This window comes from Osmerus mordax, chromosome 15 (genome assembly GCF_038355195.1).
Source record: "Osmerus mordax isolate fOsmMor3 chromosome 15, fOsmMor3.pri, whole genome shotgun sequence".
Classification (NCBI taxonomy): domain Eukaryota; kingdom Metazoa; phylum Chordata; class Actinopteri; order Osmeriformes; family Osmeridae; genus Osmerus; species Osmerus mordax.
The window spans coordinates 11,014,848-11,084,198 of record NC_090064.1 but is presented as its reverse complement, the minus strand read 5'-3'; the positions used below and the strand labels follow the sequence as shown (position 1 = coordinate 11,084,198).

General features: G+C 47.7%; 6 protein-coding genes across 8 annotated transcripts in view; 3 read left to right on the top strand and 3 right to left on the bottom strand.

Annotated features, from left to right (window-relative positions):
• Positions 1–229: 229 nt before the first annotated feature.
• LOC136957930 (sperm-associated antigen 16 protein-like) lies at positions 230–2,380 on the bottom strand. Its single transcript, XM_067252149.1, has 3 exons — positions 1,373–2,380; positions 866–1,201; positions 230–745 (listed from the first exon to the last, which is right to left on the bottom strand). The coding sequence occupies exons 1-3, from the start codon at positions 2,378–2,380 to the stop codon at positions 230–232; spliced, it is 1,860 nt and encodes a 619-aa protein (XP_067108250.1).
• Positions 2,381–2,486: 106 nt separating this feature from the next.
• On the top strand, positions 2,487–4,161 carry ndufb4 (NADH:ubiquinone oxidoreductase subunit B4). The gene is made up of 3 exons (XM_067251536.1): positions 2,487–2,674; positions 3,179–3,322; positions 3,992–4,161. The coding sequence occupies exons 1-3, from the start codon at positions 2,498–2,500 to the stop codon at positions 4,055–4,057; spliced, it is 387 nt and encodes a 128-aa protein (XP_067107637.1). The 5' UTR covers positions 2,487–2,497; the 3' UTR covers positions 4,058–4,161.
• Positions 4,162–4,245: 84 nt separating this feature from the next.
• On the bottom strand, positions 4,246–9,746 carry hgd (homogentisate 1,2-dioxygenase). Its single transcript, XM_067251535.1, has 14 exons — positions 9,614–9,746; positions 8,796–8,867; positions 8,584–8,672; positions 8,338–8,443; positions 8,206–8,265; positions 7,987–8,078; positions 7,817–7,851; positions 7,617–7,696; positions 7,424–7,523; positions 7,159–7,283; positions 5,269–5,373; positions 5,051–5,177; positions 4,699–4,880; positions 4,246–4,564 (listed from the first exon to the last, which is right to left on the bottom strand). Exons 1-14 carry the CDS (start codon positions 9,626–9,628, stop codon positions 4,421–4,423), a joined length of 1,332 nt encoding a protein of 443 aa, XP_067107636.1. The 5' UTR covers positions 9,629–9,746; the 3' UTR covers positions 4,246–4,420.
• Positions 9,747–18,577: 8,831 nt separating this feature from the next.
• Positions 18,578–25,596, top strand: arxa (aristaless related homeobox a). Its single transcript, XM_067251918.1, has 5 exons — positions 18,578–18,804; positions 19,246–19,807; positions 21,441–21,486; positions 23,299–23,624; positions 24,115–25,596. Exons 1-5 carry the CDS (start codon positions 18,618–18,620, stop codon positions 24,374–24,376), a joined length of 1,383 nt encoding a protein of 460 aa, XP_067108019.1. The 5' UTR covers positions 18,578–18,617; the 3' UTR covers positions 24,377–25,596.
• Positions 25,597–28,640: 3,044 nt separating this feature from the next.
• On the bottom strand, positions 28,641–61,454 carry pola1 (polymerase (DNA directed), alpha 1). The gene is made up of 37 exons (XM_067252145.1): positions 61,339–61,454; positions 60,916–61,040; positions 60,494–60,590; positions 60,311–60,391; positions 60,059–60,174; positions 59,854–59,916; positions 59,586–59,687; positions 59,357–59,495; positions 59,077–59,227; positions 58,767–58,930; positions 58,509–58,621; positions 58,278–58,391; positions 58,079–58,153; positions 57,823–57,961; positions 57,580–57,734; positions 57,362–57,446; positions 57,144–57,205; positions 56,962–57,051; positions 56,462–56,578; positions 55,100–55,275; positions 54,837–54,966; positions 54,598–54,717; positions 54,358–54,448; positions 54,142–54,266; positions 53,905–54,051; positions 53,646–53,768; positions 47,649–47,681; positions 47,435–47,527; positions 46,606–46,811; positions 46,213–46,345; positions 45,903–46,034; positions 45,594–45,768; positions 45,292–45,473; positions 43,044–43,175; positions 39,318–39,434; positions 34,080–34,161; positions 28,641–29,812 (listed from the first exon to the last, which is right to left on the bottom strand). Exons 1-37 carry the CDS (start codon positions 61,385–61,387, stop codon positions 29,673–29,675), a joined length of 4,374 nt encoding a protein of 1,457 aa, XP_067108246.1. The 5' UTR covers positions 61,388–61,454; the 3' UTR covers positions 28,641–29,672.
• Positions 61,455–62,528: 1,074 nt separating this feature from the next.
• pcyt1ba (phosphate cytidylyltransferase 1B, choline a) overlaps positions 62,529–69,351 on the top strand; it is a 6,918-nt gene continuing 95 nt past the window's right edge. Inside the window, exons 1-8 of one of the 3 annotated variants that reach the window (XM_067251739.1) lie at positions 62,529–62,672; positions 65,971–66,070; positions 66,398–66,514; positions 66,615–66,766; positions 67,019–67,097; positions 67,285–67,427; positions 67,601–67,789; positions 68,183–69,351. The exon at positions 68,183–69,351 is cut by the window's right edge and continues 95 nt beyond it. In XM_067251739.1, coding sequence (XP_067107840.1) covers positions 62,598–62,672; positions 65,971–66,070; positions 66,398–66,514; positions 66,615–66,766; positions 67,019–67,097; positions 67,285–67,427; positions 67,601–67,789; positions 68,183–68,392 — 1,065 coding nt within the window. In that variant the 5' untranslated portion in view covers positions 62,529–62,597 and the 3' untranslated portion in view covers positions 68,393–69,351. Of the gene's footprint in view, positions 62,673–63,566; positions 63,687–65,970; positions 66,071–66,397; positions 66,515–66,614; positions 66,767–67,018; positions 67,098–67,284; positions 67,428–67,600; positions 67,790–68,176 lie in introns of those variants that run through there. The other 2 variants (XM_067251738.1, XM_067251740.1) reach the window with 2 other exon arrangements.

Genomic DNA, 69,351 nt, shown 5'->3' with positions numbered 1-69,351 from the left:
TGACTGAATTGGTGCTTTTCATAACCTATTTCTAATGATAAATGATATACAGTATTTAGAGCTTCAAAACTCTTTAGAACAAAGTTGTTCAAACATATGTGTGCCGGGACACAATGAGTACGAGTAACTTACAATTTTATTGATAATGACAAGCCGCATTAATGTACATGAAGTGATTATATCAATGCAGTGTATGGTGGATTATGTAAATTATGTATACATTTCTCTGCTATGACCAAACATATATCTGCCCGTCCGACACCCCTGACAGTAAGTACTCCCCCTTGTGGTCAAAGATGACACTCTGCACTGCATCCTCATGTTTGAGAACACGGGCCACCTGGGACACAGCCAGATCCATCAGCCTCACATCACCGTCGTCCCCGGCAACCACCAACGTCTGGTCTGACGGGCTGAAGGCCACCTGGTTGCTAGGAAGCGGCCCTGTCTCCACGGTGACTGTAGGAGCCGCCGGATTCCTCACGTCCCAGAGCATGACGGAGCCAAGGGCATCGCAGGAAGCCACGATGTCACCGGCTGCGGTGAAGGTGGCGTGGTTGCAGGAGCTCCGGTGGCCATAGAGGGACAGGGCACACAGCCCGGTCCGGGCGTCCCACAGAGAGAGGGTCCTGTCAGCAGAAGAGGTCAGGAGGGTGTTGGAGAAGGGCAGGAACTCAACACTGTTGACGGAGCCTGTGTGTCCACGAAGGGTGTAGCGGCATCTCTCACTCTGGAGGTCCCACACCTGCACAAATACAAAGCGTATCCCATACAAGGCACGTGCAAGTACACTAGGGAGTGAAACAGAGCTAAATATGATTGATTTAACATGCTTTTAAAAGATCACCTGAAACTACTGTCCTACCTTCACAGTGTAATCCAGGGAACAGGAGGCCACGAAATCCCCACAGGAGTGAAAGGTGCACCCCCAGGTGGCTCCCGTGTGCCCCTCCAGGATCAGCACACAGTGGCCCTGCGCCAGGTCCCACACACGGACACTGGTATCCCCAGAGGTGGTGGCCAGCCTGGATCCATCAGGATGGAAGCTGATCCCAGACAGCCAGTCGGAGTGGCCCTCCCCCGTGGCGATGAGCTCTCCTTCAGGAAGCCCCCAGAGCCTCCAGACCAGATCGTCACCTCCACATGCCAACACTTGCTTACAGGGGTGCAGAGCCAGGCAGCTGACAGCCAGGCTGTGGGCCTGGAGGGAGGGTTCGGACAACAGGTAAACAAGCATTGGACAAAAATGGCAAAACTCAGCCTATAGTACATATTTTTCAAAAATATATAGAGAAGCAATTTGGGGAAAATCTAAATATAGATATCTACATCTTTGATTCATTACTAAGCAGTGTACAGTTAGCTATCTAACCTTGAAGGTGTTTGTAAGGTGGAAGCTGTTGGCCTTGACAGAGTCTTGAGCTGATATGGACAGATCTTTCATGTGAGCCAGACAGGGGTTGACACGCATGTTCACCGGGAACTCAGAGTCCTTTATGTTTTTGGACATGTTGGGGTTCTTGGTTAGGTCTTTGGAGGGATCACTGCGGCCAACCTTGACCATCTGGGGCTTGGTTTCCCTACCCAGCTTGACATCAGGTTTAGAGTTCGCTTCCTGGCTCAGGTCTTCCCCACGACCCTCAGTGGTTGACACAAGTTGAGTGTTGTGGAGGCTGGCTTCTAGACTGTGTGCCTGCCCTAAGGCCCTGTCCCTCTCTAAACTGGCCAGCATCTTTTCCTTCAAAGCTACTTGGTATTTCTCATTCATCTGCCTCAGAACAGGTTCATAGGAGGAACAGTGGGTCTTTAGTTTTCTAATATCTTCTATCAGTCTGGTTTTCTCTTGCATCACACGTTTGTGCTGTAGACGATGAAAATCTCTGGCTTTCTGAAGCTTGACCAGTGTATCTGCCGCTGCCAAGGCAGCATGCTTGTACTCGTCCCGTTCCCTTTGAGCGTTCTTCAACTGGCTGTCCAGAAGTTGATTTTGCGTGTACACTTCTGGGACCAACTCGATTTGGTTTGTGTTCCATAGACCTTTGTGTGCTAGCTCGGTCCATTCAGTTTGAAAGCAATCTAATGTTTTTTTCATTCCCATTTTAACAAGAAAATTGCGGAGGAAGTCGTCCAACACTTCGGGAACGTGAGAAACACGGGGCTGTGATGCATCGAGGTTTAGAGCAACTGAGGTAGTGTCATCCGAACGTTCTTGGATAGCCCTTACCGTTGCCTCCAAATCTTCCTCTCCTTCAGTCAGACTACAGTGTTCTTCAAAAGTAACTTCATCATATTGAAAACCATCGTCGGAATCTGCTGGTATTGTAAGACTTTCAATAAAATATGAATCAGTTTCGGGTTGCTGACAAGGATCAGTGGTCATTTTTGTATCTCAAGTTTAGCGTCTAGACAGAATGTTGCCATAGATACAAGGAGAAACCGATCGACTGGCTCTCGCGAGATATCAAACTCGCGTTGCCTGCCCTTCTGAATTTAAAAAATGGCGAACTACAGAGAGGCGCCCTTGGCCACTCGGCCAAAATCATTGGATCCGGCTGAATATTTTAACCTTTCGCCGGACCAGCGACGTGCCGAGGAACAAAGGGCAACACTGAGAGCACAACTGAAGAGACAATACCAGACGCAACTTAACAACCCTCACAGAAAAGAGCTAATCGTAAGTTGGTCAGAGGAGACATGCTAACACAAGCTAGCATTACGTTAGCTTGCTATCTAATGTCAGTCAGTTCAGTCACTGATTTATTGAATTACGTTGATTGCAGAACATTTGACTAAAGTGTTTGTCTTAAATAGTTCAGTATTGTACGTCTAATGCAATAATGCAGTATGTATGTATGCTTCCAACAATGTATGTTTCCAACCTTTAAAGCTAATGTCAGACATTCATTGCTAGCAGCAAGCAGCTAACTGTTTACAACTATTGGCAGGCTGGCTAGCGGCACACGCTTGACTTTGTGTTGAATAATCGGCAGCTACGATTCACATTATATGCACCCTTGTAAATCAAGACCAATTTCGCATATCATTGCACAGCTGTTTTACCTATCTGCAGAATAACACCATTTTCCATGTAGGCCTAGTACAGCGCTTTCTATTTACTTTCTATTATCGCCTGTTGTTGACTTATCTCGGCCTTTTCCTCACCTTTTCCTATATTTAGGAAGACCCCGCCTTGAACCGCTGGGTGTATGCTCGCGCCAACCCCTACAACTACTTCAAACCCACGAAAAAGACGTCGCTTCTGGGGGCTCTGTTCGGAGTGGCACCGCTCTTCATCCTATATTATGTGTTCAAGACGGACAGGGTAAACATACATTGTACTCGACCTTGCTTGACCTTTCAGCTGTAGCGATACTCCGTGTCAGGTGCTCATGTAAATGTGCTGAGAAGTAATAGACCTGTTGCGTGGTTTAAGTGTATGCTGTTCTACATGCATGCACTGTGCGTTTCTAGTAGAACCAATATACTGTTTATGCGCGTTTGGTTGAAAGCTCATATTGAATCAATGGAAGTCTTATGTCCAGATGCTGGACCAAAGTAAATGAAAGGTATCCAGGTATGTTATGTACAATGAGATTCCAGTATCATTGGTTTTCAGACCTTCTAGTTCAAATGTAGAATTGTAATATCTCCCCTTGTACCATCTGAACTAATTTGCCCTTGTGCCCCATCACCCCTCCTTGTGACTGGGAGTTGAAAATTTCACATCCTCTCATTTTCTCTCCATTGTTATTGAAATGTGCCCCCTGAATCTGTACTCAGGGGAAATGTCAGCAAGACCTGCAGAGTGCTATTGTTGGGGCAGGATGTAATGTGTCGAACTGTCTTTAGCCTACTGGGAGAAAAAGACACCGGGGAAATCAGGACAAAGACATTCATTCATATTATAAACACGCTGAGAGTCGGGCTGCAGAGAAGGGGATGTTACAGTGTTGTCATGGCGACTGTGCTAACGCTAACCCTCTGTTTCCAGGACAACAAGGAGGCGGCGATTAAGGCTGGGACCCACAACCAATCCACGTTCAGCCTGTCATACTGAGTCAGGGCGATTCACATCCTTCCAATGTAGTGTTATAGAAATTATGTCAAACCTATGTAACTAATATTAAAAGATGGAATTAAATATATTGTTTAAATGAAAAAGCAGTCTTGAATCAAAAGTAGACCAATGTTGACTGACCAAGTAAAGCATGTCTGGCTTATACATGCCTTTTTCATAAGGTGGGATCCAAATTGATTTATTTAAAATTCTCTGTATTATAGAACATTTAAATTCATCAAAACATTTTGGAATTGTGGCCATCTATTAAACATATCAATACACATTTAATTATCCCTTTATTAGCTGCAAACCTTATTGATGGCAGCCAACCACTGTGTGTCAGTATACTCTTATATTCTTCTACTGTTTGCTGGGCCTCCAGTTTGGGTTGAAGTGACTGCGGAGGGTTTCCCAACACTGGTAGTAGCTCTTGTCCAGCCTCTGGCATGTCTCCAGACCCCACTTAGTCACCGCCATGCTGAAGGAGGACTCAAACATGAAGGCCTGGCAGGAGGAGGGAGAAATATACATGTGATCGCCTGGAGATTTGTGAGAAAACGTCACACATACAAAACAAATACGTTGAAAATGCTCCCACCATATACTGGCACTGAGCTCTAACAAAGTGTGTGTGTTACCATGGTCCCCTCAGCCACCCTCTCTGGTTTGAGAGCAGCCGTGCTGCTCTTCTCGAAACAGTCTCCATCTGGCCCGTGTGGGGTCATCATGCTGTGGAGACTGCCCCCTCCTGGTTGGAAGCCCTCCTCCTTGGCCTCATAGTGACCCTTGATCAGCCCCATGAACTCACTCATGCAGTTACCTGAAACGTGAGGCAGGGGGAGCTCTGACATCACTGTGAAAGTATCTCAAACGGTCACTAGATGGCCATGTTAGTCGGAATGATATAGAATGACTTGTCTGAGCCTGTTGAGCCAGTACTGCGACTAAATCTTAGTATATGGAACAGAAGAGGAGTGTGACTCGTCTTACGGTGGTAGTAGGGGGGGCGAAAGGTGCGATCAGCCACACCCCAGCGCGGAGGGAAGATGACAAAGTCGGCGATGGCTACTCCCGGGCGATTGGACTTGGCTGTAAGCACGGTGAAGATGGAAGGATCCTGATGTGTGCAGACAGAAGGGAAGGGTGAGTGTGTGTGTGAAGCGACAACCCACAGTGTGTGACACACGTGTGTGATCACGAAAACTCACCGCATGATCGAAGGCCACACAGTTAATGACCATGAAGTTGTCCAGGTTATATTTGTACGGTGTGTAGTTACCATGCCAGGCCACCACGTTAAAGGGAGAGAAATCCTAAAAGCACACAAATACAAATCACATAAGGAAGGCTGCTCTCAGATAAAATGGTTTAAATTTGGCATCTGTGAGAGAGAATGAGGGAGGGAATAAAAACGAACAATGGAAAAAAATTTTTTTTGTAATCTTAAAATTTCAGACACCGCACTTTGTGACACGAAGAAAAACTCAAGAGGATGATAAGGGTTGATTGTGAAACACAACGCGTCTCCTATCTTTTTCTCCGTTTTTTATTTACCCTGTTCTTTGAAATACTCCATTCCAGGTATTTTACTGTAATTGGCTTCACAATCAAACTTTCCCAAACTTTCAGCTTTCTGTGCTGTGGCTTAGGGAGAGATGGGAGGGAGGGACAGTTACAGTGTAGAGATATTTCTTTATCTTGATTGTTAAAACCACAGCAATTTTATATAGCTCTTCTGTTCTGATAATGTCACTGTGAAAGAGACATTCAATGGCAGCTCTAAAATCAATATAATTCATTACAGCTCTTGTTGCCTTCAGCATTGACCTCTGTCTTCCATCACAGACAAAAACACACACACACTGACACACACTAGTGACAAGTACACACTAGTATATATGAAAGCGCTCACCTCTCGCTCTCTCACAGACACACACACAGACATAATGTCACACTGCATTGTGGGAGCTTGGGGTCCCCAAGGCAGGTAATCTTTTGGACATTATATTTCTTATGATAACTCCAACAGACTTGATTAAAACTGTATGAGAGAGAAAAACAGTCACACACACACACACACACATTGTCTCTCTCTCACACCCACAACACAAAACACAAACATGTTGGCCCAGTCAAGCAAATAATAAGTTAATTTGAGCAATTTAGTTTCCCTGCAGGGGGAACAAACAGCAGGACAAGATGACGGCAGGCCCTTTCCCCAGATGAAGTCTGCTTACCCCAGCCCCCGCCCCTCCCACCTTCCATTTACCCCTGCCCCCCACCTTCCTGTCTCTCTAGATGGGGTATCTCACAGGACGGGGTGTCAGGTGCAAGCCCCAACACCCAGCTCTTACCCAGATGAAAGATGGAGGGATGATGAATGGATGGAGAAAAGACAGGAAAGGGGAATTACGGAGGAGGGGTGGGGGCTGTGTCAGACCGTAGCCTATGCTTTTCCGGTAATGAGTAATGTCACTGTGCACGAATGTGGACACTGTTTCCACGGTTACCCCCGTCACCCCACCCTTCCATTTTTGTCTCGGTGGGAAAAAAAACTCCTGACAGACATAACGAGTCGATCCAATTACCCGCCTGACAGGACGTTTCAGGGGGGGAAATCATTCCAGAGTGAAATATGCTGAAATTAACGCTTAACTCAAGAAACGTTTTTCTTCCTATGAACAGATAGGCAGGTATCTGGCTGTAACTCCGGGATGTGTTAACTAATTATGAGTGATTAAGGCTGGTAAGGGAGCTGAGATGGAAGCCTGCTGATCCAAGAACAGTTAGACATTTTATAATAAATCATCGGGGATGGCAGTCGAATAGAAGAATCCAGCTAGTAAGTAGCAGGCCTTGTATGGTCTGTCATGTTATTCTGAAACGTAGGTCCTAGTGACTAGCTAATGCTTCGGAACAATGCAAACACAGGGCATTAGTGGACCCATGCAGTGTATGAACTTCTAGCTAGTGACAGGCAACATTTGAAGTTTATGTGTAAAAAGTGCCTTACTGTATCATTCAAAGCCACATGAGTAGTAGTTTGCGTGTGCCACAGTAGCAGGCACACACACAGACACACACACAAGCCAACCCACCTGTTGGCTGGAGAACAGCTTGCCCTGGTACTTGTTGATGACTGTGTAACCTGTGGCCACTGTGCGGTCCTCATACCATGCAACAGGGACCAGGAAGTCCCTGGGATTGGCCAGCCCGTTGGCTCCTACAAACATCATTGGTAAGGGGTGATGGAAATGATGGAATATAAGCGAATAAGAGCAGATGGTGTCAGAAGAGGGGTGTAAAGTATGTTAGAAGACAGATCAAGTTAGAGGAAGGGAGGGAAGGGGGTGATGCACACACCTATAGGTCCCAGATCTGGGAGCTCATAGTGGGTCCCGTACACCTCGAGCACATAGCCTCGGGTCTCCCCAAACACATCCACACTGAAGCGCATCCCTTGCTGGAACACAGAGGGAGATGGGAGTGAGGATGAGAAGGACAGGTACATGATGACATGGAAAAGCAGAGGGTGGAGGAACGGTTAGAAGCTCACCTGAACAACACAGATCTCGTTGGGCTCAACCATCATCTTCCCAAACTCTGTGGTGACGAGGATCTCTCCTTGCTGGGGCACTGAGATACATTAGAAAACAGAGGTCAAGAATGAGGGACAGAGATAAGAGAAAGAGTAACCAAATAAATATTTCAGTTTTAACTACAGATCAAAAACATTCTAAAGGGAATTTGACTCACCAATGAGAAAGTCTCCATCAGAGTTGTTGAAACATCTAAAACATAGAGACGAAACTGAGAAGGTCAAATTGTAGACAGCCCTTTCTATTTACAATTATGGTGACTGTGGATATCTTATAATTGAAGAATGTAAGTTATGGTGTCAATGATAGTGTCCCAGATAGGCACACCTGTCCGTCATGGAGGTGTTGCAGGTGAACATGTGGATGGCGATCCCGTTACGAGACTTGGCGTCTCCAGCACCACACACTGTGTGTAGACCCTGCCACACACACACAAGGACTAATCAGCATTAAGGGCAAGCAAATGCCTTGCTAAAGGGTGCATTTCCATTACAGAAAAAAACAAACAGCAGTCAAATATATATATAATAAAAAATTCAACTTTACCATCACAAAGTCCACTTTCTTCTCTGAGAATTTTGGTATGGTGAATGGAAGCCACCTCATCTATGGAAGACATTTAGGAATATTACTATCTCTTTCTCTGTCTCTCTTCTGACTCTGTGTAACTCTTTCTACCTGGTTAGGATCAGGTTCCACTTCGTTCCAGTTCTCCGTCAGGTCTCCACAGTCCATTGCAGCATACGGCTTGTGTCGGACGGACGGCAAAATACGATACAGCCAGCTGGAGAACAGTAACAACAGATAAGAATGAGTGTTTGTGAGTGCACATTAGTCAACCTTACATTAGATGCTTTTTATTGAAACATTGGGCAGATGCTACAACAGAGAAGGATGGAGAAGTCACAGTGTAAGAACAGATACCTCCTTTTATTGGCTGGCCGTGGGCAGGTGAAGGCGGAGCCAGAGAGCTGCTCAGCATATAGACCATATGGACATACCTGAGGGTTGTTCTGCAGGGGCACAAGACAGGTAGTTGAAGACATCTATGTGGTATGTGTAAATATTGAATGTGGTGTTAAACTGTTGTGATATTAAAGCCTTTATGTGGCACTTAGAGCACTGGTTTGTGTCACCTGTCCTTCAGGTAGGGATCCTGGACAGCGAGAGTCCTCAGAGGAAAACTCGTTCCCAAACCCACTCATGTACTGGAGGTCACACAATATAAATGAGAAAACAGCTGGTCAAATTTGGAATATCTTGCATTCATATGCCTCCCAACATTTGTATGTTTTGGGTTATTCCCATCCCCAGTATTTTTTTACAGCTTGGATTTCTTTGCAGATTTGTCCGGACTAGATCACCTACGAGGTGGTTCTGATGCCATGGAACAACCCCCTTTATTCCTCGGTTCATGAAAAAGTAAAGGCATTTTGCTGAGTCATTGTGGGTTTGCAGAAGCGCACGAGTATGTTTTCCATTTGTGCGCTAACCACCTAAAAAACCGTAAAGTTATATAAGGGACGAATATATACAGTCTGCTTTCATGGAACATAATGAATGTCATTACACATAACATGTTATTTATCAACTTACTGACCGTCATAACTTTGGTTTAAGCTAAACTGCCAGGAGCTATCAGATCACATCTGGGCAGCTGCTAAATCAAGCGCTCTGATTGGTTTGGAGGGAACGCCCCTTGAAGTATGCCGCTCTAGCACACATTGCAGATGTGACTTTAGTATCCTCAAAGATCAATACATTTGACTTGTGTGCCGGAGTATATATCAATTGTGAACAATGGAGTTAAAATGCGAAGAAGCATATTCGTTCAGTAGCCTATGCTTTAAGAGCATGAGCTGTTTTTGCATGTTTTTGCACCTAAATTCAAATAAATACATGTCATTTCATGAAAGCTACATGTGTATATGTAATAGAGAATATGACCGCTTACCTTCAATCCTGCCATAGCGTTATTTATTGGAAACGCTTCAACTGAAAGAATGTCAATTCCAAACGCGCAGGTTAAAACTTTACTAACTGTTGTTGGACTTTCTGACTTCCTCAACCTACATATAGCCTACTGCACAACTCCTTCGTCCCGTGATGGAGTGAGTGGGGAAGATGAGAAAAAGGGGGCTGGATATATAGCCTACACTGTTTCTCAATATGGTTTTAATTAAGACCAGACCCGCTCCGTCACGTAAGCAGCAGGGTTGTCCTGCTCCGAATGGGTAAGGGGTACTGGGGAAGGGAGAGGGGGCAGGGGCGGGGGATGGGGGGGGGGGGGGTAGCGGGGGGTGGTGAACTTTCAGGGACAAAAAGGTGTGAGAAGATCATACAGACAATGAAGGCAAAGTCCCTGAAGTCCCAAAGACTCTGGGTCAATCTCTTCTCAGTTCAGATTCGAATGGAGCAGGTGTGATGTGGAGCTATGAATGGTATGGGCTTTGTAACGAGGTGGACAATTAAGGGTATCATTTGATCAGTTTAAAAGAAAATCGTACATCATCATGGATGCTGAAGGCCTGTGTCGATAGAAGTCCCATATGAACAACAGGCCTTCAAAACACCTATTTAGACGAAATTTATTCAGTCCATTTTTTTTTAAAGATGGCCAAACTGGGTACCTAATGTCTCCAGCAATATCAAAAAGAATCAATTTCCCTTTCTCATTCTTCTCTAGATTTCCCTCTTGTCTATTTCTTTTCTTTTTGGGAGGTGTCGGGGTAGGGTAAATGATGGCAATTCTCATAGCGAGGCGCAAATAAACTCGGCACGGCAGAAGTAACTGTTCTCCGGCGAAGCGTGTAGCCAAGCCCCGGGCTCCCCGCTGCTAAGCAGTTAAGGTGCTGTGCCAAAGACGGGAAAACCCGATGGCGGAAAATATCACGACCCAGTCTACGGAAATTGATCTGCTCCTTGGATGGAGGAAGAAAATGAGTGATTTTAATTTCGCCTCCGATTTTGATGATAGAATTCTAGAGTATTTGTGTCCTCTCCTGGAAGGCCCCGTGTGTTATAAGAGCGGCCAAAATGCTTTAAGGTTAAGATGAGAAAAGGGAGCCTATATGGCATACTGATGGTTATATCTATGCATGACTGAGAGAGGTAGAAATCGTTTGTCATTAGATGCCTGCTGGACTCAACGACTTGATAGTAAATAGCTTCCCTTCCCACCTAGTTCACAATTCATTATTATACATAACACACAGAAGGAAACGCAGGCATGGACCATATCCACATCTATCTATTCAAACTGCAAATCGTCCCTGTTTTTCCCCGGGAAACCTTTGACCTGGTAAATATGGCAGTGATGACGTCAGAGATGGCAAGGGACATGGAAATGGGAAAGGAAATAAAGAGACAGATCACCAAAACTGGTCAAAGATATCGTTGACTTTGTGGTCAGTCAATTTGTGCATTTGTCATTAAAACATTGCTTACTGTATACATAACTGATTACGCTTATGGATTATAATATAACTGGTGATTTGGATGGATTATAATATGCTATGGAAGAAAGACAACACACAAACTCAGAGGCACACATACATACACACTCACACTCATTGCTCCACTTAACTCTGATTAGATTTGCAAGGACATCTCGTATACCCTCTCTCCGGTTTTTAAATGAAGTGCAAGCCTCTGTCTCTCTCTCCCACACACTGACACACACACACACACACACTCACATACATCCTCTGTCTCTTTCTCTGCGTGAGTTGAGTCTCTCCTGAGCTATATCCCACTAATGTTATGCAAATGGTTTAATATGAAGATAAAGACTGTTGTAGCGCGTCACCCTCGCCAGGTTCATGCCCTCCAGTTTCCACAACGATAGTTCTAACAAGGAGGGCATTATTTGGGAGTCATTAAATGATGCCCTTGCTGACATGCACCCCCTCACCAGGCCCCCCTCCCTGGCTCGCATTGGCCATTAAAGCTCCTCACACCTACACTAATACACACTACAGCCAGCTTTTAGCACTGGCTCCCAGTTTCTTACACATCACAGTGTCACAGAATAGAAAATTACACTCTCTCCTCCCACAGAGAAAATTGCTTTGGAATTGCTTGGTTATAAAGATGTGCTTTGGGGACGGGGGGGATGGGGGGGACGGGGGGGGGGACGGGGGGGTAAGCATACAAAAAAAACAGACACACACAAACAAAATTACTTAAAGCGCTCAACGGACAATCCTTATACCTGGAGTTAATCAGAGGATTTACCAATTATTAAAGTCAGAGGAGATTTAGAGTGTGTGTGTGTGTGTGTGTGCGTGTCTGTGTTTGCATGCTCATGCGTGCATGTGAAACCAACTCATCAGGGATAACAGAAAGATGAAACGATGGAGCAGAAACTGGAGGAGCGCGAGGAGAGGATGTCAAGAGGAGGATTTGACAGAAAGTATAAAGGAGAAGAGGAGAGAGGAATGTGTCAGAGGGGTGAAAGAGAAGAAAAAAAGATGCAGGAAAGGCATGCGGGAAGGAGAGGAGGAGGATACACATAGGAAGATGAAAAACAAACAAACAAGAATAATAAGTTGTGATGAACTGCTACACCATGATCTCCAGGTAGAGGACTCATCACGCACCTCGTCTGTTCTAACCCACTCCTCCATGACACTGGGCCCTGCATTCAACAAAAAGGAACCAGCTACTCCAGCTATGGGCTGATAGGAGTGGGTCCAGAAAATGGACTCGGTCTAGGTGTGTGTGTGTATGTGCATGTGTGTCCGTGTATGTTATATGAGAGTGAGTACAGCTATGACTTCCTCTCAGCAGGGGTGGGCCTGGAGATGGTACAGGAATAAATCCAATATAGATTGCAGGGCTGCGCTGCCCCCCACTGGGGACCCTCAGACCTGCATCCCAGGATCTAAGTACTTTTCTCTCGTCAAATTGCCCCAAAAGGGCCTTGGGAACAGCCAAGCCACCACCCCCACACTGGGACTGCCGAAGACCTAATGATGGTGCTGGGGATACACACACACAGATACATATACTCACACACTAGTAGCCACACAAGCACAGACACACACATTCACGTAAACACACTGTCCACACACTGCCTCTTCAGTCCGGACCAATTTAGACTCCCGTTCCCCTCAACGCTCTCACTTCACAGCTACTCATCCCACCTCACTCCTTAACTGCAGTCCCACCTGATAGAATACCAATACCCTGCACCATCTTAGTCTTCTCTCTCATGCACACAAAGTCCTAACACACTCTTATCACACCCTATACTCACCATCTATGGAGAAAACAAAACAGATACGATAACTTTGGAGCACTGGATGGATAAGGCCTATGGAGAGAAAGAGAGAGAGAGAGAGGGGGGGGGGGGAGAGAGAGGGGGGGGAGGGAGCAAAAGGGAGAGGAGGAATACCACCACCCACCCTTTTTTGGCTCAACAGACCCCAGGAGCTTCAGAGACATTACAGTGCCACCAAACACCTGCCGGACTCCATTTTGTCTCCGGCCAGGGAGCTGATTCTATTTGAGATGAAGTGTCTGATGTCACTGTGCAAGACACTGTGATCAGGGTCCCAAGCTGGTGCGAGTCAACTACCTTTAAGTAAGACATGGATACTCCACATGCATCTTTACCAACTCACTGGATTGAATATGTAGCGCTTGAATGTATTAAGTACTTAAAAACATAGGCCATGAGAGAGCTTCACATAAATATTTATTGATCCAAGTCCTTTCTTAGCATACTACCAAAGGAATTTTGGGATATCATTTTCATGGCACTCTTAACCACCAGATGGTCATGAACACAAATCAAAACAATGCAACATCCATTAGATCTACTCATTATCCAGTTTATTCACACAGCAGAGCCAGAGACAGTAAGTGAAAGGTTGCCAGTGAACCACCCGAGGAATCATACAAACAGGGCCACCCTTGCACCAAAACACTGCATATTTTCTAGTATTAAAGTTTGGGATCCTCAGTGGACCATTTTCTACAGGTTTTCATTGAGATGAGTTACCTGTTATATTCACCAGGGTATTGAGTAAAAAGCCTCACAGTAACTTCACTAACTCAATCACTTTGAGTGTCTTGATAACCACATAGCCTGTTTTGATCTCCCTGGAAGATTTTAACTGATTAGTATAAAAATGCATTTTTTATTACATTAGGACAAAGGGATTTACATAAAACGCAGACAAGGTCAGATAGCAACGAGGTCCTTAATTTAGCTTAATCAACTTTCATTTGCATCGCGCTGTTTGCGCGCGTTATTGCCACTAACTGAATAAATGGACTTCTTCAGATTCAAGGGGGGCATGCCCGTTTTGATAAGCTTGCAAGATAATTGATTTGAATACATTACTCTGATTATCTCATTACTAGGATGATTCTTACGGGATTTTCAACAGTGGCGCAGTTGAATTAAGTGAAAGCCCGCAATCAATAAAAGGGCAAATGTACCAGTAGACACACAGGCCTGAACAGTCTCTTGCGGTCAACCCGTGGTTACAGCTCACATTTTGTTGGTGACGATAGCAACGGCTCACAAGTGTTGCTTGCTCTTGATTCCTCTTGTGATCAAAGCAGTAATCAGTGGAGACAATGAGGCCGCGAAATTGCTGCTGCTGGCGTCCAAGACCTATCCACCTGCAGTGAATATAAGAGCGTGTTCCATGAATCGATAATAAATAAGTATCTGTCCACGCACTGCATCTGTGTAGCCTAATGGTGAAACGATGCGCAAAATTACGCGTGTATATTCAGTGTGGCCATAACCATCAACTGTTGATATATTCTGGCATAACCTTAAAAACAATTCGAGTCACATTCTGTGACGATCAATTTTTGCGACGATGAAGGAAAGGGAAGAGCTTTTGGGAAGTTTGCTTAGTTGTTAACGCTGATTTTGTAGGCAAAAAAAGTATGCATTTTTATGATTTCGTCCTCTTTATTTTCTTTCAACTTATAACCTGTGTACATTTACATTTAGTCATTTAGCAAACGCTCTTATCCAGAGCGATGCAGCTTCGTGCTAAATGACTAAACAAACCCAAACATTAGAAGGTTATGTCTGACTATGCAGGATGGCGTTAAATAGCATCGTAGAAAACATTATTTGCAACTGTAAAAGGTAGAGCTGCTGTCCATGCACCTACATGCAAGGCCTTGATGCAGCCCTTATCAGATAAGCTTATTTTTACTTAATCATTGAGTGGAATGAAGACTAATCTTGGGTTGAAATATTCAAGTCATCAATTATTTTCCTTACATAAGGGCAAATTATCGAGTCAGTTGAGCGAAATTAGAGCCCTTTGTTTTTTATCAGACCGTATTACCGTTGGAAATTACGGATGATGACTGCGTGCGCGATTGCCTTTGTTGTTCCGATCATCGCCTGTCGTTCTGAACTCGCGCTAACAAAGTCATTAAATTGACTCCCTCGCGCTCTCATTATGCGGGCTGTTAATAACCGCTAATTAACTTTGCTTACGCGGGCCTTAAAAGCCCCCTCCTCTCCTCTCTCTTTTTCCTGCTCGCCCTCTCAAGCAGAGCAGCATCCAATTATGTCACAGCGAAGGATGAAGACAAGTCACAGGCACCAAGGCCACGAGAGTGCCGGTGTTGCACTGATTTTCCGTTAACCGCTCAAACTGTCAGATTAAACCTCGCTCACAGGTGTCCAAATGTCACTCGTCTATCGTGAAGATTGAAATCAATCAATTATTCACTCAGCCAATTAGTCACACACATACGCGCGCGCACACAAGCACGCACACTAACACACACACACACACCTGCAGTTTTTCAGTGCGGTATAAGCTGAAGCGCCGGTTCTTGTTCTAGAATATTGCTACTGTCGGCCACCTAGCACAGCCTAGACATCGTTGAGGTGTTGCAGATGTGGTTCGCTGACTTGTCCATACAGACTGAGAGCTGACGTTAGTGGCCAAATATAAATTAATGTTCTCAGTTGTCAGAGGTCGACAGTAAACACCGGTGTTAGACTATAACGATTAATTACTTGCTATGTGAATATGCTCTGAGGAAAAGCAGTTTATGCTTGAGTTTTAAGGCCGGTTTGGACACACTGATGGTCCATGGTGTCATCATTTGTTATCAGTGGTATTCAGTGGAAGGTGGGGTATAATCAATCCAGGAGATGGCGCCAGCTGAATGATTGAAAGGGGAAATGGTCGGATGAGTCCACCAACACGTGACCCACAAACTAACCCCAAAAAATAACCAGACAATTTGAGTTTCAAACCTGATCATGATACTTATTCAATTACTCAGAATCATCTTGTTTTATCTTACTGTTCAGAGTAGGCCTAGATATCTTCACAAGAGGCCACTCGTGCTGCAGATGCTCCGCGGGCTCAGGAGACTGTCCAAGGCTATAGCTACACCTGCACAATAGCACGTGGCTACTGATCGACTCACTGGATTGGATTGTGTTGTCTCTGTAAAACCTAATCTTATGTAAGGGTGCAATTGAGTGCAACACATTGGCATGACCCATAGGTCATGGAAATAACCATGTAGGCTACACCTGCTTGGACACACAGAACAAAATGCCTGAACATACACTGAACGTAGACTATATGTGTTCACAGAAAATTATCAGGTTAGAATGTTTTGAAAATACAACAGGCATGTGGCAACGGGTGAAGATGACAGAAACGAGAAGAGAGCGAGCCAGGGGCACTGCCTCTTTCCACCAACTCTTCACCCGCATGTGGCGCGCTAAATAGACCAAAAATTGAAAATGTGAAAATTGCGCTTATTTTGTCCCTCGCTAATGTATGCGCGTAATTAGTGCATTTAAACAAAGCACGGATGTCCTGCTGGCTGAAATGGCGGCTGACATCTCGTTTTCCCGGGTTAATAACAGTGCGTGGATAAATGAATCAAAGTGTGGCCCCCAAATTACATAGCCACTTTAAATACCCGTCTGTATTACGCACGTCTGTTTGTGACCACGCAGGGGTATAAAAAAAAAACAATTTTATATTGTTATTATTCTCATTACAGTGTTGATCGGAGTGCAAAAGCGGGGTTCAGAAGTTTCTGACACCCTAAACATGTGAATTAATTGTAAATAAGGACCATCAGTTAGGCCAAAGTCCCTCTCTTACATAAAAAAAAAGTCAAATTAGGTGCACTCGCGCACACAATAACGTGTTGTAGTGTGTACCAAGATGGCAGCATAATTTTAAAAAGGGAATACGTTTAATTCCGTGTTGACTATTGGGCAGAGAGTTAGGCAACCGTGCATAGGCCTAACCACTAAACTATCTTCTTTCACACAGGTCAGTGCACCTAGAATTCTAGCACGAGCTGATGTGAAACGAGTTATAAGACCATCATGTTTTAAAAGTTTTAAAATGTTCTGAACACATTTCTATTGTTATTTTTCATTTGTTGGAGCAGGTCTGCAGACTTACTGAGCATGGACATAAAGGGGCTGAAGAAAGAGTAAATTGCAGCTTGTTGAAGTTTTGGGATTGAATTCTGAAAATGATCCTTTTAACAGTGATGGGTTTGGAGGCGAGGGTAGGGTCACGCCATTCTCAGCGGGTTAAATAGACTTTCATTTAAAATTACATTCTAGATCCATCTCCCCCTCTTCAGCGCGAGCCTGGTGTCCAGGCTCAATGCGCGGCGTTTCATCATCAAGCACCTTCACTTTTTAAGTCAATCATACGCGCGCGACCATTTGATCGCCTCGACGTATCCCAGAGACGAGGCAATTAGTGTGAGTGTGTGTGTTGGGTTGTGTAAGTGTGTGTGTGTGTGTGTCTGTGATAGTGAAGAAAGGATGAAGGAGGGAACCTTTTTTATTTTGTTTTTCTTAATTTAGACACTTTCAGTAACAAGTGTGGTATCAATTTAGACTCGCAGTGTTAACTTCCCAAATTGTCAGACTGCAGAAAGTTTTATCAAGAATCTTTAACGGTTTTGATCTGAAGGGCTTGTGGGCTATCTTGAACCATAGTGGGATTCCCCACTGCGACAAATGTTTCGACATAGCACTAAAAGCATTGATTTAGGCTGCATCACACTGTTCATGTATTCTCAGTAGAATGGCACCATAGTTGTTACACAGTTATATTTTATGTAAAAAATGCAACCCTTATTAATGTTAACTGGACCTAATGTATGAGTGCCGTTTTTTTATTCATGGTTATATTGATCCAATTTATATTGAAGGAACACGTTAATCTCAGCAATGAGTGTTCTGAGTGATCCGCTACAGGCAAGGTTCCCAGCAAACCCCGGGCCAGACTTCTCTTCGAAATGTAGGCTAGTCCACGTAATACAAGGTTTAGGGTATATAATACAACTGTAGACTATATTCTTAAAGCCTGAATAGGTTGTTTAAGAAGTCGAAATGTTTAGATTTTGGTTAAAATGTTTACACACTAGATGGACTTTGTGTTAGGCTAGTTGCTGTTGACATTTTTATAAATATGAGGTTACTCCTAATTTATGTAATCATCATAGTGGTTGTGGTTTTGTTATAGTAAATATCAAGGAAGTTTTAATTTTGTGTTGCTTGTATTTCGTTTTAGGCCTATGCTTTAAATTATGTAAAGAATATTTGCCTAGCAAATATGTAAATTAATCCCCCCAAAATGTGTTGGAGTTCGGCGAAGCGAGTTCAGTCCACGAGATCAGAGCTCCATTTCAAGCTTTTGTCCGTTTCTCTCAAATTATCTTTAAGGCAAAAATATATAAAGTCACTCTTTTCCTCCACACGAACCAATCAGGCGCGCGATAATACGTGTAGATGAGAGCGCGCAGAAAGCAGAGCCCGAGCCAGCAAACAGTGTCTGTCATTAACGACAGTTGAAGGAGAAGAGGAACGATTTCAGACCGAGAGAGGGAGAGAGAGACAGAGATAGTGGGACAGTAAGTTAACACTTTGAACGCACGCTCTGTCGAATAAGACATCGCAACAGATCAAAATGAGTGGTCAGTTTGAGGAAGATTTCCACGATCGGGGCGAACGAAAGAGTAAATCGCCCACTCTACTTTCTTCGTATTGTATAGATAGTATACTGGGCCGTCGGAGTCCCTGTAAAGTAAGGCTGATAGGGGCGCAAAGTTTGACAGCCCTGCCAAGCAGAGGAGAAATCAACAAGCCGACAGAAGGTAAGCTATCCTCCGCAAAACGCCCAGACACGCTGTGATTTGTCAGTAGTCTAGCCTACTCTGTGGGTAATTGTCAGCAAAATAACAGTTCACGGTAATCTAATAAAACTGGCAGGATGAACGACGAACCATAGCCTACTGTAAAGTTAGTTTAAGTTAATTTCAACTCTGGCATTAGGGTTTACAGGCTATTATTATTTAGGCTCACATTACCTTGTTCAACAGACTAGACCTTTTGATGTGTCGAACATAGTCATAATTAAATAGTTTTTTGTAAATCTGTACATAAATATATTTTCAGTTGGAAATTGAAAAGTCTAGAAAACTGTTTTCTCGGGGCCTTCGTTAATGCCATTCAACCATACGCTTTTCACTGCTGTTCACTACATTTCTGTGTACTCGCGCATTGCTCCAACATCTTTGCCCTTTGGCATCTCATAGGCTCGACTAAAGATCCCCTGTCTCTCGACACCGACATGCACCTGCCACCTAAGCTGCGACGGCTATACGGGCCTGGGGGAAAATACCTTCACGATCACGGGGAGAAGTTTGACAGGGAGCGGCTCCTGTTGGATCAAGCCTGTGATAGCCTCAAAATCAGCCAGGCGCCGCAGGTGAGCATCAGCCGCAGCAAATCCTACCGGGAGAATGCGTCCCTAAACCGGGGTGAGGGAGGCCAGAGCCCTGGAGAAGGGTCCGACGACGGCAGTCTGGGATTGGTGGAACTGGGCCCGTTGAAGTTCGAAGAGGATGCAGGAAAAGAGGATGAGGCGTGCGGGGACACATCAGGTCTCTCCCCCAAGGACGAAGAGAGGGAGAGCCACGCCGGGGATGGGGACGTGAGGGACGGGGAGGACAGCGTGTGTCTGTCCGCAGGCAGCGACTCGGAGGAAGGGATGCTGAAACGTAAGCAGAGAAGATACAGGACTACATTTACAAGTTACCAGCTTGAAGAACTAGAAAGAGCTTTCCAGAAGACGCACTATCCTGATGTGTTCACCAGGTAAGGAACAAATTATTTTAGGAAAGGTGCGCATAAATATATAGCCTACTAAAAATAAATTGTTTTTGTCTATTGGAATACGAGGAAGAGTTGACATGCATATCATATTAGCTTTTAGTATCCTAGTAACCTAGTAAGCTACCAAAACTGATTTAGCCTAATTAAAACTCAGCAAAAACATGTTGGCTATTGGTACCCCGCCGCCTTTTTATTTATTGTTTACAGTTATTGACATGAATTGTATTATTGTAGTTATTAGGCCTATTATTATTATTATTATGCTTATATTGTTTTTAGTATTTGACCTAATAACGCATCTCAAACAAAGCATGGAATTTGCTTGAATGAATAGCCTAGGCCTAGCCTATTAAACAATCAACCACCTGTGCACATCTGCAATAATCAGGCCAATAAGAATTGCATATTGGCCTGAGGTTATAGGGTATTTAATAATATACTCTCTATAAATAGAGATTTGTGTTTGAGGCAATGCAATCCGGCGTAAGCCCACACAATAAGGTAATATGGTAGCACTTAAAGGATTGTGTTATGAATGTAGGCTAGGCTACCTTAGCATATTGTTCTGCGTGATATTGATATCACTGCCACAGGCCTAAAGATTAGATGATAGGTCCCACGTCTTATGTTGAATGCATTCAACCAAAATGTAGGCCTGCTTTTACGTTTATAGGGCTTTCCAAGCTCAAGGGTATAAGACGCGCGCTCAAACACACCCACACACACAGACACGTTGACGCATTATCAGCTATCATTTATCTGACAAGAATGATGCCTAAATGGCTTAATATCTGAACTTAAATTTTCATTAAAAAAATTGTAACAATATAGCCAATTATTTGGTTGTATGCTGAGCCATGCAATGATGTCTGCTATTTCAAGAAAATGCAGTAAATTTAGCGAGTATAGAACTTCCAATTACAATAGGCACCTTATTAATTGCCTTCTATCAAATGGCATATGATACATTATGATTATAGCCTGTGATATTATATTATTTAATTAAATAGGATAAAATTCAGGTAAGAAATAGGGTTCCGAGTTTCTGATCAAGGATATAGCTGTAAGATAATACAGTATTGACAGACACATTGGTCGGATGTGTGCCTGCATATGTCTGCAGGCACAGAATGTTCAACTTCAAACTAGGTTAGGCCTCACCTCCAACGGGACGGATTACATGATAGGCTACTTCACATGTTGGCTTCTTGGATTTCTTTTTTAGAGTTTATTAAAACAAATCTAATAATAATAAAGACAAATAAAAAATAAAAAACATTTGTATGGCGAATTGTAATTTGTTTGGGTCTGCATGGGCCTAAAATTTCAGTAAAATGTTGACACTATTTGTGTAAGTCGCCTATTGTTTTGAACAAGTTAATAATGGCTATATAGCCTATATAGCCTATACAAGAGACAATAATTTATGATCAGTAGCCTGTTATGATTACTCTCCAACCTCTGAGAAAATAGCCTAATCAAACGCGGCCCGCGGTTTTCCTTCTTGAAAGAAAAAAACTAATGGTTGTCTATTGTTGACATTAAGAAGACAAAAAACAAAACATCGAAAAGCATAGTGACTAAAATTGACCCGTAACCCTTTTTGCATTTTCAGAGAGGAACTTGCAATGCGTCTGGATCTCACTGAGGCACGCGTTCAAGTAAGTAACCTCTATTTACGTATTGCTAAATGTTGACCTATATATTTTTCGTTTTGTTGCACACTTTCCCAGATGGAAGCGGATTATTGCCGCATATCATTGCAGTTTCAAGGATGATTGATTCTCTTTAGTAGGCCTAGGAATTTCTGCACATACACCTATTTCTGACTATGGCATCTCCAAGCGAATTATTTGTGTGGACCTACAAAACAAATAGGGCCTATACTTCATTTTCAACCATATAGGCCTACCTTTTTATTAATTGTCATACACAAATTAAAATTAAACAGAAGCTAGATCGTCTTGCGATTTACAGCCTATAGTTCCTTCATTAAACCAATTTTACAGGTACCGGTTGTTTGTGAGGGCTTTGCCTAATGCAAGCCAATTGCACAGTATGAATTGAGGCAGCTAGAGAGGGCTATTTGAGACAATGATGTATTACTCTAAAATGTGTTAAATGGCCCCAATTGCTGCGCAGGGAAGGACCTTCCTGTTATTGAAAGTTATTACATGCGATTGGGGACATTTTAGTGGCAATTAAGCGAACGCAGACGATTCATAAAAGCTCACTTAGTGCAAGAGCAAACACTGGCTATTTCTGGAATATGCTGGTGTCTGAATTCCCATCACTGGGCAAAGTGGGGAGAGAGAAAAAAATTGAGAGGGAGGGAGAGAGAGAGAGAGAGAGAGAGAGAGGGAGGGGGAGAGAGAGAGAGAGAGGGAGAGAGAGAGAGAGAGGAAGACAGTGAGAATGAAAGAGAGTGACGGGGAGTGGATAGATATAGGGTGGCGGGATAATGCTATTTGATTTCCCATTATGTGATTGCAATAGACCTGCATTGATCCGATGCTTTGCACTTGGAGCGAATGAGGGACCATTAAAAGTGTTTGCGTCGCCCCCTCCCTTCCCCTCCGCTGAGAGCGTGTCGTGCATGTCGAAGCCCCGGGCTCATAACCAAAGAGACCGTTCAAACACGGTGGAAGCTCCGGGGTTATGGCCGATGTAAAACAACAGATGTCTCTTTGGGGACCGTAGGTGAACAAATCACTTAAGGGGCGCCATCAGGAGGTGATAAAAACTCATAAATTCCCGAGGGGCCATGTAATGCTAAACAGCTTTGGGAATGACTTGCGTGTGTGCCACTGTCGATCAAACACACCCATTCAATCACTTTCTTATGTTGACATTTTCCCATTGTCAGAGGCCGTATTTCAGTAGCGCAAACTGAGCACAGTGGATGCGTGGGAAAGTTAAATACACTTTAGTGTAGGCCTACTGGTTCTACATTTTAAAGAATTTAATTTAAAGCGCATTAATTGTTATTGGACTCAGTTCTGCGGTTATTTTCTCAATCTTTTGTTAACACGACTCTTAATTATCACGCCCCACCCTCGATCTTGGTCTGCTAGAACCGGATTTTAATTAGCAAACTTAGACTAACGGACCGTGAGTGCGCGGGGTTTAGTGCGATAGTAATTACTGTTGACTTTCCGCCTATTTGCCACCTTCTGAACCGTGGAGCGACGGGCTCTGAGATTTCTTTCATGCAGACATTGGCAGAATTTCATTTAGAGCCATCTGACAAGAGCCCGAGTGGAAATAACCAATACCTTAATGATGAATCACTGTCAGGTCCAAATGTTATCATATGATCGACCATTTTCAGGATTATAAAATATGAAGGGGTCAAATTGAAACTTTCATACTAGAAATTATTTATGCTAGTAGTTTTTCCCTTTCACTCTCTCCAGTCATGTTCCTTCAAGTCTTCCCTCTCTCTGACCTCCAACCTTCCTTCTATTCCTCAGGTGTGGTTTCAGAACCGCCGGGCCAAGTGGAGGAAGCGAGAGAAGGCCGGGGTCCAGGCCCACCCCTCAGGTCTGCCCTTCCACAGTCCCCTGGCTGCAGCCCACCCTCTCAGCCACTACCTGGAGGGGGGCCCCTTCCCCCCCCACCCCCACCCTGCTTTGGAGTCTGCCTGGACTGCCGCCGCCGCTGCCGCCGCCTTCCCGGGGCTGGCTCCACCCCACAATGGTTCAGCCCCGCCCCTGGCCACACCCCTGGGCCTGGGCACTTTCCTGGGCACTGCGGCCATGTTCCGCCACCCGGCATTCATCGGACCCACCTTCGGCAGGTGAGCACCTAGGTACCTCTACCCTGACATTTATGATGCAACTTCCCCTATGTGTGTCTGTGTAGGGGGGGGGGGGGGACATTTTGGATATGTTCTAATACACTCTGTGTGTGTGTGTGTATGCTAATGAGAATCATTGTGTTAGCTAGCTCCTCAGTCTCACTGTCACTTTGCCTGTCAGTGTCACTAATTAGGCCCCAGTCTCATGCTGCAGCCCCCAAGCTGTGAGGGAAGGTCTGGAGCCAGAATCCACCCCCTCCTCCTTCACTGGAAACCCTGGGCATCCCCCTATTTATGATATTCATCTGCTCTGATAACGCTTGGATTGAAATAGCATAGATACAGAATTTTAATCTCTGTCACCATATGTTTGAGACACTTGTAACAGGAATGATATGTTTGAATCCTCCCAGTGTATTTTGTCAATCGTATTTTATATATTTCATGTCTTTATAATTCTCCCTTCTTTTTGGTTTTCTTTTTTCGTCAGGCTGTTCTCCAGTATGGGTCCACTGACCAGCGCTTCCACCGCCGCCGCACTCCTCCGTCAGCCAGCACCGCCAGTGGAGAGCCCCTCCCACCCCGCCCCGGTGCTGTCTGACCCTTCCTCCTCCTCCCCCTCTTCCTCGGCCGCAGCAGACCGCAGGGCATCCAGCATCGCTGCTCTGCGCCTCAAGGCTAAGGAACACTCAGCTCAGCTCACTCAGCTCAACATCCTGCCAACTGGAGCTCCAGGCAAGGAGGTGTGCTGAGGCGCGCTCTTACCCGAGCAGGGGCCCTCTCTCCTGGGCTTACAGTCCAATCCCTGCCCCCTCATACCTCTGGAGCAGTTCGCTCACACTGACATCCCTCACCTTCCATACCTCAAAAGCGCCCCCCCCCCCCCCAACAAAAAGCACAACCAAATTCACAGAATACTGGCTAACTGGAGCGCTGTGTGGGTGCACACATACCACTACCAATTATAATCCACTAACCACACCACTAAACACAGCGCTACTTCCTGGTTCACTAGGTTCACATCCTGCTTGTGTTCATCCTGCTTGTGTTCATCCTGCTGTGCGATGCCGCATCTACAGACTAACTCGGATCAACCACACCTGCTGCTCCCGCTAGGTGGATAATGGTACTTGAAAACTAAGGCCAGAACCACACACACACACGCACAAGAGGATGGACGGAAGATCATGAGAGGAACAAGAACTGGAAGGAAATGGATTCTGTTGAACCTGGAAAACATCATGCAGTGCTCAGAACCTTGCCCCTTGATCCATGCTGATCATGCTGGAATGATAGTACGGATCATGAACCCACTCGTCAAAAGGTCGCCATGCCAAAGGAAATAGTCAATAGACCTTCCATAGACTTCTCTGCAGCCTTGGCCAATATAACCAGCATCTAGTTTGTTCTCTGTTGGCACTAGACACGTGAGCAAGAGCCTCCATTTGAAATGCAGTTTTCAGTAGTGATTTCAATAAAGGGATCATGAGCCAAACAAATACCACTCAATGTCATATTGGCCAACAGAGTTAATTTGATTCCAGGACAAACAAAGAGAAGTTAGGTTGTACCAGACACCCATGGCTGCACTGTGGGAGAGGATACTGTTAATACTATTGTACATTTTTGGAAAAAGGCAAAAAATGATAATTTTCAGAACTGAGTCCTGTATATTTCAAGGAGACTCTGTTTTGAGCAGTTGCACTTGGTGTAGTGTCGTATGAATGTTGCCCTGTGTAGAATTTCACCTGTGTTAATGAAATATTAGTATTTTAGATCATTATTTATGTCAAACCTGTGTCCCAAGGGATTGAGTGAAGGACAGGAGTTATTTGTGATTGTACATTTCTGGTTTAGTATTGAAGAGGAGAACATATTTGAATAAATGACGCTGATAAAAGGAATTATCTTTTATTATTTCCAACCATCATAGAATTGAAATAGGTCTGAACCAGAAATCAAACCTGTGAAATAGAACTATAGAAATATTAATAAAATTGTTATAAAATAACTTATGTTTTCTGTCTTCAATAATATAAGTATACATTGAAAATGTTCGCATTACATGGATAGTAATCTTTCAAATTAAATAGATTTAAATGATTTTATTCAAATTCAATTTCATATTCAACTATTTTAATGTATAGGATTATTTAGCATCTACTGGGCTAAGTCCTGTAACATTTAGATGAGAAAAATGCATTCCCTTGCATTTCAATTAACAATTGTCCTTTGGAAATGCTAGATTTCATTGGGTCTAAAATGCAGGACAATGAAAGAAAAAAGTTGAGAGGCAAACCGCTCAAAAATTCAAAGGTATTTAGCAATCGGCTCGATGGCCATCTTGAATAAATGAAAGAGAAAATGAATTAGGAGGCTAATGGCAAATAATTCAGTGCCGCTGCGTGCGTCTGGTCTCTTCAGTTCAGTTGACAAAATAAAGACCCATATATTCATGAGGTAATCCCTACATGTGAACGCGCTACAAAGGCGAGGGTTTTCAATTAGAGCGTCCACTTTATCCGCGCTCCTTCACGAAACTCGCTTTAACATCCTTTAAAGGCCCTAAATTGGTCTTAACATCTGTAATACCATGTCGATGGAAGCGGGTTCCATTGTCATTAATGAAGTAACAAACCACTTTATCAAAGTCTTTCTCTGGAGTCCCCCATAGTCTCCACATCTTCCACCTCCCTCGGTTAATTCCCAAATCCCCTCCTCTGAATCTCACGCGCGAAGCAGCCCTATTACAGCAATCAATGCGCGCCTTTCAGTGAAGTCATTCTCGCTCGTTTGACCCGTTCATGGTACCGCACCAAATCGCATGAAATTACCCCGTGGATTAATTTAGCAGGGCATACTCATTTATTGGTTGCTTCGGTGAAAAACCTTTCAGTAGTCTTGTTTTATCAGCTTTCATCCTAATCTCCGTATTCATTCTAAAGCTGCTAACAAGCATTACATTTCAACAGAAATGTTCTAGGCCTATGGGATGGATGGAAGTGCAGTTGGATAAGGTGTGACTCTGTGTGTGTGTGTGTGTGTGTGGGGCGGGGGGGCTTTATATATAAATTTTGGATACGTTTTGTTCTATTAAGCCTGCGTACACGCCTCTTTTCTTCTGAATGACATTGGCCCAACAGACCAACTCAATCTGACATGTCATGCATGACAAACTGAACTCTGATCTATAGTTATGCAAAGAGAGAAAGAAAACAATTTTCTCTTATGGACTAAAATCCTCAGCACAACGTGAACTCTGAGTGTTTTTGAAATCTCTTTCTATAAAAACTATCAGAGCATGTTTTCTGTATAGGGCCACATGTTTTTATGAGATTGTCCAGGGCGCTTTAATCTTATTGTGAATATAACTAATGAATAGCAAACCAATTTGTCCCTAATATCTCGGGAATGCCGGGCACGATCCGGGAGGCGGATGACCTGCTGGGCGCCAGGCTTAAACTTCTTTCCAGGGCAAAAAAAGAGGCGAGAAAATTGAAATGGTGTCGTCCAAGCAATAATAAAAGCACATTCATAGACATTACACGGGAAATTGAATATTTTGAACATTTGTTCCTTCCCGGAATTGCCATATGGTCATTGCCTCAGACGCCGTATGCGCGAGTTGGATAATACATGTTGTCAGCATATGAAATGTCTAAATGATCACATTTAAAGTTTAAAAGGGGTCATTGGAGGAAAGAGAAAAACGACATGACTTGCACCTAATTCCCATGAGTATGGCTTCATTCTTACGTTATTGTCTGCGGCCTACAGGTGTCTATAGAAAAAATAGTTCCACAATGGCGCTCCCATTTTCATCATTGCTATTCCTGCCTTGCTCTATTTGCGACTGATTTGACCGCTGATTTCCGATTCTCCAGGGCTTCGTCTCCCCCACCAGGTCCCTCATAGAGAATAGGCCCAATCACTCTGCGACTCACCCGACTCACTCCTCTCTCAGTCCCCGGGAGAGAGGCTCTAAAAGGCGCTTTGATGAACTGCCTCGCCTCCCTCGGAGGAGCGGAGGAGATCGCGCAATGAAAGACCTGAATAGCGGCCCTGGCACTCGGGTCTCTTTTAGATCGCCCCTTAATTCCCGTCTCTTTCGCTCTCATCCAATTAGCTCAGTGTATTAAGCGGTTTATCGTCTCATAGCCGCCCTTTCAGCCCGAACAAGGGGGATACTTTGCAATAGGACCAGCTCTCCTTTTGACACCCTTTCTGGTACTTACATGTTCCACCGCGCTATGAATAATAGGGACAGAATAGACCACTAATTCCCTCATCAAAGAATACCTTGTCCGCCGCTTTGCTCAACAACGCCATTCTGGTCAAAAAGACAGGCAATAAAGCTTAACATAACAAAAAAAGAGACTCATTCGCTCTTATTAGCTTAGCCAGGTCGAATTAACGCGAAGGCTTGGGTTGGTAGTTACACAAAAAGCCCACGTTCATTCATTGAGACACGCATCATGGAGCTTGGCACAACCATAATTATTCTGTACTGTAATCTTAGAAATACAAGGCATAGTGTAGACCTGTCCTCTCCAAAGACTCCAATGAGTATTTTTTACACCTTCAAATTGAAAGTGATGTTATAAATAGTGTGTTTATGTAAATGTTGCCCCCCCCCCTCCCTGCACAGACACAAGCAAACACTATGGTTGCTGAATAAGTGCAGCCCACTTAAAGTCGATTCTACAAGTCGCTGGTGTGGGCCGTAAGTGATTTCTAAAGCACCAGTATTTATGGAAATTGGCATTGGGGTTGAGAGCAGAAATCATCAATCACCTATCTTTTCTGAACACAAAAATGAATTGTGGTTTTTACACCATTGGCTAAAAAGGTCCAGCGATGGGCCCCTTACTGTATATGAATTCTGATTGAGTCCAGTTATAGTGTGTAAAGACAAGTGTGGGCAGCAAGTATATCATGGAAATGGAAAACAGATGGAATAACACAGATTTCTAATTGAAATTTTATTGATATTTCTGTATTAAATGACGTATCAATATCAAAACACTTGATCGAAAGTTCACAGATCACGACAAAGTGAAAAAACAAACAAAAAACAAAACAATTACAGTACATATAATAAAAACAGTTACCAGGAATAGGTTGGAATGAACAGATCTAATGACATCACTTAAACAGGGCTTAGTTAAAAAAAAGTTTGATATGGAGACAAGAGCGCTAACGCCCTCTCTAACCCCATCTCATCCACCATTGTCCTCCTTCCCCGTTCATCTCCCTCTCTTTCTCTCGTACACAGGGTCTGAATTGGGAGGTAATCAAAACAAGTGTCCAATCGCTACAGGAGTTCAGTGGAATCGGCGGCCAGGGTGCGTATCATTGGCTAATTGCCATGCTGTGGAGTAGCCAGGGAGCGCTGTTGAGAAGCCCTATCAGAGCAAAGATATCGGGACTGCCCTCACCTCTGCTACACACTATCCTTGCCAAATAACACACACACACACACACACACACACATATCAGCGCCATAACCCAGGACTCAATCTTCCCACCAGCCATTGAAGTCTGATTGCTACCCCCCTTTGCGTGGGCCAATAGGGGTGAGGGGGGTCAGGGGATGAGTGAGTGACAGAATGACTGTGTGTGTGGAGGAGGGTAAAAATGTGATGGGTCTTTATCCTTATAATGGTTTCATAATCGGCAGACGAGACAATGAGTGCAAGAGTAAATACCTGTAATTACTATAAACTTATGCGCACAGACACTTCCAACCCAAGGCCCCAAAAGTCAGGTTTGTGAAACATGGCACTGCTGACCAAACCACCATCACATTATATTACACACACAAATGCCAACCGTGTCAAATATATATCTACAAACATCACCTGAGTCATTACGCCACTCAATGATGGCATGAGAACATGAATTGAAACCCAAGTCAAATGACCAATAACATTAGACCAGAAGGCGGGACATGTCCCTACCAAGATACCAGTAGGACGCTCGGGAAACCAGTCAGGTGTCTTGAGATGCCCAGCGACCAATGAGGGCGGTGGGTGTTGGTGAGGGACTTTACTTAAGGGAGGCGAAGGCCTGGAACAGCTTGGCCAGGTCGACGTCGGAGTAGCCACTGGCAGCCAGGGCGCGGTCTGGAACCTCCTTTAACTTCTTATAAACGTCCTTCGCCGCATCATGGGCATTGATAGACTTTCCTTGGGATAAAGAGAAAGGGAGAGAAATGTTAGTCATTGACATTTAGTCTTGTTAAGGTATCACATCCACAAAATTCGACAATCCCACCAGTTCACACATTCGGCAGTGTGTTGGCCTTTCAAAACCAGGCGAGGAGAGGACTAGGAGAGAAAAGGTCCCTCTATGTGCTGTAATGAAAGCTGTGAGATGTATTTCCCTCTGTACTGGACACTTCACAGATCCATAACAGCAGTAGGACGATCACTCTGAGGTGATGGTCCCTCCGGGGTCGATGGCAACACACAAGCCTGTGCGCTCCCACACACAGGGCCATGGGATCGATCCCAGGACCCACCAGGATGGTGGTGGTGGGGTTGTCGATACTGGCCCTCTCTTATCCCCCTCAGGAGGGCCTGGGGAGCAGTGGCCCTCTGCCGGCAACATCCATGGCAGTTTGGACAGTGACATGTCTCTCTATACCAGGAATGTGCGCATGTGTGTTATCGGGGCAAGATCAGCCGTTTGGCCATTCATCCATCTGCCACTACAGTTGTGCACTTCTATCAGCTCAGCTGTCTTCCTGGCTGGTGCATTAGTGGCTGTTGTATAAATACGGAGGGATTGACTGGCCCAAGAGAACAAAGGTTAAACACCAGATGGATGGAGAGGGTAACATACACACACACACACACACACGCGCAGTATGACACGAAAGTACAAAACTGGCAGATACATGCACATAGGCAACTAGATATGCACCTCCAGCCACACCACACACACTAGCAACACCACACATAGCAATAACACACACACACACACATAGTGACACAATCACCACCAGCAACTATTACCAGATAATACTCACCTCTAGAAAAACGAGAGATGGAGGGAGGGAGGGGGGGAGAGAGACTAGGAGGGAGTGACAGAAGAGGGAGGGAGAGAGAGCAGAGAGTACAAGCAAGAGATGGAGGGGGGGACTATTTATCAGAGGAATAGAGAGGGGAGGCAGAAGGAAGATGATGCATGATCAAGCGAAAGCAATCATGTCATCATTTCTGAAAGGTAGGAGAAAATAATTCTCTTTTTCTTTTTTTTTCTCCCTCTCCTCCTTTTCTTCGTTTTCTTTTCCACCTCAATCACTGTGTGTGGAGGGGATAAAAGAATGATTTAAGAGTCAGAGAGGGAGAGAGAGGGAGGGAGGGACGGTGCCCCCAGTAAGTCTCTGCTCAGTAGGGGTTGGCAGTTCAAATGGCCTACCTCAAAAAGAGGGAGAGGGAAGGAGAGACAGAAGCAGAGAGGGAGAGAGCAGGAGAAGGACAGAAGAGAGGCGGCGGCGATGCAGGCGAGAGAAAAGAGAAGAGAAAGAAACGGCAAGAGAGGTGAAACACGCGCAAATGATGTTCAACAATCACCGTACTCTTAAGGTGGGCGACACACACACTCTCCCACACGAGTGTGTGCTGCCGTTGCGGCGAGTGTATCGGGGGCTCTGTACGCCCTAACTAGGTGTAAATACAATAACAAGCCTGTAATTAAGTGAGCATGATGAAGTTAATGGAGATCGGCCATTCCGTCCACCGCATACATGAATATTCTATTAGCTGGTAGCGGGCAGCTGCAATAGCAGTTAATTTAATCACCACTCAGAGCACAGGGAAACTTCTTTGTGTGAGTGTAATTGCACAGAATGAATAATTGATTTGACAATCGCACCCGCAGATTTGCCACCCCGTTTTGGGCTTGCAGGAAGGGAAGGAGGGAGGTGATGAGACAGAGAGAGAGAGAGAGAGAGAGAGGGGGACGAAAGCGGAGGATGGAGGAGGGGTGAAGGAGGATGACAGAGAGTAAGAGAAAGAGAGGGAGAAAGAGAGAGAGAGAAAGAGAGAGAGAAAGAGAGAGAGAGAGAGAGAGAGAGAGAGAGAGAGAGAGGAGGAGGGCTGGTGTGCCGTGGTGAAGAGAGGTGTCAGGGACGATGTGGGTAAATGGATCATTAGAAAAGCGTAGCTCAAGGACAATTTATATTTTATCAATGCGGCGAAATTACATTATTGCTCACACACGCAATCATACTGCCCACACTCAAGACTGAGACACAGGGAGAGAGGGAGGGAGGGGTGAGGGAGGGAGGGGGGGGGGGTGGAGCGAGCGACAGAAGAAAAGGCAACAGATAGACGGAGAGGAAGGGGGAGAAAGAGAGACAGAAACCTGACAACGTGGAATGATTTGAACAACACTGATATGGGATGTTTCTTTTCTTAAAAAAAAAAAAAAAATGAGCAAGTGTTTTTTTCGGCAGTGTGTATGTCTGTGTGTGTGTGTGTGTATTCTATTAGAGCTCTCCTGCCGCGGATGAAATTACCTCCATGTTTTACTCAGTCGCAGCAATCAGGCACAATGTGATGTACATGTAGATCAGTCACTTTCCCTCAATCTCTCACACACATATACAGTGAGAGTGTGTGTATATACACACATACACATTGTATAGTAGGATGTGTGTGTGTATACACACACACACACACACACACACACAAATATATATACACATAGGGATCCAATACATTCACATTGTCTCTCATACACTTTTGCAGTGTGTGTGTGTGTGTATAGGGTTGCAAAATAATGTGTTAATTTAGATATTGATATGCGAGTAATCTAGATAAATTCATTACAAAGAATGTCATTAATTTAATTTAAAAAATGTCATCGTTTGGCAGCCATAATATATACACGCAGTACATACACATTCTCTCACACATAAAGACACATGCATTCAAACATAAACAATCACACTCTCACACACAATGGTTTGAAGGGGCACTAGAAGATTTTTATTTTTTTAAGAGAGGGAAAGCTTGTGATAAAAGCAAAGGTCACGGAGTGCTGTGAGAAGTTCCACCCCCCCCACCCCCCCAGCACGTGTACAGGACATGGGCTCAGCCTGGTAATCTAAGCAGTGTGTCCCCTAGGTGTGTAATACAGTAATATGGGATATTACTGCCCCAGGACCAGGTGATGACACTTGAACCCTATACTTTATGGCAGCATGGGTGTGTTAGACTTAGTCCTAAAGACTCATCAGGATTTGGGGTTTTCAAATGGAGACATACGAGCAAAGTGATAGAAGGGTCTCTGAACATGATCCTTTAATTTCTATTATCACACACACTGACATGGACACAGACACACACTGACATGGACACAGACACACACTGACATGGACACAGACACACACTGACATGGACACAGACACACACTGACATGGACACAGACACACACTGACATGGACACAGACACACACTGACATGGACACAGACTAAAGGTTACTCCTGAGACTAAACTCAGAACAACAAGGAAAAAGAGAAAAAGAACCCGAGGGGAGGACGGCGGAAGGAAGTCAAGAACAGATTGGCCTTGATTTCTCACATCACAAAGAAAGTGCGAGGATAAGGAAGGCTATAATCATGTTAGCACCCCCCCCCCCCCCTTCCACCTCCTCCCCCCCCATCTCCATCCCAGTCCCACTATTCCGGCTCCCTCCATCTCCAGAGTGGTCATCTGTTGATTACACGTTATATTTACCTCCGCTGTCTCGCTCCGGCCAGCTTACACACAGACACACTCAGGCATACATACATAAATATTTAATCAAATAAATAAACCAGTTCACAGAGAGGCCCTTTCTAATCAAGTGACATCCATCAGAGAAGACTGTGGGGAAGAGGCCTTGTGGCGGGTGGCTACTGAGCATGCTCAGAACGTGGCGTTGCGTCTATTTGTAGGAGGGGGGAGGGGGGGAGGGGGGGCGGATATACGCTCCATGTCCCATTACGGGAGAAGGGCTATCCTTTCGCCTGCGCTCCTATTACTCCCCCTATCATTTCCCCAAATCTAAAACCTGTTTTCAATCAACACTGCCAAACGAGTGCCTGTCGAAGTGGGGTGGAGGGTGGGGGGTAGCGGAGGTAGAGCTGGACAGTGCGGGCAGGAAGGAGAGGGGAGAGAAGGAGAGCAGACGGATGGAGGGCCCTTTCCTTCTTTCTCTCGGTGATTGGAGCGATTGGAGCGTTTTGCATTCCATGTGTGTGTGTGATTGAATCCGTCTCCTAAATTAGGGCTGTCGACTGGAGGAGCCGAGCCTCCTTAATCCCCCCCACCACCACCACCCCCCCCGCCTTCCTGTGTGTGTGTGTGTGATTGTGAGAATGTTAATATTAATGTGATATGTTTATAAAAGTTAAGGCGTGCGGCAATTGTGTCCCTGATTGCCAGTGCGTGTGGCCTCACCTTTTCCACTGGCGAGCGCGTGATCCCAGTCGAAGATGAATCTGTAGAAGCACAGCTGGTTGTAGAGGGCCTTCTCAGAGTACTGTAGAGACGGAACACACGCCCGCGCACCTTTATTATCACAAACAATATTATCTGAACAACACGTTTAGACCAATCACAAGTCCCGTTTCATCGTGTTGCAAGCAGAGGTAACAACTAAACGCGACAGAAGCAAAGAACCTTTAAGCAGGTTAAATGACTGCTTTGCCTCTCTCACAGAGATGAAAGCAGCACAAGCCTTCCTACTCATCCTCCATTCTTCTAACCCTTATTTCTTTTCTCTCCGTTCATATATTCTCCCTACTCCCCCCCCCCCCCCCCCTTCCATCTAACTCCCTCCCCTCTCTGACATAATAAAGCAGGATACAAATTTGTTTGGTTTGTTAATCTCAGCGGCAATTAACTCTAGCCACACAACTGCCTGCCAGGGAGAGAGAGAGAGAGAGAGAGACGGAGAGACAAAGGGAAAGAGACAGAGGAATGGGTGAGAGACAACGAGTGAGGGAGAGAGAGAGGAGTGAGCAGAAGGCGTGAGAGACACAAACAGAGAGAGAGCAGAGGGTGAGTAAGAGAGAGAAAGAGAGAGAGAGGAAAAAGGAGGGAGAGAGAGTGTTAAAGAGAATGGGATCAGCCCTAAAATTACCTCCTTCGTAATAGTTTGTTGTGATAAGCCATTGTGAGAGAGGCAGCGGAACAGCAGTTGCTGTCAATTTGATTAGCCATTATACTGCATGTTTAATTGCAGCTATCGGGTCGTCATTTCCCCCTGTTCAACTGAAGAGGCCATGAGACACCCCAACCCCACACACACGTCAGGTGTGCGTGTGTGTGGAGGATGCCGTTATTATGATGCCATTTCCCTGTGTGTGTGTGTGTGTGTGTGTGTGCCGTGGCCACTTGCAATGCGTGTATGGTGATGACTGAAGACAGGAATGGAATGTTTGTGTGTATGTTTCGGCATGGTTGCGTGTCTAGCCCGTGTGTGTAATGGGGGTGTGTGTGTGTGTTTTTAATGGTCCTCGATGGCTGTCCATGTAAACCGCACAGCTGTTGACCCACGATGCACTGCCTGGTCAACGACTAAGTGATGCATCCCATAATGGAGCAATGGTTACCGTTGCCAATGCAAAGCTGTTCAGGCACAAACAACACACACACACACACACACACACACTCCCTCTCTGATATGCAGTACACAACACGCACACACACACACACACTCTCTGTGTGTGTGATTGTGGGTGGGCTAGAGAACTTGCAGGCTTTGACTGACAGGTGTCAAAAAGGCGTGGCTAAGATGTTACAGGTCGTTATTGAATTTAGAGCCCCCACACCAATCCCCCCCCCCCCCCCCCCATCAAAACACAACCCCCCCCTCCTCCACACACACACACACACACAATACACACACACACACACACACACACAGTGAGCTTCGTACCTCGGCTCACTGCTTTGTTCCAGTACTGACACCGTTTCAATTTGCACCACAAATCTGCAGCATTTTCAGGCTGGCTGCCTAAAGAGCAAACCAGCTGTGAAATTGCCTCTCTCTCTCGGGAGCTTTGGACCCCCCCCACCCCCACCCCCTCACCGCTCCCCCACCCCCCCGACTCCCCTCTTCCCTAACTAGCTACGCCTCACCCAGCGTACACACACACACGTCCAGAGAGAATGTGCACTTCCCTTTGCCATGCAGGGTGAACCTGAAGACTACAGGGGCAAAAAGGGGGAGGGAGAGAAAGGGACCAGAGACAGCGAGTGTGTAAGAAACAGAGAGAGAAAGAAGGAGATAAAGAATATAAATTGGTCTAAATCACTAAACCACAGCCAACAGTCTAAAATGGCCCACTGCTGTTCAGACAATGGACTCAGCACTCAAGATTCTCCCTCAGATTCAAACACACACACAAACACACTATACATTTAATAAATTCAATCTCCTACACACACACACTCAACAATCTCTAAACACTAAAGTACCAGATGGTCGCATTCTATTCGGATAAGGGCACTGTAATAGTCAGGTGTGTGTGTGTGTAGTCCTGTAGGTCATAAAATATGTGTGCTCACAAACATAGCAACTATCCAACTTCTGATGGCGCTGGGTCAAAATGTCACATCTGAGAGCCGTAGAAGTATACCTACACTTTCCTCTCCTAACAGTACCAGCTCTCCCCCACCCTGACCTAATCACACACCCCACCCCGCCAACACACACACACAACTGCTGCAGCTGCAGTTGAGAAAGGTGGAGAGAGAGAGAGAGAGAGGGAGGGATAGAATAACGTGGGGAAAGAAGTGGACGGAGAAATGTGGAGACGGAGAGACCGAACGAGAGACGGGGAGAGAGGGGTGTGAGAGAGATGCAGAGATAGACAGAGAAGGAGAGAAAGGCAGAGATAGAGAGAGACAGGGTGATATAGCAGAGAGAGACAGGGTGATATAGGAGAGAGAGACAGGGTGATATAGGAGAGAGAGAGAGACAGGGTGATATAGGAGAGAGAGACAGGGTGATATAGTAGAGAGAGAGATACAGGGTGATATAGGAGAGAGAGACAGGGTGATATAGGAGAGAGAGGCAGGGTGATATAGGAGAGAGAGACAGGGTGATATAGGAGAGAATGTGTGAGGAGAGTGAGACACAGAGCCAGGGTGATATAAGAGAGAGAGAGACAGGGTGATATAGGAGAGTGTGTGAGGAGAGTGAGACACAGAGCCAGGGTGAAATAGGAGAGAGAGAGACAGGGTGATATAGGAGAGAGAGAGAGACAGGGTGATATAGGAGAGAATGTGTGAGGAGAGTGAGACACAGAGCCAGGGTGATATAGAGGAGAGAATGTGTGATAGAGGAGAGAGAGGAATAGAAAACATCCCATCCCTCGTTAGCAGTGTGAACGGAGGCGGGGAGGGGGGGGTGTACATACCAGCGGCGTAATCGCTGCCGCTGGTTCGAGTAGTCACGGCGATCAGCTTCACAAGCCACCATAATGAGTCAATATATGTAAATCTTTACTCGGCAAACACGGCGGGAAACAAAGCCATTTAACTGGAGCCCGTGCCCGCTGCCTCTGCCGATTCAGCTCCGGTAATTTCTCCCCATTGAAATGCATAATTGCCTGCTATTTGAAGATATTCATGCTCAATTTTTGAAATTAATTTCAATTGGGGGGAAATGTAGAAATGTCAGCTCCAGTGAAAGGGATTTGATTTCAATTATCCTCGCTCAAAGGACTGTGATTTCCAAATACACTTAAGCAAAATTATGACAAGAATTTTTGTTCGGCGAAAATTCAGTGTTTAAAGAGCGATTAGGCGATAATGGCCCGGCTTTGAGCCGGGAGTGAATGCAGCCGTCTCTGTCTGAAAGGCACTCAATTATCTCTGATTGCTCCCGCTATAATGTATCAAATAGAGATACCTGCTATTGCCGTAATTTGTGTGAAAATTAACATGCTGCAATTTCCACTAGAGGGAAAAAAGAGCTCTAATGGGTGCCTGAGCGTACATCAATAAAACTGGGGGAGAGAGAGACAGAGGGAGAGAGAGGCTGAGGAAGAGAGAGAGAGGGGAAAGATAGAGAGGAGAAAAGGAAAGGGTGGGAGGTAGAGAGTGAGAGGGGAGGGAGGGAGAGAGAGAAGAGAGAGAAAGGGTGGGAGAGAGGAAGGGAGAGGGAGGGAGGGTTGAAGAGAGGGATACAAAGTGAGGGAGAGCACAAGGAGGGGAGGGGAAGAGAATGGAATAAAGGGGAAATGAAAAGACAGGAGAGAAATACAGCATGTGTGTGTCAGAGAGAGAGAGAGAGAGAGAGAGAGAGAGAGAGAGAGAAAGAGAGAGAGAGAGAGATGCTGCACCCCACATTAGTGCTGACAGGAAGGGGAGCATGTTAGAGATAGATAGAGTAAGAGAGAGGGGAGGAAAAGAGGGAGAGAAAGAGAAATTTAATTTACTGAAAATATTACAAATTGCACCTGTGCATAACTCCCCCAAATTACTTACCAATCAATGCAGAGTGCCTATTACTCCCCCATTACATGGAGATCAGATCACTCTCAGAATTTGTCCAAGAGAGGGGGGGAGAGCGAGTGAGAGAGACAGGGGGGGAGAGAGAGATTGAGAGTGACAAAGAGAGAACGAAGGCAGATGAAGGGAGAAAGATAGGCCAGGAGTTAGACTGAGAGGAGAGAGTGAGGAGAGAAGGGGAGGCGAGAAAAACAGCAATGCAGTAATAAGGGGAGGAGAGAGATACGGGGGGAACAAGCAGAGACAAAAGGAGACCAGTGCCGGGGATGGAGAGAAGAGGAAACCAGAGGGAACACAAACCCAGGACCTGGGATGAAAGGGAAGGCCAGTTGCAGGGGATGTGTAGGGGTGAGTTAAATGTTTTATTCAGTCGGCAGTTTAAAGTGCCAGGGTCTTCAGGCACGGAGAGCGAAGACTAAGTGGCTATGGTGACAAGAGAAATTGGCCTTTTGGTTTTCAACCTGTCGTCACATAACCAGACACACAGATAAGCAGAGAGAGAGAGAGAGAGAGAGAGAGAGAGAGATGGAGAGAGAGAGACGGAGAGAGAGAGAGAGAGAGACGGAGAGAGAGAGACGGAGAGAGACGGAGAGAGAGAGAGACGGAGAGAGAGAGAGAGACGGAGAGAGAGAGAGAGGGAGAGACAGGGAAAGGAAAAGAGAAGAAGACACGGGTGGAGAGATATGAGATGAAAAGAATGGGAAGAGAAAAGGGAGAGGGAGATGGGGAAGGACAGATGGGAGGGAAAAAAGGGAGGGAGGAAAGGAGAGGAGAAGAAGGGAGGCATGTAGGACTGGAACAGAAGGGAAAAAATCACTGAAAATCTCAAGGGGAGAATCTCTTTCGGATCACCAGTGCAGTTTAACAAAGTGTTCATAGAGCATCTGTGAGGTCAGCATGGTGGGTTTATGGCTGAATGTAACAGTGAGCCACTGTTAACACGCATACTGGCAGAGGACACTTATCATTTTGTGTGTTTGTATACAAATATTGAATGACCAAAACGGTGTGGATGGAGTGTGTGAGAGGAGAGGCGAAAAGTAGCAGAATAGAGGAGGGGAGCGGAAAGGAGAAGAGACCACCTAGGCTCCTTAACTGACTCCATAGCACCATCACCTGGACAAACCGTCTGCAACACATGGGAACTCGTGTGTGTGTGTGTGTGTGCTCTACCTCGGGTCGGAGAGTAGCTTTGGTACAGGCAGGGCAGATGGGCCCGTGGCGGGAGAAGGAGATGGGAAGCCTCCTGGTCCGGTTCTGACAGGCCTGGTCCTCACACACCAGCCAGCCCTGGGAGAGAGGGAGATGCATCACACACATCCTACACCACTTTTATCAGACACCCCACATCACTCAAACATTATAGACCCATCTGCGTCAGGCTTGTATTCTTTTCAGGTACTCCCTGGACGTCCATGTGATTAGGACCCCCCAGGATGAGTCAGTGCCCCTAGACAGGTGCAGTGCATCCCCCTCCCCCCCTCCTCCCTTCCTCCATCTCCAGCCTAGTCATTACAGGGGATCTTGGGGGTTAGGAGGGGGTTAATACCCATCTAATAACAGACCCCAGCACCATTGCCTTCTCTTTTCTCTTTGCTTCTATCCATCCATCCATAGGCTGGCTGGCTGGAGCCAGTGCTGCACCTGTCTCTTAATGTCGTCCATCAGCACCGTCACACCCTCGTCATCAACACACTCACACCCTCGTCATCAACACACACACACCCTCGTCATCAACACACACACACCCTCGTCATCAACACACACACACCCTCGTCATCAACACACACACACCCTCGTCATCAACACACACACACCCTCGTCAACAACACACACCCTCGTCATCAACACACACTCGTCATCAACACACACATTCACCAACAGACACAAACATACCATCACCACCATGCCCTCGTCACCACATCACACCTATCCTCATCACCAGCATACGTTCCACCATCAACCCCAACAAACACACTCAACAACAACACACAAAAACCCTCAATAACACACTAACACACACACACACAAGGTTTCCTGCAAGAGGAAGTGATGGAAGAGCACTGGACAGCTCTTTCCCCATCTCTTCCCAATTACAATTATTTCAAGCAGTCTGATTAACTGAAGGGTCTTTATATGCTTATGAGTCTTATTAGCCTGTGTTAACACACACACACACACACACACACACACACCCTTATCTCCCAGGTGTGTGAGCCACCAGGGTGACACCCTCCAGCATTGTGTGTCTGACCAGTATCAGAACTAACAGAGACGCATTTCCCATGATCCTCAGCCCTTTGTGTAGTCCCTCTGGCGTTGTTTAGATAATTAGTCCAGGCCCAAAGGCTTGTGGGTAAAGCTGTGAACTCTGTGAGATGGTAATTGAATTGAGACATATGTGCATGTTTGGTTTTCGTTGGGTGGGGATGGGGACCGACGAGGTGTGTGTGTGTGTGTGTGTGGTATCAGTGTATGAGTGTTTGATCCCCTGCCCCTTTGTGTTTGGAAGGACATCAGACTAAGCACACACTAATATTCCCATGGGGGAGAGCTGGAACCACACACACACATGCACAAACCTGCATACCACATTGCTCCAGACACACCTCCACTCCCCACAATGTCCCTCTACTCTGCTAGTTCTGCCCAATGACCCAAAATCCATCAGAAGAGATGAAATATATCCTCTCTCGATCATAGTCAAGGGTAGAGTTTAGAGAGATTCGGGAGAAGTCCCGAATCGGAGCAAGATAAAAACAGGCTGTGTGAGAAAAAAAAAAAGAAAAAGGAAAAAACCATCTAATTGAAGCATTAAGTTGCAGAAACACACAGAGACAGAGAGACAGAGACAGAGAGACAGAGAGAGAGAGAGAGCGAAAGAGCGCGTGAGGGAGGGAGACAGATTGAGAATAAAGGCTCATAATTGCATAATTACACCAGTGGATACCTGACACACTGAATGCAGACGTCAAATGAGTTCCACATCATTTAACCAAACAGAGCCAGGACCAGGCCATGACAAGCCCCAGACAGACACTTCCCCCTCTCTCTCCGCTTCCCCTCTTCCTCTCTCCACCACCCTCTCCCCGTGACCCATCACCCCCCCCCCCCCCCCTCTTTCAAATGATTTCACTGTCCCTCTGATCACCCATGCAGTGTCTCTCCTTCTGTCTCTCTCCACCTCAATCACAGCTGTTCATCCATTTTTACCTATTGGTGATCTGGTTGGCATGGTGACCTAAGGAATTCCGCAAAGTCGTCTTCACCTGCACAAACCCTATCCCCCTCCTCAGTGCATACACAATTGTTTGGAGGATCAGAGAGGTGCATCTAGCTGGCTTTGAGGTTTGGTAATCAACACTCCCACAAAACCGAATAGGTTTGAACCCAGTCCACTTAACTCACACACACAAGGGTACAAACCAGTCCTTTCTGTAGACAGTCATTCACACACACAGGAACACACACACGGACACAGTGAATAGGGCTCCAACCAGTCCACTTTGTACGTCCGACGCTTAATCAAAGCTTCTCTATTCAGCAATTTGACCTTTTGTTCAAAATAGGATTATCACCTTCTTCCCTTTTATTCACTCTTTCTGTTCATCCCTCCCTCCCCTCCTCTCCTGCCCCTCTGCCTGTTTCCAGGGGCGACCCACATGACGAGGGTAATTACAATAATTTGTTAAACGCCATGGCAACGGTGGTTAGACGGGGGCAAATAGGTGGTGGTGGTGGGGGGGGGGGTTGGAGCGAGTGACTCTCATTTCGCCAGAGACAGCAGGAGAAAGAGGGGGGAAAGGATGACAAACGGAGAGTGGAGAGAGAGAGAGAGAGAGAGAGAGAGAGAGAGAGAGAGAGAGAGAGAGAAAGGGCAGGATGGAGGGATGGAGAGAGAACGAGTGTTTGCCCAGTCTCGGAGAGACGGTTTATTGATAATAGTGGGGGGGCTGGAGGTAATTTCACTAATGATTAATGTCCCTGTGGTCCAAGGTAGGAGGCTCACACATACACACACACACACACACACACACACAAGCCAGGCTTTCACTCTATCTGCCCAGACAAACAGCTCTATTTGAGCTCTTCCCCGGACTGAAAGGAATCCTTAATTACACAATATTACCCCTCTTCATCGCCCCCTGTGTGTGTGCTCTGCCCACTGTAGTTTGGGCTGCCAGTGTGTGTGTGTGTGTGTGTGTGAGGTAAGTATTCAGTGGTAGCAGCTGTTTCACACGTCGTGACAAAGGGGGAGAGGGGCTTGTTCCCCCCCACATTCACCACTCTAATTGATTTCTGCTCAGCCCTGTGGGAGAGTAACACCCCCCCACCCCCCAAGCCCCCCTCCCTGTACACACAGACAAAAATTACACTCCCCCCTCAACTAAACACTCCTTAAAGCCTCACACACCACCAGAGAACTCCTTCAATCGGACACTCTAGCGCATTCCACTGTCTCTAGAACCACTGCAATGCAGAGCTACTGAACCTCTGGGAGAGTTTAGAACATTTACCTACACCTATTAGTACACCAGCTTCAGCCTCACCCCAACCTCACCCCCAGCCCCAGCCCCAGCCACAGCCCCAGCATGGAAAGAATGTATGCTACTCTGGAAGATAAAGCTGAACCAGATTCGCCAGCTGGCTGCCTGGCCTGAGTTTGTGCTCCAGCCATAGTATTATAGTATAAAAGAGCTTTAAATCAAATCCATTTGCAGCCCTGCAGGTGGGCAAAAGGTGAATGTGTGTGTGTGTGTGAGAGAGAACAGTGGGAGAGCGTTTGGCATTCAGCACAGAAGAGGAACAAACAAACCGTTCTTTTACGCTGATCCCAGCATAAAAGTCTTGCCACAAAAAAAGCCCAGCCCCCCCCCCCCCCCCCAATCCAGTACTCACACTATAGTACTTCTTGACGTGTCGCCGGATGTCGAGCAGCAGTTTGTTGCAGATGTTGACGGGGTGGCTGATGGGGCGCCCCTCACAGGGCACGTGGCAGCACCGCAGCAGGCTGGGCTCTGCTTTCACATCCTGCAACACAAATATGACATCAGCTACAGGGTTACACACAGATACACATGCAGACACACGCACACACACACACAAGCAAGCACACAGCTGAGACAAGGACGCACACACAGAGGGGACACAAAAGAACACTCACGGGCGCCCACACACTCAAACCTCAAATCCTACTTAAACCCAGTGATCTAAACTAGCAGCCTCTCAGGTAGGAGGCGAGGGGTGCAGGCAGGGAGGCAGCGGTGGAGCTTTTGTGAGCGCTGACGGCCGGTCAGAGAGGCTGGTTCCCGGCCATGCAGCCTCTTGACAGCTCTGGCTGAGCAATAAAACAATAAAAATAAAAAGTGGTCCTCGAAGGAGAACGTTTGTGTGGCGTGCTTGTGCGAGTCGTCGCAGGATTTTCAGTAAGGGTGTGAGTGAAGTCACCAGAAGCCTAAAGTTCCTCACTAAAGTTCCTCCGTTATACGAGGTCCTTACTTCCTCAGCTGTCTGAGAGAGCAGGCCGGGTGAGAGCAGGCCGGGTGAGAGCAGGTCGGGTGAGAGCAGGTCGGGTGAGAGCAGGTCGGGTGAGAGCAGGTCGGGTGAGAGCAGGTCGGGTGAGAGCAGGTCGGGTGAGAGCAGGCCGGGTGAGAGCAGGCCGGGTGAGAGCAGGCCGGGTGAGAGCAGGTCGGGTGAGAGCAGGTCGGGTGAGAGCAGGTCGGGTGAGAGCAGGTCGGGTGAGAGCAGGCCGGGTGAGAGCAGGCCGGGTGAGAGCAGGCCGGGTGAGAGCAGGTCGGGTGAGAGCAGGTCGGGTGAGAGCAGGTCGGGTGAGAGCAGGTCGGGTGAGAGCAGGTCGGGTGAGAGCAGGCCGGGTGAGAGCAGGCCGGGTGAGAGCAGGCCGGGTGAGAGCAGGTCGGGTGAGAGCAGGCCGGGTGAGAGCAGGCCCGCTGAGGAGGCCTTGGCTGGACCCGGCTGTGAGGTGAGGGTCCTATCCTTTTGTTATCGTTATTCAGTGTGTGTGAGCCTGTCTTCAACTGTCCTTACAAGCAACTCAACATCACACACAAACACGGGAGCCCCCCCACATATCTGGTAAGTCCTGGATCGTAAGGGGGCTACGTGAAGCAGGACATGCAATGATATGCCTCTCTTATCTGTTGTTCGCCCCCCCCCTTCCTCCCTCCCTCTTTTTCTTCGACTTCATGTTCTTCTTTTGGCCCGGTTAGGATGAAAGTGGCCTCCTTCCATCTCCCACCCCCTCCCCTCCTCTCCACGACCAGAAGAATCCTTGCGTCTCTTCAAGCATTGGTTTTGATAGCGGCGCCCGTCCTCCATCCCCCCCCCCCCCCTCTAACTCCCTGACAGCTAGGCACTGTCCATCTCTCGCTCTCCTCCCTGCATCTCTTTGTGGTGTGTTCGCGGAGCAGAGTCAAGGCCTGTCTGTCCTCTCCTCCTCTCCGGAGTATTTAGACCCTGTTCACCAGCCTAATTACCCAACTGCCTTATCCGCACTGCCCAGGACAGCCAGTGTGTACGAGAGCGTGTTTATGTGTGTGTGTGTGTGTGTGTGCCGTGGGAGTGTGAGTAGTCTGGGCCAGTAGAAGACGAGTGAGGGCTGTTGTCAGTTTTATGAGTTTTCCCTGAGATGAGACAAGGCTGCAAGGCAGCTCCTCATTTGGTGAGAACACACACAAACAAATAATTATCCTCTTTCCAACGGCCTTGGCCTGAGTGTGTGTGTGTGTGTGTGTGCGTGTGTGTGTGTAGGGGAGGCCGTTTGAAGTCTAAGTCTAAACTATGCCAATGAAAACAGAGTCTTTATCTGAGATGACCCAACGTCTAAAAATATAGGGAGAGCTGTAACATAGAACCCTACCTCACCAGGACTTAGGAGTGGCTCGACCTTACACACACAGTATCTTGATATTTATTGGTGTTTTCTATTGAGATAACATGTATAAAAGACCAACAATAATATCATAAATATTTAAGTTTATCAGTGACACAGTCCACCCCACCGATGGCTGTTTAGTCTTGAATGCTCATAAGTGGTTTGGTGTGTGCACATCAGTCTGACGGTGTGTGTTCCAGCACGTGTGTGTGTTTGTGTGTGTGTGTGTGCGTAAGAGAGCGCTCCGGGACTCACCGCGCCGTCGAACACGTTGTCGTAGACGTTGTCGGCACGGCAACGCGGGCAGGCCAGGGTGAACCTCTCACAGTCCCTGTACCGCTCCTCGTCTGTCAGCTGGGCGGCCGCGCCCACAAAGCCCTCCCCCTCCTCCTCCCTCTGGTGCTGCACCTGGGTCCGGAACTGGGACGGGTCCAGGCCTGCCACACACACACACACACACACACACACACACACTGTGAAAAAACCTCTCTCTCCACACCCCAGAGTGAAGATGTGTGGAGCCCGGCAGAGTGTTGGGAACCCCACACTGTTCTCACCCAGCCAGGTGGCGATGAGGACCCCGTCGATGCCCTCGATGGGCTCGCAGATGCGGCCCACCACGGGGTGCACCTGCTGGGCCAGGTAGTACTGTGTGTCCAGGCTGAGGCCGACCTGCTTCTGGAGCTGCTCCAGAGCGTAGGCCCTCTGGCTGGGCCCCAGGGACGAGCCGTCCTGGGGGGAAAGGAGAAGGGAGAGAGAGAAATAAAGAGGTATCTGTTAATATAAGCCCTTTGTATTTGAATGATCCAGGCACCTTGGCTGACAGGTTCAGGTGTCTTTGCAGACACACACACACACACACACACCTGGCAAATGACATAGGAGACGGTGTCTCCAGCTTTGACGCGCCGCCCCTCCTGGGTGTTGATCCACAGGGCAACGTGGACATGAGGGAGACTCTTCTTATCTGGGTAGTCCTGGGGGTCCTTGGTCAGGGCCTGGAGTGTGTGTGTGCGTGTGTGTTGGGGCAGGGGGGGGGCATAGGTAAAATGTATTTAATGTTGTTGGACGGAGAGAGAGAGAGAGAGAGAGAGATAGACAGAAAGAGAGACTCACTGAGAGAGCACTCAGCAACTCGTTAACAGTAAAAGGTGGGCTCTGGTGGCCGTGACGCACCTTGTGGATCTCGTACTGGCTGGGCTCCACGGCCCCGCTGGCCACCCTCTCCCCCACCTCCACCAGGTGACGCTGGATGTTCTCCACGATGGCGTCACGGCTCTGGTCCGACAGGATCTGACCGATCACGTAGCTGAGGAGGCGGAGGGGGGGGGAAGAGGGGACAGCGTCAGGAGGACGGTTGAACCCCCCCCCCCCCCACGAGAGGCGGGCGGGACAGTGATGGGTTAGAAGGAAAGATCCGGAAGGGGTCAGCTGTAAGAAAGGCAAGGGGCTCTGAGAAGAACGAGATCAGATGGGGAGACGAGACGAAAAGAGAGACGCAGAGGAGCGGAAGAGAGAGAGAGAAGGCGTGTGGAGAAGGAGGAGTAGAGGGCGGGGGGGGTCACTGACTTGCCACACTCCTTGGCCAGGTCGCACCAGTCCCTGCGCACGATGTCCAGGCCCTTCAGCTCCTGCTTGGTGCTGTAGCGCCCGTCGGCCTGTGGCTCCACCACCAGGGCGGCGTACTTCTTCTTCTTCAGCAGCAGCAGGGACTTGAACACGCCGTCGATGTCGATCTCCAGCAGCTTGTACAGCTTGTTCACCTCTGCCTTCACCTGGGCGTGGGACACACACGCACACACACACACACAAAAGCACTAAATGCCATATACAGTTTACGCCCACAAGCACACACACAAAGTAAACACGAGCAGTTAACGCACCCACACAGTTAAAATACACAGTTAACACACACACACACTACACAGAGATTAAAATACTGTTTAAACACCCGAGGCATGAAACCCACAGCTATATCAGACCATCCATTGCATTTATCCCTGGGCTAAAGATAGCCTGGCACTGGATTAACCTGAGTTCACACAGACATCTGTTAGCGCTGGGCTAAGCACCGTGGTTTTGATGATTTATTTGACCTAGTCCTCACAGGGTCTGTGCTGGCTGTTGGCCTCATACTCACCTCCACTTCCCTCTCTCTGTCCCCCTCTCCTCCTCTCTTCCCCCCCTCCATCTCCCTCTCTCTGTCCCCCTCTCCTCCTCTCTTCCCCCCCTCCACTTCCCTCTCTCTGTCCCCCTCTCCTCCTCTCTTCCCCCCCTCCACTTCCCTCTCTCTGTCCCCCTCTCCTCTTCTCTTCCCCACCTCCACTTCCCTCTCTCTGTCCCCCTCTCCTCCTCTCTTCCCCACCTCCACTTCCCTCTCTCTGTCCTCTCTCCTCACCTTGTTGCCCAGCTTGTACACCTCCTCCAGAGTATTGCTGTTGGTGTTGATCATGATGGAGTCAGTGTCGCCGTAGATCACTTCCAGATTCATCTGAAAAGACGTGGACAGGAAGTCGGGGGTCAGGGTCCACAGGAAGTGACCTACAACCTGAATTGATTCTGGTCCATGAGTAAACATCTATAGTCGAACTGATTGCAAGTCAGTAGCTTACCTTCTGGACCATATCTTTGGTGTGCATCAGAATCTGAGAGAAAAAATGTAAAAAACTCAAATGAACTAAACAATGAAAGACTAATTAGAGGATTTATTGCCCTTGACGTGGTCCGTGTGTGTGTGTTAAAGCGTAAGTAATATGTAATTAAATGGCGGATAATTGGCTAAGAGGTCTATTAGAGGCTTTCTGTGATGGACCTGCAGCCCGACCCCCCCCCCCCACACACACGACTGCTAATGTCCTCAGTCACCTGTAGAGTGACGGACAACAACAACAAAAAAGCGAGGGAAGGCGAAAACGGACAACGGGAACGTGCGAAGGAAGGGAGGTGAATTCAAATGGAGGAGATAGAGAGAGCGCGAGAGAGAGCGAGCGAGAGAGCGGCATAGTGGAAGCAGGACGGAGGATAAAGAGGCGTTCAGAAAGGAGAGAGATGAGAGAGAAGCAGCACATCCTCACAGCCATGAAGCCAATCCAAGCAGGGAGAGAACAGAGGAGGGGGAGAGATGGAGAAGAGGATTTGTCCCCGAGATAGAAAACAAAACAAACAAAAGAGAATTGTGTTAAAACAGGGCTGTGTGTGTGTGTGCGTGCGTGTGTGCAGGCGTGCGTGCGTACTCTGCAGCTGAGGGATCCTAACAGGTGGGGGGGGGTCCAGGGGTGGGGGTGAAGGGCTAATCTGGGGGGGTGAAAGAGGCTGGACGCAGTGTGACCTGTCACCAGCAATATGCTCCTCAATCAACCTCCCCTACACATCCAGGTCTCTCTCACACCAGCACGCACACACTCCTCCATAGGGACAAGGACAGGGCTATTTCAGAGAGTGAGAGGTGGTGGTGGTGGGGGGGGGTTCCACTCCCTGAAACCAGAGTGGGTCTTAAGCATGCTTTATGGGCTGTTACATACCTCTGGTTGAGGGGGGGGTGGCGGCGCAGGGGAGGGGGTGGAGGAGAAGTTTGAGTAATGACAGAACAGCCTCTCCCATTAGTGACCATCGCCAAGGTCATCTCACTCACTTACACGTGCGCACGCGCACACACACGTATTTTCGCCCTATGGATGTGGGAGGTTGAAGGAGCGATAAGGAGATTAGAAAGAAAGGAGACAAAGTTAGCTAAATAAAGGAGGAATGAGTGAAAGAGGGAGGAACGGGTGAAGTGTAACAGCAGAAACAGAGAGGGAGAGGAGAGAGGGAGAGGAGAGACAGACAGAGGAGAGACAGACAGAGAGGAGAGACAGACAGAGAGGAGAGACAGACAGAGAGGAGAGAGGGAGAGGAGAGGGAGAGACAGAGAGGAGAGACAGACAGAGAGGAGAGGGACAGGAGAGAGGGAGAGGAGAGAGGGAGAGGAGAGACAGACAGAGAGGAGAGAGGGAGAGACAGAGAGGAGAGACAGAGAGGAAAGAGTGAGAGGAGAGACAGAGAGGAAAGAGTGAGAGGAGAGACCGAGAGGAAAGAGGGAGAGGAGAGAGGGAGAGGAGAGACGGGCCTATGTTTAGACCTTTAGGCCTAAATGGCCTTTATCCAGCTTTATAGGCGTATTCACTGTGCAGAGCAGCAACTCTTGTTATCACATGCTTTCAACATTACCACAGAATTAATAGACGGAGGGAGGGTGGAGGGAGGGGAGGACAGAGGGAGGGTGGAGGGAGGGGAGGAGAGATGGTAGCAAGGTGTGAAGGAGAGCGAGGTGAGGATGTGTTGATGTAATTCATGTGTGGACTCATTTAGCCTAGTTTTCCATGTGCTGTCAGTTCCAACAGGATGGACTGCTTAAGGAATGACCCCAGTGAAAGACAAGTCGTTTGACCATGACTGCGGTATGTGAATGTGTGTGTCTGTTGGACAGCTCATCTTTAAACACATACCCCCAAAAATATGGATCAATCCAAACACAGGGCCGCAGGAGGTGGAGGGGTGTGTGTGTGTGTGTGTTCTGCACTCAGCAGCGTACATACCGGACATATCCACCCCAAACAACTGAAAAAGCACGGGAGGACTCCTGTTACAGCTCCAGACACGCCGGCGTATTGAGTCGACACGACTCAAGCCCCGCCCCGCGCCTTTACTGGACGCGTGTCTGTCCCTGGTCCTGGTCTCTTCCCCCCCCTCCCCCTCTCTGCCCTCCCCTCCCCAGTCTCTCAGCCCTCCCCTCCCCTCCTCTCTGCCCTCCCCAGTCTCTCTTCCCTCCCCTCCCCAGTCTCTCTGCCCTCCCCAGTCTCTCTGCCCTCCCCTCCCCAGTCTCTCTGCCCTCCCCTCCCCAGTCTCTCTGCCCTCCCCTCCCCAGTCTCTCTGCCCTCCCCTCCAGAGTCTCTCTTCCCTCCCCTCCCCAGTCTCTCTGCCCTCCCCTCCCCCCCCTCTCTGCCCTTCCCTTCCCAGTCTCTCAGCCCCTGCACGTCCTGATGGTTTCATCCCTTTCAGAGATGAAGGCAAACTCAAACGGTCCTCTTTGTCTCTCTCGTTCTTTCTCTCTCTCTCTCTCTCTCTCTGACCACTGTACCTTCTCCATTTCACTTTTTCCTCTCTGTCCCTGCGAAGTGTCCCTGCCTGCCCAAACCCCCCCCACCCCCCTCCTGTCAGAGCTGTGTAATTAGGCAGGTCAGAAAATTAGCGGCTAGCACAGACGGCGCCTCCTGTAGAGCCCAGGGCCAGGAGAAACACACACACACTGCTGTGTGGGAGACATCCTCATCCTTCACATGCCTGCCTGCCTGCCAGGGGTCAGGGTTTGGGGTTTAGCGAGTGTCTGCCAGGCGGGGGTCACAGGTCAAACTATCACCCAGCGATACAGAGAGCCGGGGGCAGAAGCTGGAGCTGGTGACACTGCAGACGACATGCCTCACACAGGGAGAGAGGGAACAAGGGAAAGAAGAGAATAGCAAGTCTACAAAGATAGTGAGAAAGGCACATTAGGATGAGAAAGGAGGAAGAGACACGATGGCAGTTGTTTAGTCAGTAAGGAAGGAAGGAAGGCAGATGAGAGCAGGCATGCTAAGCTCCACAGCGGCACACTGGACCAGTAAAAGAGAGCGGGGCTCCGGTGACGATTGTTTTGAAAAGCGCCCAGCTGAAAAGCATTCTGGGGATGACAGTCCTCCCCCTGAAATAGCATCAGAGGAGCACGACTGTCGAGAGCGCAGTGTCACACACACACACACACACACACACACACAAGTTCTAGCGAGTGTAGCACATTGTGTGCTATAACTGAAGACACACACACACACACACCTGTCCTTGCAGATGCCAAAGCTGTGCTGTCATGTCTGCTGTATGAGGGGTTAATCTAGCAGTAGACCGCTCTGATTTAACACGACCGCTTCAAATCACCAACACCCAACACTCTGGAGTCCCAATTAAAGACAACCTCTAGTTGACCACTTCCACCTCGCTTCCAATGAAACCCAGCTTAACAGTCCAAACAAGCCCAAGCCCCGACTAACCCTAATATAACCTTAGTTCAACCCTTTAGCGACCATCGGCTCACTGTACAGTGAGAGAAGGGGACTAGAATAACCGTCCGTCCTCATGTGACTATTTGTTAAGTCCACTTAATATCAGGAGTCAATCGGCCTCTCTGAGGAGAATGAGGGGCGCGTGCAGCTATGCTGGCTGTGACTCCCCCCCACACACACAGACACACGAGAGAGATGGTGTTGACGAAGAGAGGGCTAGCTTAAGCATGGTTACAAATATTATTCTGGGAAGTTTAAAAATGACTTGTGATTCTTAGACAACTGGGACTAAAGCACCTGAGCTGCAGAGGGGGGGGGGGGGGGGGGTATCTACCTCATCACCCCGCCCCCCCCCCCACCCTTTCCTCACCAGCATCTACCAGGTTCTGTGAAACTGTTTTTAAACACAAGGACAAGGAATCAATTACAGGAGAATGGCACTGGAGTGTGCCCTGTCACCCTGAAATATGACACACACACACACACACACACACACACAACATACACACACCTGCTCCGGGGCGTCAGAGATGCTAGCTGACAGGGAAGGCAGGGGTCAGGGGTCAAACTAACCAGCGTTCCGGAACAATCAGCAGCTTCCACGGACATGTGTCGTTAACATCGGTCGATTAGCACAGGACAGGGACACGTTTGCGGCCTTGCATGTACGCATGAACGCGCACACACGCACACACACACACAGCAGTGCACTTCACAGGCTTATTCCAATCAGCCTTCCAGTTGGTCCACCCATTGAAAACACAGTAATCAGTGCTGTCACTGTTTGATCTTGCTGTGTGTGTGTGTGTGTGTGTGTGCGTACACACAAGTGTATGTGTTCTCCCTACCCTTGCAGGGCTCTGCATACAAAGGAACTAAAAATAAAACATTGGGGGACATCAATCTGTGCCGGACCCTGGGTGTTGTAACCCTAAACCTCCACCTTCCCCCTCATCCTCTCCACCCCACTTAATACCCCCACATACCAGCCCTGCGGGGGGGCAAGGGGACAACAAATGTTTCCCCACAAAGGGCAGAGTTCGGCGAGTAGTCGCCCCTCTCCCGTCTTGCACGCACACACACCGTCGAGACTTGGCCGATGACTGGAGATAACTGGGGGCTTTCCCCTCCTAACTTGGCAAATCACATCAGAGGAGCCACGGCCAAGGGTCTGTCATCCCCTCCTAATCCCAGGCATCTTAACCCCTTCCTGGGCTAAGAAATCACTGTGGCCCCTGGGCCGAACCCGTCTCCCAGATGGGGCTAGGCCTCAAGCTTAGACAAGGGTGCGAGTAAGATGAGTCTGCACCAAAGGCACAAGGCCTTTTATATTACCCTGGTGAGCCCAACCAGTCGGTGGCAGGGGGGGTCTACGTTTCATTTATAAATAAATAATGCCACTAAATCAGATTATAAAAGTAGAGGGCGCATGTGACGATTAAAATTATGAGGGGGGGGGGGGGGAGGGCTAGCGTAGCTTTGACATTTCATCTGTATAAATACATGACAAAACACACACCAGCTGACCTTACCGGCTTTCTATGGCCCACTACTCGGAACTACTTGGCCGTTGGGAAACTGAAGTCAATGATGAATTTAAGCTAGTGTTAGCGACCGCAACTAAATATACCCGCCTCGTACTGTAGCATAGCGATGCTAGCTATGCTACATCGCGGTTCATTAACGTATTAAGAGTGGAAAAGTGCGGGGATGTTTGGGGGCTGGTCGTGTCTAGGACAGTGGTGGTTGAGAGGTATGTAGCTACCCAGGCCCAAGCCCAACTCCTGGGGTGGGGAAAGATACATGGATCATTATTGGATGACTTACCATCAAACAAGCACCCAAACAACATGTATGTGTGCGTGTCAGATCTCTCATATCCGTCCAAACAAGTGAGTTAGTCTAGAAGATGCGTGTGTGAGCTACTGTGTCAGAGAGAGACCCGACACCCACCCTGTAAGCCCTGCCGTCTATTAGAGAACACAATGCCAGTGTGAGGAGAGCGTGTACAAGTGTGCGCCGTTCTGTTCCTCATACAATAGCATGGCACCGCACGCCCCAAATTAAACCTGTATGTAACCCGGCGCATACGCAATCATACCTGTCAAGAGTGTGTGACTGTAATGGCATGTGTGTGTTGATAGAGCTCAATACATGAACGCCGGCCCAGAGGCCTGTGTGTGGTGTGTTCGCTTAATGGCACGACTGTGAATCAGGACTATCAATGTCAAGGGGTGTTTAACAGTCCTCCAGAAATTGTAGATAGAACATGAGAAAGAGAGAAAATTAGAGGGTTGATAAATGAGGGAGAGGGAGAGAGAGAGAGAGAGAGGGAGAAACAGAAAGGGAGATAACGAGAGGAAAGCTGTTTGTGAGAGGAAACGTGTCGTGTGTGAAGTGAGCTGATCTTAGAGTGCCCTCTAGTGGCTGTGTGCATGTTGACCAGCCACCATTTGTTGATGCATGTGGCTAGGGAGCCAGGCATGCGTACGTGTGTTCTTTCCTGTCTGTCTGTCTGTCTGTCTGTGTGTGACTTACCTCTCTGCCCTTGTGTGTAACCAGGGCAGCCAGTGGTTTGGCGTAGAAGCGGCTGTAGCTGAACCCCAGGCAGCCGTACATGCTGTTAGCAGTTAGCTTCAGAGCCTTCTGTCTGATGTCATACTGGAGACACACAGAACACACACCTGATGTTACCAGCCGGGAGGGGGGGGAGACGTGAGAGAAACAGACCGATAGAAAGAAAGAGTGACAGAGAGAAAAAGAGACACAGAGAGAACGTGTGTGTGTGTGTGCTAACCTGCATGTAGAGGTCAGGGTTGAGGTCCTGTTGCTTCATCAGGCCCTTCACCTGCTTCCTGCGCTCCACCAGCTTCCTGATCTCCCGGGGCAGGATGCCCATCTCCAGGCCCTGCTCTGGGGCCTCTGGGATCTCCTCCTGCTCCTCCTGCCACCAACACAGCAGAGCTCCATGAAGCACCGAGTGATGCAACACACACACACACCCACACACGCACACACACACACACCCACACACCTCTGTCTTCTTGCGAGAGCTTTGGGCCTCTCGGGTGACCGTGGTGAAGCAGATGTTGAACTCCTGGATGATGGACGGGTACAGACTGTTGAAGTCCAGTAGCAACACAAACCTGTCATAGAAACCTAGAGAGAGAGAGGGTAAGCCAACCGTTAGAACACACACACACACACGCACGCACACACACACACACACACACGCACACAGTTCTCTCACCAACTTTGGGGTCCAGCACCAGACCACCAGCGTAGGCTGCCTTCTTCCTTCGCTTCCCTTTCCCTGCGTTTCCATCCTCCTCTCCCTCAATCTGAGAGAGAGAGGGAGAGAGAGAGAGAGGGCGGAGAACGAGTGGGAGGAGATGTGACTGAGCATGTGTCTAAGAGCTACATAAGGCATTTCAAGTGTGTGTGTGTGTGGGGGGGGGGGTAAGTGTGTGTGTGTTGATTGTGAGAGTACCAGGTCTTGCTGGGCCTTCTTAAAGGAGGGCTTGTCAGGAACGATGTAGTTCTTCTCGTGGAAGGCGTGCAGCAGCAGAAACTCGTTCCTCTCTGCACGCCCCCCCATCAGCGTACGCGACTGAGGGAAGGATGGAAGGGGGAGCGAGAGGGAGAATCAGGCGAGATCGAAAGAGGACTGAATACATGTTTCTTAAAGGCGTGTATGTGTGTGTGTGTGTGTGCGTGTGGGGGTCTCACCAGGACGTTGCCTGCGATGCTGGTGATCTGCAGGGCCAGAGGCAGCACGTTCAGCTCACACATGATCTGCAGGATGAGACGAGCGTCTGTCCAGGTTAGCTCCAGCAGGTACAGGAGGTGAGGAGAGTCACTGTGGGGGCAGGAATACACACACAATACAATACACCGTGTGCTTGCTCGTTTCATGGTGGTGTCAACACAATTCTTGGAGTGGCTGTAGTAAAAAAAACAACTTCTCAGCATCTATCCACACACACACACACCTGTAGAGGTTCTTGATGTTCTCCGGGGCGATGGTGGCCCTCTCAGTCTTCAGGACCTGTGCAGCCAGCTCGGTCAGGTGGTAGCTCTTGCAGCGAATCAGCTCCTTGGCTGAGATCTCCACGTCGCACACCAGCCGGCCACAGGTGGCGCTCTTCTCAGCGAAGCCACTGCGGCCCTGTGGAGACAAGACGACGTGATCAGAGCCAAACAGAGGCGAGCCAAACAGAGGCGAGCCAAACAGAGGCGAGCCAAACAGAGGCGAGCCAAACAGAGGCGAGCCAAACAGAGGCGAGCCAAACAGAGGCGAGCCAAACAGAGGCGAGCCCAGCTCTCTAGGGTGGGGCTGAGGGTTTGTACATTCTTGGAGCATTTGACTAGGGATCAGAAAGGTCCCAGGTTCAAACCCCTCCTGTATGTCACTCTGGATAAATGCATCGGCTAAAAACATGACGCTTAAAGTAGTGCTGTCAGTTAAACGCGTTATTAACGGCGTTAACACAAAAACCCATTTTAAATGGCGTCAATTTCTTTATCGCAAGATTAACGTTCTTTTTGGCCAAGCAAACTTTTTAGTTTTTTTCACATGCTATTGCAACAACTAGTAACGTTAGAAAAACTACAACACCACACCGGATCTAGGTAGACCGGAAACAAAACAACAGGCACACCGCACACACTTGTTTGGGCTTGCAAGCCAGCCAAAGAGTAACAGTACGTTTTGAGTGGATGGCGAGCGCGAGACGCCAAAATGGATGCCAATAATATTCTGAATAGAAAGTTTACTTTCAAGTTTCCAAATGGTTACATTGAAAGACCAAATACAAGTGTGTTTTGTCATTGTGAACTGAGATATCATCGCAGCACGTCCAGTCGGAAATCTCTTGATGGCCAAGCACACAGCTGATGCGAATTCTCCGCCCCCTTGTCAAAGCCAGGCGACAATGGATGACTTCGGACAAAAGCAGTGTGAAATGGAATAATACAGTATGCCAATATTTTTTCAATAAAAAAACATTTGCACAAAGCAGGCCAATCCACTTTTCCATGTTGATAAGAGCATAAAAATTAGAAAAAATAATGGGACAAAAAGGGACATTTAGACAATCAAGGGACATTTAGAATAGATAAAAATGTGCAATTAATTGCGAGTTAACTATGACATTAATGCGATTAATCACGAAATCACTAAATATCTTAATCGTTTGACAGCACTAGCTAAAAGAAACTCCCTTCCTGGAGAAATGTTGATGGCTTCTCCATCCTGGAGCAAAGCTGAGGGCTGAGCAAAGCTGAGGGCTGAGCAAAGCTGAGTGCTTCTCCAGACAAGTCTAGGGGTTCTGCTGGAAGGGGCTTCTGCTCACCCCCAGTTTGGGCATGTTGGCCCTCCTCAGACGGCCCATCTTGGACCAGTGGGGGACCTTGCAGAAGGCGATCCTCTGGAGCAGAACCTCCAGGTCGAAGCCAAAGATGTCGTGACCCTGCGGGGGGGGGGGGGGGGGGGGGGGGGGCAGATGAACAGGTCAGCTGGGTTTGAACCACATCAACACAACAAGGCCCCGTTTCACCTGGCTAGAAGCCTGGAACTGCCGCCTTCCCTCCAGCTCTCAGATCTAACATGTCGACAGGTGTAAACATGGGTCTCTCTAATAAGCTGCTACTCATTCTGTTTTCACATCTGTGATCTGTTTCTTTGGGAGGAGAGACCAGGGAGGGTGCATGTTACAGGCTCTGAATGCTCCCATGCAGTATTACAGACACTGCATCTGGTGGCTTCTTATATTTAACAGGTGGATTAAGAACATGAAGCTTGTGGCTGTTCTGCCGGCTGTTCTGCCGGCTGTTCTAGCGCTCTGCTACTCACCACCAGCACGTCCGGGTCAATTTTGTGCATCTTGGCCAGGAAGAAACCCAGCAGAGTCCTCTCAGTGGCGGCGATCTCCACCTTACCGTTCTGGCAAAGGCAGGATAACACACACACACACACATTAAATCCCTGACTAAACAGGAGAGTTTTTGAGGATAGACAATGTAGCGGTTCCTCACCTTCTTCTTGATGGCTTCTTTGAAGTCGTAAGGGAAGATGCAGTCGCTGGGTTTACTGACCACTGTAACACACACACACACAAGATCCTCAGCAGGCTGGAGAAGAGCCCCTAGCACGCCGTCACATGACGGGCATCCTCTCCCTCCTTCATCCTCCTTGCATTCCCTTATTTTCTACGTTCTGCCTCCCTCCCTTCTCTGTGTCCAGGTCCACTCACCACAGAAGTGTGTCTGGAATGGGGGGCGCGGGGGGGCCTTGTCCAGGTGGAAGTTATGGTGGACCAGGGCAGCCAGGGACACAATCTGGGGACGGACAGGAAGTCAAGACTTCATTCAACACAGTGAGAGCCAGACTAAAGAAGCAGTCAAACTAAAAAACTGGATGACAATTGATTTTTTGAAGATCCTGTAAGTACGCGTACGCACACAAACACACCTCGTTGTGGTGGGTTTTGGGGTTCTGCACAGTCTTCAGGCTGATGGACATGATGGTGAGTGGGGGCGGGGCCAGATCTTTGACCACGCAGACCAGGTCACTCCTAATGGCCAGCGCCTCCACCTTGCACCAGCTCACTGATTGGCTGTTCAGCTCTACACCAAACAGAGCGGGAGATGTGAGAGTGAGATTCGTCAGGTCAATACCCAGTGTGTGTGTTTTTGTGTGTAAAACCGCACTCACGTGGGGTCTTGACATCCAGCCAGCAGGGTCCTCTGATCTTCCTGCTGAGGAGAAAGTGCTCCAGGCTGGAGGTGTTGGTACCAAACACGTGGGAGAATGTCGCCCCCTTCAGGTCGGAGGGCAGAGCTGGTGACTCAGCCTGCAAAATAAACACCCAATTAGACACAGCAAAGATGGGAGGATAGGGAGGAGGAGAGCACAAGTGTGTTTATATAATGATGTGTGTGTGAACGTGTATAGGTGTGTGTGCACTTACAGAGTAGCGGACTTCCAGGTACTCGCTCTGCGTAGGCACGTCAGGAATCTCAAAAGCGTAGCTCCTCTCTACTTTCTACAGAGGGCGACGGATAGTCGTCAGTCTCCCACAAACACGTGCCAGAGCTGAACATCTCAGTAACAGTACAAAGTGCAGGACTCGGGGTTGGTTTGGTAAAGTATCAACAGTATTTCGATACCTTGGACTTGAACTTCATGATTTTGAATTTTTCAGAGAGCTCGTTGAACTCCTGGTACACGTCCATCATCCCAACCGGAGTGTCCGACACCTCCCCCGTCTTAGTGTTCACCTTCTGTGAACCGCAACACAACCACACCAACCCAGTCATGACCAGGCAACACCCAAGGGGGTAGGACTACATAGACCAGTCCAAGAAAAAAGGGACGTGGTCATGTGACAGGAAACTCACATATTCTCGGGGCAGGAAGTACATAGTCCTCTCGATGTTCTTGACGGCCACGCAGCAGCTGACGTAGGCCTTGGCTGACTGGATCCAGACCTTCCCAAACAGGTACACCACGCCTGAAACAGCACCGCATCACAATAAGATGACCACAAACAGCACTGACGGAGCACATGGAATTGAACCATGTTACTGAGGATTAAGTCTGAGGTTTGTACAGGTTATTCTGAATTAACTGAACTGCTTCGACTGAGACAACTTCACCTGGTTGGCTGTATTGGTCCTCGAAGGCATCCAGCCAATAGAAACGGAACATGAGCTCTCCCTCTGGCCCCTCGACCAATGGGAGGCTGCTGGGGTCGACCTGCACCTCCGCTGGGGCCTCGCCCTCTTCCTCTTGACCCCACGACCCCCCCGTCAGGCTTGACCTGGGATAGGGAGGATTTCAACATGTTCAAACAAATAGGAGCCGTCTTTCTTCCCGGACTTCATCATCTCTCAGATACATAGGCACACATGTTCAAACACACACATGAACACGTAGCACCAAACAGCACATACACACATCACTCACAGTGGGACCGGGTCCTGAGGCTCCGCCTTCACCTCAACTTTGACCTGAGCCATTGACTCAGGCTCCGCCTCCTCTTTGACTGACAGCTCCTCTGCTCCCATCTCCATTGGCTCATCAAAGTCTACCTCATCAAACTGCAGACTGGAATCCACTAAATAATCACACAAACACAATCACTGTTACCTAGCAGGACTGGCTAACAAACAGAGCGAGCGATGGAGGAAAGAGAGAGCAAAGAAAGGGTCAAAGAAAGACAAACAGGAGAACCGAGAAGACACACCCTCCTCCGCCTCCATCTTTCCTCTCTTCTCCACGGGGGCAGCAGCAGAGGGTGGGGGGCGGGAGGGCACCTTGGCTGCCAAGCGAGTGGGGGCCAGACGACACATCTTAACCTTTGACCCCAAGCCCGAGGGTGACTCCTGTCATTGAGGAAGTGACACATTGGAACAGGAACTAGGCCAGGAAGTTACACAGCAGGGTTAAACGTTGAGCCGAGGTTATGAAGGTACCTTTGGGTTTTGAGGTTTGACAGAGAAAGGGTTTATGGGAGAACCAAGTGACTTTTTTTTCTTCAGTGTGACGATCGGCGGTGGTGACAGAATTGATGCTTTCTAAAAGAGGGGAGTGGGAGGGGTTAAGGACAAAAGTTGAAGACGTGTTCATTTAGGGTCAAGATGTCAAGAGGAGGAAGAGTACTAACTAAAAGTATTTCATGGTGCAGTGTTTACTTCCCCTAAATACTAGTGCATATGGTAGATCTAAATTGGGTGGACAGACCTCCGAATGCAAGTCCTGCAGAAGGTCTCCTAGTAGGTCATCTTTGGACAGGTCAACATCTTTCTGTAGAGCACAAGAACACATGGTCCAACACACAAGGGAAACATCAGTGTTTGGTTGGGTATGGCATAACTAAATACTGAGAGAGACAAACATACACAATTGCGGCACACGCCTGCGTGCACACACACACACACACACACACCTCTGCAGGCTTCTTGACATTGCTGTTCATGAAGAGACTCTTGATGCTGTTGGGTTTGGTGACAGCTGCCTTCTTCACATTCTTTTGGGAGTTTGCTCCTTTAGCTCCAGCTTTACCTGCGCACATACACACACACACACACACACACACACACAGAGAGAGTTGGGTTCTGATGAACTAACTAAACCTAACAACCACCCCTAGTAAAAAGCTAATTTAAAAGCTGCATAAAGTCTCTAAGATCCCTCTTACCTTTTTTGCTTTTCTCCACGATGTCATCCGCCAATTCCTCATCAAAGATTTCCCTCCCGTCCTCCACGTAACCTGTCCCATCTAAAACAAAGGGGAGAGAGAGAGAGATACGGTCGGGAAAAGACGACAGAGAGACTTTCAGAAGGACAGAACTGGAGTTTGTGTCAGTAACTTTACACTCACCATCGTCAATGATCCAGTCATCATCCTGTCTCTCCCGCACCATCCGACAGTACTGCTCCTCGTCCACCTCTTCATACACACTCGAAAAGTCTTCCACCTTGTACAGGCACGTATATATTTACAATTACATTTAGTCATCTTATCCAGAGCGACTTACAGTAAGTACTACAGGGACATTCCCCCGAGGCAAGTATAGGGTGAAGTGCCTTACCCAATGACACAACGTCATCTGGCACGGCCGGGAATCGAAATGGCAACCTTCTGATTACAAGCCCGCTTCCCTAACCGCTCTGCCACCTGACTCCCCCCATATTTGAGTCTCACTCGTTCGCATTATACGGATTTAACTACCTAACTCCAAGCACACACACTCATCTCTACACACACACACACAAATACACTCGCACGTCTGAGTCCCTCACCTCATATTTAACCTTCTCCCCCCTCTTGGCTTTCCTGAGCTGCTCCAGAGCCGATTTCCTCCCAACCTTCTCTTTCTTTTCCCTTCTGGAGCGAGACATCGCCAGACCACAGTCGTCACCTGCTGCTGTGGAAGCAAGACAAGCGGAGATAGGCACAAGGAGATAGGGTTGAGACTGCCACCCCTAACTGCCACCGCTAAACTCATACACTGGAACACAATTTCGTACTAAACAAAAGTACTAAACTAAATTCAACATATTGTCACAGAGTCAGACTTATACGACGTGCTCACTTTCCAGCTAGTACTAGTTTAGAGCTAGAGTAAGAGCTTTAGTGCATCCACACAGCTAGTTAACTATTCAATTGACGTTTTCTATTCCTTTCTATTCTATCGATATAGTTGCCAAGGTTTGAACACTCACCACCGTCCGGGTTGTCCATGTCCTTTTCTGGGTTTGACACCGGAGCCATGGGTATATTTATTTCTAACAATTTAAATGCAATATTTTGCTCTCTCGCAATGTCAACACAACAGAGGTTTCCGCGCGCCAACTTATCTTCCCGGGGAAAAGTACAGGAAATGACAACACAAAGTGCGCCACTATTTAGAATAATGCGAGACATGTGATCAATGTCCACAAGATGGCAATGTTGTTTCACATGAAAATGTAGTCCTAGAAAGTTTTTTAATTCTAAAATTCACTGTGGGCCACATACTGCAGTTTTTAATAGTTTACATATATTTGCCATATGATTATATCACAAGCCATTATAGTCTCGTTGCCCCAGACTCCATCCATCTACAATTCCTAAAAGTAGGACAGGTTTTTGAAAGGGTATCTGTTTGCGTTCAGGGATGCTTTGACATTGCACAAACTGTTTACCCCCAAAGAATCGTTTCCATAGTGACCTGGCAGGGACTAAGAGGAGAGCACAAAAGATTTCTGTCCCAGATTGGAGGACGAAAGCTCGCCCAGGCGTACTGTCTCGGGAGGGGGAGGAGGGGGGGTGGCAGTGGGGGGTATGTAATCATTGCTGACCCTGCGAAAACATTGGAAAATCAGGACAAATCAAATGTCAAATCATTTTGTCGTTTGTCTTCAGTGACCATGTTTATAAAACTTTTCACTAGCCTACTCTTATAAATGTTATTCCCCTCAACATCTCAAAGTCGATAGCCATGGCCCAGCAAATAGGCATTGGTGAGACAGCCCATCTGTCACTTTGTTCAACAGTCTGAACTAGGATAACGGCGTTTTAGGTTCCCAAATGCTGCGACCGCTAAAAAGTGTGGATTTCTTTTCTATTAATATAGCCTAGTCTTCAAAGTTACATTTTATTAGCAACAGCAAAGGTCAACGCGTTTTGCCTCCCGTCAGCGTGTTGCGCCAGATTTATCATCCGATGAGTCCGTGTCCCCATCGTCTGTGACCTATGGTCACACAGTTGTTCATTTAGCATACTTGGATGCAAACCACAAACTGACTTAATGTGAACTCGGTGCCCACTCGGTTCATTTTCGCCCCTCGGTTGCTTTAAACAGACGCGCTTGTCTTGCTCTGCTGCACTTAGCACATTGGGCAGAACTGAGACAGTGGGACGGACGGACCGGGGATCGGGGGGAATAGAGTCGGGTTTCCCGGCTCATCTCCTGCACCAGCCACACCTAAAGTCACTTACCATGGTAGGACAGCGATGCAACAGAGCAAAGGGCAATTGCGCAGGTGCGTCTGAACGCAGAAAAGGGCCGCATACGGTAAGTCTTGCAGCAGTAGGCTATATAAAATGAAAAACTGTTATTGGACAATATGAGGAGGATATTCGTTTTGTTGTGGTTGTTTCATAGTAGTGGTTGTTTTATAGTAGTGACACGTAGGTTGTTGTTCATAACTTTGAGTTCTACCCTTAAAAACTTAGTTCATTTGGAAAAAAGGCACATAGGCCTAGCTATACACATAAATACATCCGTGTGAGCCAGGCATAATGCTTTGAGTTCGAGAGAAGGAGTAGCCTATGGAGAGAGAGGCAGAAAGAGAGTACAATGTTGTTCACATGATATTCATATCCCGAGGCCCCAGTCTTAACAAAGTGATCATTTCATTAGTGAACACACATCAGTATCTATGCTATCAGATGAGTGAGCTTGCATCCTCAAACTCCATGACCACAGATAAAAGCCTGGATAAGTGTCAGCCATAATTCTGTAAACTTCTGATATACAAGGAGAGGGGAAAGCAGACACAAATACAAATTGAAGTGATTCATTTCTACCCTTCAGGAAAGTAAGCATGTTCAGTCATTTTCCCCATCTATCTAGCGATGCTCACTTTCCTTTATCACTGATGGTGCTATAGGCTGCTCAACCAATCCTGGCCCCTTATGTAAATAAAACACTACAAGCTGTGCTCTGATTGGCCAGTATCACCCTCCCTTTCTGGAGCTCTCTCCTCTTTGTAGTCGCCATGGCGAGAGTTCCGAGGGGCTTGGCTGCTGGTCTTTCAATGAGGGAACACTGCCAAAGGGAGGGGGAGGAAGGGTGGGTGGAGTGAAGGGGGATAGGCTAAGGGGAGTGGAGGCGGGTGCACAGGGGGAGTTGAAGGGGGAGGAGAAAGAGACAGAGTGAGCTATAGAGCGTTAGAGAGAGAGAGGAAGAGAGAGAGAGGCATCGTCTCACTGATGCTGAGTCACAGACAGGGGGACCAACACTGTATCCCATGAGCCTCTGGGAAAAATGGAGGAGCTTGAGCATACCTGTCCTCAGCCGCGAACGGTAGGTTGTGTGTGTGTTCATGTGTGTGTATGTGTTCATGTGTGTGTGTGATCATGTGTGTGTTTGTTTTGGGGGAACAACAGCAGGGTTTCTTCTCAGGGGTGTATGCGTGGGAGTGTGTATGGTGGGACAAAGAGATCTGCTTTGCTCTTATAAACCTGTCTGTGTGATCTTGGAGCGCTGAGTGGACAGTGTTTGTTAGCGGAGAGAGGGGGTGGTTGAGGTGCTGGGAAAACACTGCCTTGGGCTCGGGTGTATTTATGTCTTTTTTGTACAAAGGATGGGGGGGGGGGGGGGGGTGCCTCGTCTCCCTTTGGGAATGTCATCCTGTTACGGATCTCCCTCAAAAGACACATTTGAGGGAGGGTTGAGAAAAGGCGATGCCGGCCTCAATGCTGCTCTCTCCCTCTTCTTTACAGTCAGCCATTCTGTGTCTCTCTTTCTCCTTTCCTGCCCATCTATCTGTGCCTCTCTTTCCCTCCATCTCTATGTCTCGGACTGTTACATGTATTCCCTGCCTTTCATCCTTATGCCTGTATCTCCATCCATCTTTGATTTTCCTCTCTCTCGTCTCTCTTCTCTTCCTCCTCCTCCTCCTCCGCTTCTTTGCTGTCTTTTTTCCAGCTGATACTTGGAGTATTTCTCTTTTTTTTCTGTTGATAATCCTGCTTATGCCAGATGTTTACTGCCTGGGCCAAAATGTAAGGGCTTTACTGAGCAAGCCCGCTGCGGTCATCCTGATTGGCCGTCAGGCCGTCCTGGCTCAGCCTAAAGCTGCCGTCTGCCCTTTGTTGGCTCTCAGCTCCTCCCCAGTATCACCTTGCCCAGGGAACCATGGGAAATGTTACCTCACCATGTCCTTACTGTACAGTTCCGCCCCATCTGTTGTCATGGAGATATTAGCTCTGGGGGAGGGGACAGTACAGCAGACCCCTCGGACTGTTTGTTGTCATTTTGTCCCTGTCTTCTCTGTCCTATCCCTGCTCTATACGTCTGAATGTCACTCCTGTTTTCCAGAAAAGCAACCACATCAAGTTAGGTTACAAAGGGTTCTTTTCTTAGTGGATCTGTCATGTGTTAGTTTTTTTTCTCCTTCACTGCATAACATGCATTCTCCTCCCTCTCTTACTGCACTTCCATTTCTTCTATCTCTCCTCTTACTCCTCCCATTCTAACCTTCTCTCTTTCGCTATCTGTTTTTCTGTGAATGAGTCTCTGTAGTACGTCCCTGTTGCTTGACAGATGGTGCTTCAGTGCGTCTCTGTAACAGAGTCCTTTCTAGTAGCGTGTTTGGGTGTGGACCGGAGTCGAGAACTTCCCACTTGTCTTGTCCTCCTCCTCCTCTTCCTCCTCCACCTCCTGCTCCTCCCACGCAACCATTCAGCTCAAGTGCTGACATTGCATGTTCAAGTAGGTCATACCAGTCCGATTCTTTTCGGGCTGTCTGTCTCAGGCTTGTGAAGCTTTGAGTCACGGAGCAGGGTATGTTACAGAACACTGCACTGATACAAGGTGTGTGTGTGTGTGTGTGAGGGGGTAAGTCACTGGTGGGAATAGGACAGGAAGTCAGATTCTGCTGGCCTCCTCTTCCTCTGCACTCTCTCTCTCCTCCCCCTCCCTCTGTGTTGTCCTGAGAGGCTTGATGGATCCAGATCAATACCATGGACCACACACACACATGCAGAGATGCACATCTTGATAAAGAAAACACCCTGTGCAGCTGTTCCTGTTTGCGTGTATGCAAGTGCAATAGCACACCCGCACAGATCAATGACAGCGAAAGCAGCTTTGTCTGTCACAGGATCGATAGTTCTGATAAGGAAAGAACATCTGCTCTAATCAATTAATAGCCCTTACTGGTCAGTCCCAGGATACAGTCATGTTAGTCACCTTCTCTCTGCTCCATCCCTCTCTTTATCAGTTGTTTTCTTTTGGTTTGATACCGGATTGTGTTTAGGATCATGAGAATGTTTGAACCAGAATGAGCTGAGGTCACCCAGCAGTACTTGACTTCTTGTGATATTTCTAGAAGTTGTATTTGAGATCCTGTTGTTCCACTGTCTGGCGAGAGACCACACCCACAAAAGTGTTTCATGGTGTCGCTGCACTGTACTATGCACGTCTGCAATTATACTGTCTGTTATAATATTGTTGCACTGTGGTTACTAAGATACTGTTATTTTTTGTTCACCGTGCCAAATGAAAAATCTTGAAATATAACGTAAGTCCTGTAAGATGCTGGTGCAAGGCTTTCCATCTAACAGACCTTGTCCTTCCCTCTCAGACTCTGACTGAGCCTGCCATATTTGCCAGGGAGACCAGCTGTGACTGCCGCGCCCCTCATGAGAGACTCACCATCGCCCAGGCCCGCAGAGGCACTCCAGGTACTCCTCCTCCTGACTCTCCCCTCCTCTCACTTCTCCTTGCTCCACCGATCACCAGCTCCATAGATAGGTACTGTATTCATCCTCAAGATGAATACAGTACCTATCTTTCAATGTGGACTTGAGATTGGTTTTGATTGTTTATTTCGGGGGGGGGGGGGGGGTCTGTTTCTGAACTGTTTCTGAACTCGTTCACAGCAAAATGACTGCACATGATGATAGTAATGATCATGATAAAAACATCACAATATTGTAGGTGCTCAGCGCTAAACCATGCCGTTCCCGGTCGTTTCACCCTGCTGTGTGTGTGTGTGTGTGTGTGTGTAGTGGACCGACCCGTCAGGGTGTATGCTGACGGCATCTTTGACCTGTTCCACTCCGGCCATGCCCGGGCTCTCATGCAGGCCAAGAACCTCTTCCCCAACACCTACCTGATAGTGGGAGGTATGAACACACACACTCGCCTGCACGCACAGTATCTATGCTCACGGAACAGACTTGGAGTCATCAGTGACATGGTATTTATTGTGCGTGTGTGTGACAGTGTGCAGCGACGAGCTGACTCATAAGTACAAGGGCTTCACTGTGATGACTGAGGACGAGAGGTACGAGGCGCTCCGACACTGTCGCTATGTCGACGAGGTGGTCAGAGACGCGCCCTGGACGCTCACACAAGACTTCCTGGAGAAACACAAGGTGTGTTTGTGACGGTGTGTGTGTTCCTGAGAGTGTGTGCGTACATACATGCACACACTAAATGTGTAAAGCTGTTTCATCCAGCTATTACAGTACAGACAGTTGACTTTGCATGCATGTTTGTCTGTGTACATTCTCACAGCATTGTACCACAGTAGACCTTTGCGTTGGCGTTTTCTTGCCTATCATGCAAGTGTGGATTTAGTGCTGTGCTGTGTGTTCTGTCATACATGTTCTCTGGTTACTTCTCAGATCGATTTTGTGGCTCATGACGATATCCCATACTCCTCAGCAGGAAGTGAGGACGTCTACAAACACATCAAGGAGGCAGGTGAGTGTGTGTGTGTGTGTTTGTGTGCATGGATGTTATGCATGTTTGTTTACATGACCTCCGTGTGGCATACTGTCATTAACCATGTCTCACACCAGTAGCTCAGGTGTGTTTTCCTTTCAACTAAAACCTGTGCATTTGTCTGTGTATTCTGTGTGTTTGTGGTGTGTGTGTGTGTGTGCCACAGGCATGTTTGTACCCACCCAGCGAACAGAGGGCATCTCGACCTCTGACCTAATCACTCGTATCGTCCGGGACTACGACGTCTACGCCAGGCGTAACCTGCAGCGGGGCTACACCGCCAAAGAGCTCAACGTCAGCTACATCAACGTAACTCGTGCTCCCAGTAACCCTCAAAACAAATCCCTCCCACAATCAAATGCTTTCCACCGAAATGTGCCCCCCAAGCAACGTTGTTGAAACGTTCCGGGTTCTGTCCCCACAACGTTCTTTCATTGTTCTCCCAATGTTTCCGCCCCCCCCCCCCCCCCCCCCCCCGCCAGGAGAAGAAGTACCGTCTTCAGAACCAGGTGGACCGCATGAAGGAGAAGGTGCGCACGGTGGAGGAGAAGAGTAAACACTTTGTTTACCGCGTGGAGGAGAAGAGCCACGACCTCATCCAGAAGTGGGAGGAGAAGTCCCGGGAGTTCATCGGTAACTTCCTGGAACTGTTCGGCCCCGATGGAACCTGGGTAAGTCGTCATGGCTGCCTCCAGCGATTGTAGGACCCCGCCCCAAAAGCGCACCGTGCATGGAATGTACGTGATACACGTGCTTCCGGTTACTCCAGCTCTTCTTCTTGGATTCTGGTATTTTCTCATTGCCTCTGTCTCTTTCTCTTTGTCTCTCCCCTCTTCCTTTCTGCTCCCCCTGCCTTCCCCCCCTCGTTCTCTGCCACCTATTCCCCCTCTCCCTCTGCCCTCCCCCCCCTACCCTCTCTCTGCCCTCCCCCCTTTCACACCCCCCTCTCCCTCTGCCCTCCCCCCCCTTTTCTCTGCCCCCTCCCCCCCTATCACTCTCCCCCCACCCCCTCTTTCTCTGCCCCCTCTTCCCCTCTCTCTAACTTCTTGACTCTAAAGAAACAGGTGTTCCAGGAGCGCAGTGGACGGATGATCTCCTACGCCCTCTCCCCCCGCGGGTCCCCGACCAACAGCCCTCCCCGGGAGCTGTCCCCGTCGCGCTCCCCATCTCCCCCCTCCCGCTGGCACCACGCCCGACCCTCTCCCCCCGCATCTCCCAAAGGAGCGTCCGCCTCCTTCAGTAGCATGAGCGAGGGGGACGAGGATGAGAAGTAGGGCCCCGGACTTTGAAACACGCGCACCCACACGCACACACAACCTCTCACAGCCATACACACTACTTGAAAAGTGCTCTTGCAAGAAAAAAAGTACACTTTAACACACACAAACTCAAACACACACATGCCACACCCACACCACGTTCCCTTTCTCACACACACACCGGCAGCATTGACTGGATCAAACTGTATCTTCCAGGAAGTATACAAAAGGTAGAGAGGGTCATCATGGGAAGTGTAGTTTTGTGTTGCAGGCAAAACAATAATAACACAAAGAAGCCATCACAGACTCCGTTGCCGTGACAACGGAGCAGACAGAGGTGTGAGGTGGATGATGGGAAGTGAGTGACTGGTCAGCTTGTGATTGTTCAGGGCTGACGGGACTGTCATGAAGCCTGTCAATAACGTCACCTCACCGTTTGTGGTCCTCTTTCCTTTCGGCTTTTTATCTTTTGCTTTTTCTTCTCTTCTTACTGTCCAAGTCACCTCTTTTAGAGGAGCGATGGTGCAAAACGTGTAATGCTAGGTTTAAGATAGTTTGTGTTTATGCAATTTGTTATTTTTCTCTACTATACAGTTGGTGTGACTAGTGATGTCTTATGTAAGCAGTTACAGAACAATCCTTAAAGGGACTGACTTATAGTCACTTTCTATCAAAAAGATCAGGCTATGATACATTTTTGCAAATGTAAAACACTGCCCCCTAGAGTAGCAGACATGTTATTGCAGTCCCCCACTTGTCAGAAAAACACAATCAAGCCCTTGCAGCATTGTCTGACCAGTTCTGCACTAACATAGTAGATCTCTCACTCGGCCACAGCTGATCCACACCAGTGATCCACATTGAGCCAGAATGAACCACCTCTTTCCTCTAAGCTCCTGGTCCTACAGACCGTAGAAGCAGCACTGTCGTGTATGCACTACATGTAGCCTGCACTGTATGTAAACAAATCTTGA

Excerpts from the sequence above, each read along its gene's own strand:
- LOC136957930 (XM_067252149.1), bottom strand. The coding sequence starts at position 2,380 with ATGACCACTGATCCTTGTCAGCAACCCGAAACTGATTCATATTTTATT. Across the intron at positions 1,202-1,372 it reads ACCTTACAAACACCTTCAAG|GCCCACAGCCTGGCTGTCAG; the intron begins GTTAGATAGCTA and ends CCCTCCCTCCAG. Across the intron at positions 746-865 it reads CCCTGGATTACACTGTGAAG|GTGTGGGACCTCCAGAGTGA; the intron begins GTAGGACAGTAG and ends GTATTTGTGCAG.
- ndufb4 (XM_067251536.1), top strand. The coding sequence starts at position 2,498 with ATGGCGAACTACAGAGAGGCGCCCTTGGCCACTCGGCCAAAATCATTG. Across the intron at positions 2,675-3,178 it reads CTCACAGAAAAGAGCTAATC|GAAGACCCCGCCTTGAACCG; the intron begins GTAAGTTGGTCA and ends TCCTATATTTAG. Across the intron at positions 3,323-3,991 it reads ATGTGTTCAAGACGGACAGG|GACAACAAGGAGGCGGCGAT; the intron begins GTAAACATACAT and ends CTCTGTTTCCAG.
- hgd (XM_067251535.1), bottom strand. Across the intron at positions 7,697-7,816 it reads TGATGGAGACTTTCTCATTG|TGCCCCAGCAAGGAGAGATC; the intron begins GTGAGTCAAATT and ends AATGTATCTCAG. Across the intron at positions 7,284-7,423 it reads CCCAGATCTGGGACCTATAG|GAGCCAACGGGCTGGCCAAT; the intron begins GTGTGTGCATCA and ends TGATGTTTGTAG.
- arxa (XM_067251918.1), top strand. The coding sequence starts at position 18,618 with ATGAGTGGTCAGTTTGAGGAAGATTTCCACGATCGGGGCGAACGAAAG. Across the intron at positions 18,805-19,245 it reads AATCAACAAGCCGACAGAAG|GCTCGACTAAAGATCCCCTG; the intron begins GTAAGCTATCCT and ends GGCATCTCATAG. Across the intron at positions 19,808-21,440 it reads TATCCTGATGTGTTCACCAG|AGAGGAACTTGCAATGCGTC; the intron begins GTAAGGAACAAA and ends TTGCATTTTCAG.
- pola1 (XM_067252145.1), bottom strand. The coding sequence starts at position 61,387 with ATGGCTCCGGTGTCAAACCCAGAAAAGGACATGGACAACCCGGACGGT. Across the intron at positions 60,591-60,915 it reads GGGAGAAGGTTAAATATGAG|GTGGAAGACTTTTCGAGTGT; the intron begins GTGAGGGACTCA and ends TGCCTGTACAAG. Across the intron at positions 57,735-57,822 it reads GCTGGATGTCAAGACCCCAC|AGCTGAACAGCCAATCAGTG; the intron begins GTGAGTGCGGTT and ends TGTTTGGTGTAG.